This window comes from Geotrypetes seraphini, chromosome 9 (genome assembly GCF_902459505.1).
Source record: "Geotrypetes seraphini chromosome 9, aGeoSer1.1, whole genome shotgun sequence".
Lineage (NCBI taxonomy): Eukaryota > Metazoa > Chordata > Amphibia > Gymnophiona > Dermophiidae > Geotrypetes > Geotrypetes seraphini.
This window is the reverse complement of record NC_047092.1, coordinates 55,977,628-56,049,716: the sequence shown is the minus strand read 5'-3', so window position 1 is coordinate 56,049,716 and position 72,089 is coordinate 55,977,628. Positions and strand designations below refer to the sequence as shown.

At 42.7% G+C, this 72,089-nt stretch overlaps 1 protein-coding gene across 1 annotated transcript; it reads right to left on the bottom strand.

Annotated features, from left to right (window-relative positions):
• Positions 1 to 33,546: 33,546 nt before the first annotated feature.
• Positions 33,547 to 71,856, bottom strand: TMEM168 (transmembrane protein 168). Its single transcript, XM_033958660.1, has 5 exons — positions 71,527 to 71,856; positions 51,653 to 52,916; positions 47,623 to 47,762; positions 43,543 to 43,817; positions 33,547 to 36,106 (listed from the first exon to the last, which is right to left on the bottom strand). Exons 2-5 carry the CDS (start codon positions 52,787 to 52,789, stop codon positions 35,559 to 35,561), a joined length of 2,100 nt encoding a protein of 699 aa, XP_033814551.1. The 5' UTR covers positions 52,790 to 52,916; positions 71,527 to 71,856; the 3' UTR covers positions 33,547 to 35,558.
• Between the last annotated feature and the right edge of the window lie 233 nt (positions 71,857 to 72,089).

The following is a 72,089-nucleotide window of genomic DNA, read 5'->3' as shown; positions in this document are numbered from 1 at the left end:
AGTGTCTTTAGACGCTGCCGCGGCAAGGCAGTGCGGAGCGGCGGCTGCCAGGAGGAGGACGCGGCGGCTGACAGATACAAAAAACAATACTTAGAATTGGAGCTGGAGATTCAGTGGAGTTTGTGGTGCTCTCCACCTCATGCAAAAAGGCCCTACCGACCGAAGTTTCTTTACACGCTGCAGCGGCTCCTCTCATCCGCCCAGGCCCCGCTCCCTCTCGCGGCGCTAGCGGCGGCTACCGGGTGGAGGGCTCTGAACCGCTGAAGACTGTCCCTGATCAGCTTACCTGAAATGGTCCCTGACTCACACACTGAGCTACCGCTATCGGCGGCCATGGGGCCTTTCAGGCTCAATCGGGCGCATCGGCTCAGAGAGTGCCTGTTTGGGTGAGCATGTTATTTTGTTATTTGGGCGAGGGGTATGTGTGTCGGTGGTGGATTTGGTAGCCCTTTGTGGATATTCAGTGGTTTGGAGTTCCTTCTCCCTCTCTCCCCCTGCTGATGGACAGACATGCAGCTGACTGTGAATGAGTATGTGGAATGCTTGGTTGGGTGAAGTATGGATGCACTTTTTCATCTTGGGCCGGGGGTGGTTTCCTGGGAGGGGGACAGCGGGGGGGGGGGAAGCTGGAGGCCCTGCTCACATCATTAGTGACTCCATCGCTTCGTCTCCCTAGGTGGGATGGGGTGAGAGTTGGTATTGGGGAGTAAGGGGGGGTGGGGGTTTGGTTGGCGGTGGGGGGAGTGGGTTGGATTTTGGGGAGCTGGTGGGTTTAGGGTAGGTGGGTGGAACTGTCATGCTTCAGTCATTTTGGGTGTTGTTTGCTGGGTTCTTCTACAAAGCAGATAGGCATGGCACAACAGAGGGCCAGGGAGAGAGGGAAAGGGGGCTGCTTTAGGAGAAGGGGTGTGCTAAAAAAAAAGCGGCCAAGGAGAGAGAGAAAGAAAGACGGACACACACATCTATTCTAGCACCCGTTAATGTAACGGGCTTAAAGACTAGTTAAAGTATATTTCTTGTAACATTTCTTGAAATGAGAGGTTTGCCTAGCATCATATCTGCCTTTCCCTAAAACTATTTTGACAGCACTTTCAGAGGGAGTAGGTTCAAATGAGTATTTCAGTGAATATATTTTGGAACAACATACTTTGAAGTCAAATATAGACTTTCTCCAACAGCAGGATTAATCTTACGGGAAAATTGAAAACAAAATGCAAACTTCACCAGTTCCTAAAGATCATATCTAAGTTATTTGAGTGGTCTAATGCGTGCTTATTAGATGTTTCATCGGTATTATGCTGACATTGTACTATATACTCAATCATCCCCCTCCTTTACAAAGCCGCACTTGTGTTTTAACAGCCGGCCGCGGTGGTAACAGCTCGGACGCTCATTGGAGCTGTTACTGTAGTGGTTGGCGCTAAAAATGCCAGCGCGGCTTTGTAAAGGAAGGGGATAAATGAGTATATAGTACAATGTCAGCATAATACCGATGAAACATCTTCCAAGCTGCTTGTTATAGTATTGTACTGATATTTAACATATTTCTGTAACATGGTTGTTCTGCAGTGCTGTAAAATGTGTGTATTTTTGATTCTGCTTCATGGGAGTTCTAATATTAGGTTTCAATTTGCATTTTTCAAGTTTACCTCACTAACGGTATTTATGCTTATATTTGGTCTATTGTTCTATTGTTATGCCGTTAACAAAATTGTAAGTTTTATGTTAAACTGTAGCTGCTGTACACCCCCTTGGGTGAATCTCTTCATAACGGGGGTTAATAAATCACAATAAATAAGTAACAATATCAGGGCACCCAGATTCCTTTATACTCATAGAATACCAGCATAAGTGCTTTTGAACTTTGATCAGGATATGGTAAGGATACTTGAGATTAATGGATGCCCTGCCAGGAATCTTGCGTTTATATACTGCTAGGATGAATTTAAAGGGCTAGATTCACAAACCTGCCTGATTGGGACCGACCTGTTCCTGATCCGGGCAGGTCCGATGAATTATTCAAAGTTGAATATGCAGATGGGGGCGATCGAAGGAACGCCCCATCTGCTGGCATTGATCGCTGGTGTGCGATCTTGACGCATGTGCAGACCATCTATAGACCTGTCTGAGCCGCGACTTTAAAAAAAAAAAATTTAGCCCAGTGAGCCCATAGTTTTAACCCGCTTAAACCCATGGGTTAAAACCATGGGCGCGCAGTGCAGGGAAGGGCAGGAGAGATTCGGGGCAGCAGGCAGGAGAAAACCAGGGACGAGCAGGGCTGCGATTCGAGGCGAGCAGGCAGGAGAGATCCGGGCAGAGCAGGGCGGCGATGCAACGATTCAGGGAAGAGCAGGCAGCAGAGATCCGGGGAAGAGCATCGGGGTAGCAGGCAGGAGAGATTTGGGGCAGCAGAGAGCAGGGCGTGCAGAGAGCAGGGCAGAGAGCAGGGCTTCTATGGAGCTGGAGAGTCGGAAAGACATTTTTGACTGGTCCCCAGCAGTTGCTTCTTGGGTTGATCGTCCAGTCCAGTCGGTTTTAAAAATTTGGTTGGTGAACCGTGTCCCTGTCTACTTTGCATGCGTTTCTCCTCATTTGCATGCACAGATTCGAAGCGGATCTCAGGAGGGAAATCTGGTCGCAAAGGGGTCGCAACCCGATCGGCACATGATTGGTTTGTTTGGTGAATCTAGCCCTACGAAAATGTTAAAAACCCAACTGTATGGTAATGCTTTTTTGTGTTGAGACTAACCCCCTCTTCTACAAAACTGCGATAGCAGTTTCTAGCGCAGGGAGCCGCGCTGAATGGCCTGCGCTGCTCCCTACGCTCATAGGAACTCAATGAGCATTAGGGGCAGCGCGAACCATTCAGCGTGGCCCTCTGTGCTAAAAACCGCTAGTGCAGTTTCATAGAAGAGGGGGGGGGTATATATTTAGAATGATCTGAAAATGTCTTCTGTCCTGCTGACTGCTTTTTAAAGTATGGTCATTTGTAATATTTGAAATAGGTATGTTTTGTTTCATATTTTATGCCTGTTATTATGTAAACCAGTGTTTTTCAACCTTTTTACACCTCTGGACCGGCAGAAATAAAAGAATTATTCTGTGGACCGGCATCAGTCCGTGGACCGGTGGTTGAAGAACACTGGGCTAAGTCGTGGGCCAGACCCCGCCCATCTCTACCCAATCTCCACCCCAGACCCCGCCCCCATAATAGTACTAATTGCACCTTGCACGTCCCGTGCCTCATCTGGAAGCCTTCCCTCTGACGTTGCAATGTCAGAGAGAAGGCTTCCGGTTCAGGCGCAGGATGCCCGTAGGAGCCACTGTCCATGGCTTTGTGCACTGAATCAGTTAGGAAGAGGGAGCTGGCTCGAAGATAATGCCACATTGATCGCACCGTGGACCGGCGGTTGAAGAACACTGTTTTGGGCCTGATGCACATGCTGGCCCTGTGGACCGGCAGGAAATTTCTGTGGACCGGCACAGGTCCATGGACCGGTGGTTGAAGAACACTGATGTAAACCATATAGGGCTTCTTTTACGAAGGTGCGCTAGCTTTTTTTAGTGCACGCACAAGATTAGCGTGAGCTAGCCGAAAAACTACCACCTGCTTAAAATGAGGCGGTAGCAGCTAGCGCATGCGGCATTTTAGCGCACGCTGAGCGTGCGCTAAAACCGCTAGCACACCTTTGTAAAAGGAGCCCATAGGTAATATACGGTATATAGATTTATAAATAAATACATGTAAAGGGCCAGTGAGAAAGGACAGTCTTCAACATATATTCCAGGTCTTTTCTTGAAATCCTATTGGGAAATAAAAGAGCATTGTATTGTATATTAATAATAATAATTTTATTTCTTATATACCGCTATACCATAAGTTCAAAGCGGTTTACAACAAGATTCATGCAATGAGAGTATGCGGCGATTACAACAAGAAGCATATGTTTAGAACAAGATACATAAATTTAGAGCGGTTTACAACAAGATACATAAGTTCAGAGCGGTTTGCAAGAAGATACATGCAATGAAAATACGAGATGTATGCAACAAGCAACCAATGATTACAGCCAGATACAGAAGTACAGAGCAGTTTACAACAGGGTATATGAGCTCGGGGCAGTTTACAAGAAGATACATGTAATGAGAATGGGTTTACAACAATATACATGCAATGGGGGTAAGGGGGGTGATGGGAAGAGAAACAGCTTTCAGGGATACAGAATTGTCAGTGGAAGAGAACTCAAATTGTGTTAAAGAGACGAGTCTTCATACCCCCTACTAAGAACGTAGCACGAAAAAAACATGGGATTGTTCAGGATCTATGCTTTCTTTCTTTTTTTTTCAAACTATGTTGTGTGCATGAGATACTGCTTTTTCCATACAAGGGCTGTGTATGCTTCATTCCCTGCTATATAAAACTTTCTTTTTTACAGTACAATCCACAAGCCATGACCCTACTGGATATCATCAACACAGTCATCATAATTTCATTAGGCTGATGAAACATCTGAACGATTCCTTGTAATTAAATCCCACAAAATGAGATCCCAGCATGGCCAAGACGCAAAGCGGATAGCAAATGATATCAGTCTAGTGAGTCATATGCCACGAAAAAAAGCTCCTATCCGTAGCTTAAAAAAATAAAGCAAATGTGCATTTAATTTCAATTAGAGAAGTAATCTCCTGAGAACATGATACGTTTGTTAGAAATCATTTTCTTTTTTCTTTTGGATGTTATGTAGTTTCACGGTCTGTGTCTGTATATGGCCGTTTGGTGGAGGATGGGCTGGGGAGGGCTTCAATGACTGGGAGGGTGTAGATAGGCTGGAGTAGGTTTTAACGGAGATTTTGGCAGTTGGAACCCAAGCACAGTACCGGGTAGAGCTTTGGATTCTTGCCCAGAAATAGCTAAGACGAAAAAATTAAAAAAAATTTTTTAATTGAATCAGGTTGGGCAGACTGGATGGACCATTCGGGACTTTATCTGCCGTCATCTACTATGTTACTATGTTATGTTACAATATTAAGGTCAATTATGAAAATGTAGGGACTATCCCAGATTTATGGCATGCAGCATTTATCTGATGTGGCAGAGGAGAAACGTTCTCGTGTCACCTCTCCATCCATGTGAAAGGGAAATAATCTAGCAGAAAGAAGTCATTGAAGATATAACGGGCCAAGCCCTGGATCTCTAAGTGCCTCTGTAAGACGCCATGTTTTCCAGCAATTGCCCTGTCAATAGATCTATTCCTCTTGAACAGGGCTTCTTATTCTAGGAGTTTACTATTTGTAAATATTAGTGTTTATATTCTGGTTATAATCAGGTTTGGGAGGATACTAAGGATGTATACAGGAAAAAAAAAACCCAGTTTCAGCCTATTTTTCAATTTAGGGGTGTAGTTATCCATGTGGGCTATCCTTAAGCTGTGTTATCACTTTTCTTTTTCTTTTCTCTTACTTCATTTATCGATGAGAACTAGGGTAGGAATGTCTAATGTCCTAATTTAGTTGGGAAGGATTTGGGTTAATTGGAACTCAACTCATTTCCTTATTTTTCTTTAAAAATTTAGTTGATATAAGTAATTTGTCTCCCCTTTAGTGGGCTTGTAAAGGATTGTTTTTTTGTATTATTTGTTGTACTGAACTTGTATGAAACCTTTTTTCCCTGATATCTTTATGATATTGTAAATCTATTAAATTCCAATTTAAAAAAAACAAAACTGTGTTATCACTAACTGGTGCTACTTTAGCACAGGTCCCATTTTATTCAGAAAAACCTAGTTACTATGTAATAACTGGCATTAACAGTAAAATAATAAGGCTTAGTGGTAGCTCATGTTGATAACTTCCCCTCTTAGAGTCTCTTTTATCAAGCCGTGGTAGCAAGTCCCACGTGGCAAATGCACGGAAGCCCATTCACTTCGGCGTATTTGCCACGCTGCACCTATTCAGAATTTTTTTTTTTTCAGTATGCTTCTTTGGATGGACTAGGCCACTGAGTCAGCAACACACAGTGAGGATTCAACCCTATGATGTTTCATGGCAGAGTACAGGATCAAATGTAGAACCTTTAGGCCTCTTAAGTACCTCACTTGGCATGCTATGAGGGCGGCTCAGTGACCAATTGTGTTTCCAAGATCCTCAAGTACTTGCGCGCAGCTGTATGTGGTTATGTCATCAAGGACCGAATAAATTTATCTGCCCTCCATTCTGACCTGTCCACTGATTGGACACAGCCATTGGACAAGGGAAGCCTGTGTTCTGTTTGAGTCACCTTGCTGAGGATTCTGAATCAAAGTTAAAATGTGTCCATTACCACTAACATGATTTATGAAGCCTGTAGTTTCCAGGAGCCTTGCGCGTTTAAGCCCCATTTCTTTTGCACTATTGATTACTACATGTGGCTGGACTTTAATTCACATTAAGTGTGGCACTGCAATAAATATCGATGTGCAGAGGAAGATTTATTCCAGTCCCCTGTCTCACAGTACAACTCGCTGCCAAACATCTGATGCTGTATCATCTCTGAATGAATGCTCTGAATTAGGAATTAAAGAAAGTATTTTATAATGTAGCTTGTGCTTCGGCTGTGCTAGCTGGAAAATGCCCAGAAAGCAGGGTTGGATTAATTCTTTATTGGGCCCTAGGGAAATATGCATCGGTGAGCCCTGCTACCATCGAGTCCCCATGTCTTCTTTTCTTACTCCCACCCTACATTACATTCACATTCCCTCCTCCAAACTTCCCCTCACATTTCCCTTAGCCAGAAGTAGCAGGGAAAAGTCCAGCAACTAGCTGTAATTTGTGAACTAGTAAGGGTGGGCAATGGTTAACAATTTTAATCGCAATTAATAATGTGATTAAAAAAGTTAATCCTACAATTAATCGTGAATAATCATGGTATGCGAAAGTGAAATAGGAAGTCGTGTCAGGGAGGGGGCAGGACACAGCAGGGGGAAGGCTTCTGAGTTTTCCGCAAACAGCGTGTAGGAATTGTTGCCTCTGTGGGCCTGTGAAGAGCCAGGCCTGTTAAGGTAACTGTGGGGAGGTGGGAGAAGAGATGTTGGACCACGGGATAGGCAAGTGGAATAAAAGCAATGCTGGACAACAGAGAGAAGTTAAAAACTTTGGTCAAAGTTAAAAAATTTAAACATAACTAAAATGTTAACAAATTCATTGAATTAATAGTGCACTAAATGCGTACCCCTATGAGCTAGCATGGGAACTAGGCAAGCACATGCTTTGGATGGAGTGGTACAACGCTGCGTACTAGAGAATGACACGGTGACAGAATTCATCACCTCATGGATAAGCAATCCCAGTCTCCTGCATTTTGAGTGCATCTGTCAGAGCCCTCTAAACTCAGGGCTAGGATGAATCATCGCGGCTATTTAAGGGCCATCAGTTCAGCTTGGCCCTTTCGTCACGGGACTTTCCATCTTGCCCGTTTCAGCACTGCCATTTCAGCCCTGTCGGATCCATCGCACCTTGCACTTCAAGAGTTCACATCGCTGCCTTAAACAGTCCATCGCTACTTTTAAAAAAATTTCACTTCACAGCTCTATGGTCCATTTTACAACTTTTCAAACTTAGGGTTGGATTCACTAACCTGCCCGATCAGGCCCGATTGGGTCCCAATCCCGGCAGGTCCGACTGATTCAGTAAATTTAAACATGCAGATGAGGGCAATCGGAGGAACGCCCTCATCTGCCTGCACGGCTCCACACGCATGAGCAGACCATAGGAGCAGCGATCTTTTTTTTTTTTTTTAACTTTTTAAACTTTTGACTTCGGGGAAACGCCACCACCTCCACTGACCCCAACCCGCGTGGCTCCTAAAAGCTGGTCCCGCTCTTGCCAGCTGCCACCCTCACAAAAAGATAAATGGAGCCTTTGGTTTTAACCCGCTTTAAACCCGTGGGTTAAAACCATGGGCTCGCTGGGCGGGGAAGGGCAGGAGAACGGCGATGCGGCAGGGGAAGATCGAGACAGAGCAGGGCGGCATGAGGGCGAGCAGCAGAGATAGCAGGGCAGAGCAGGGAAGCATTCGGGGTGAGCAGGCAGGAGAGCAGGGCTTCCGGTCGGAAAGACATTTTCGAATGGTCCCCAGCAGTCGCTTCTTCAGGTGATCATCCAGCCCAGTCAGATTGGAAATTTGGTGTAGTGAATCGGGTCGCTGTCCAATTTGAATGCAAGGATTCCAAGCGGATCGCAGGAGAGTTAAGTGAATCAAGCCAGAGGGAAGTTTGATAGTTAAGTGGTCGCAAAATGATCGGTACATGATCGGTTTGCTTAGTGAATATAGCCCTTAAACCTTTCCACATTCATGGCCCATGCATCGAAAGGGTTTCACAATGTTTAAAAAAAATGCATCACTCTTATAAAAGAGTTTCAGTTCACAGCTCTGGATTTCACAGTACTTTAAAGTTCTAAGGTTACCAGATTTTGTCCTCAAAAAAAAGAGGATGCATGGCCCCGCCCTGTTCTGCTCAAGCCCCTCCCCATTCCACCCACTGCCCCACCCTGTTCCACCTAGGGTTACCAGATTTTCCATCTGGAAAATTCGGACCCCTAGGCTCGCCCCCAGGCCTGTTCTACCCATCCCCGCCCTGGTCCCGCACCCAATCCCACCCTGGTCCTACCCCAGCACCGCCTCTAATCCTGCCACAGCCCCACCCCCCACTGCCTGTTCTCATCAGGCAGGGCATCCATACATGCAGGGATGCGTTGTGATGATGTCATTGCGTCATATCCCCGCATGTGCAGATACTCTACTAAGTGAAGGAAAGCATTTCAAAACCCAGACAAAGTGCCCTGGGTTTTGAAAACTCATATGGACACCTGTCAAGTCCTCTAAAAAGAGGACATGTCTGTTTAAATTCAGACATCTGGTAACCCTAAAAGTTCACATTGCTCCCTTAAAATTTAATAGAGTTTCAATTCACAGCTCTACCTTTTTTTTCGCTGCATCTGTTCATCGCATAGCAGCCCTTTCATCCTGGCATTGTGCAGGAAGTTGACATCTTCATGTCAGAGGGTGTAGGGACCGGTTGACGTCTTGATCTTAGAGGGGCTGCGTGAGTAGAAGAAAAATAAGCTGCCTATATAGCATGCAAAGAAAGGCAGAAATTGCCTTCTTTCAACAAAAAAGAATAAAATCAAAAATAAAACCAAGGGATAGATAAAATTATTCATTTTGGTGGGAATCCCTATGTTATGTTTTTAAAATGGAAAGGTTCATGGCTATTCAAAAAGGATATTTTAAAACGTTTCTGGATGTTTGGGAATCATTAACTAAATATTGTAGAGATTGATTTGTTTTTTATTTTATTTTAATGAGGACTATATACACATCCTTTGGTGGGGGGAGGGGGGTATGTTATTAGAAGGTATGTTTAGATTGTTTTTATGTATTTTTGTTCAACTGAATGGGGGGAAAATAAATATTCCTATTATTTTTGAAAGTGTAATCTAATACTAATAAAATGCTAGGCCGCGCATGCGCACTAAAAAAATCGTGTTCCCTGATCCGTCGCGAAAACACGATTGCGCATGCGCGGGTTTTACGTCACCACTTGCTCGCGGCGACTTTCAAATAATTTTAAAAAAAATTATACAGCTGCGGTGGCCTTCCTCACCGTGAATGGTACCAGCTCCTCTCTCGAACTGCACCAGGATCGAGAGAGGAGCTGCAGCGCCGGCTTTCAACTTAAAACAACAACAACAAAAAAAAACCCAACCGGAGATCGGCGCTCTCACCCGCTCCCACTGTGCAACCCCCTCCCCCCAATGGGAGGATGCGCCGCAGCAAAGTGCTGCACAGGTACTGGAGGGGGAGAAACATATTGCTTCTGCACCGGTACAAACATCCCTCCAGCGTTGGTAGCCGCTGCACGTTAAACAGGCTGCTTCGGGCTTTCTCCTGCAGTTGAGTCCCTCTGCCGCGTCACCGATGACGTCATCAATGATGCAACAGAGGTACTCAACTGCAGAAGAAAGCCGAAGCAGCCTGTTTAACGTGCAGCGGATGCCAACGCTGGAGGGAGGTTTGATATTAAAGTCATCTTGCTGGGAGGGTCGCAGAGTCAGCGGGGGTTGGTCTGGGAGGGGAGAGAAGCGTCTGCCTCGGGTGCTTCAGGCAGCAGCAGCGTTTACAATTCGCTGCTGTTGCTGGCTTCAGGCCTTCCTCTCTGGCCGGTCCTGCCTACTTCCTGTTTTCATGAAGACAGGACCGGCCAGAGAGAAAGACCTGAAGCCAACAACAGCAATGAATTGTGAATGCTGCTGCTGACCAATGAAGTAGTTAAATGAGGAAAGGGAGCAGAGGGGGAGAGAATGGCTTGGAGGGAAGGAGGAAGGTATGCCAGACCAAGGCAAAAGGAAGGAGGCCATATGGGACAAAGAGAGAGGGGGCAGATACTGGATTGAAGGAGAAGAGATGGCAGTGAATTAAAGGGGCAACATAGAGGGTGAACAGTATTCTAGCACCCGTTAATGTAACGGGCTTAAAGACTAGTGTGCTATAATATTAATATTTTATATAATTGTATCATTTTTGTGCACAAAAGTAGTTTTAATATGAATAAAGAAGTTATTAAAAAAAATTGGTGATATTGACACCAAAAAAAACCAAGTAGTGGTCACTTACACTTCTCCAACAGGCCAAATTTCATATAACAATTACCTGGGCCGACCAGGGGTGGGCCCGAGGGTGGGAGGACTAGGAGAAGGAGGGACTGAGCACCCCTCCTGCTCCCAACTTTTTTGTGCCGGGGGTGGCCTGTGCAGGTCGGGGGGGAGGGGGGACGAGAGCTGAGCAGGTCAGGGGTGGGGGGCGGCCATGCTTGGTGGGTGCATTTTAGTGAGGGGGTACATATTTTTTTGACAGACCAGCCTGTCTTTTTTTATTCTTTTTTTTTTATGGGGCAGATATTTTGCGTGTATAACACACGCCAAATATCTGTGCCATGGAATAAAATGAATAAAAAAAGACAGGCAGGCCTGTCAAAAAGTCTGCAGACCTGACGGTAAGTCAGTTAACGACAGGTCTGCAGCAGTCGGTTTGGCAATAGTAAAACCCGACCCAAAATAGCGAAGCAATTGTTAGTGAATCAATCGCTTGGTTATTTTGCATGGGGTTTTACTAATTTGCATGGGAGGATCACTACAGGTTTTAGTTAATCGGGCCGGATGGAAATCTGGTCGTTAAGGGCTCGCAAACCGATCGGTACATGATCGGTTTGCTTAGTGAATCTAGCCCCTAATCTTAGAAGCCTATCGGAAAGTAGGTGTGCTTAGGACTTAAGCGTTGGTAGGTGCCGGTATTTAGGTCAAGAAAACCCTGGCATAAATAGGGTGTGCTTAAGGTTTGGACATCTACCAGGGCCTAAGCCCACTTTAGGCACTGCTAGGCATGATTCTATAAATGGTGCCTAACTTAAGATTGACTCGCACTATGCGGCATATTCCTTGGCATCTACACTTCTCCCTCCGTATTCGCGGTTTCCGTATCTGCGGTTTTGCTTATTCGCTATTTTTCGGCTGCTGACTCTGCCCCCCAAAAACGTCATCACTAAAGTTTTTTCCTTTTACTGTACAGTACCGATAAAAAGTTTATCACTTACCTGTACTGTACTGTAACTCTGAAAATCGCTGCTTCCATGCTTTCTCCCACAAATTCGCTGCTTCCATGTTTCCCAGTGTGCACTGAGAAAAACGCTGCTTCCCAGCATCCCTAGAGAGAAAGGCTTCTTCCCAGCATGCATGAAATCGCTGGTTGGCTGCCCAGAAATCGCTGCTTGCTTGCCTGCCCTGAACTTTTTGTTTGCATCGGAAATATGACTGTACAGGTATTGTTGTACTGTATACAGTAATAAAAATTTGAGAATTTCAATAGTAGTAATAGTGGCAGCTTATTTAAAAAACCGCGAATAACAATTGAAAAGTTATTCATGGTTTCAATAGTAAAAACGATAGCACTTTCCCAAAACTGCAAATAACATATAAAAAAGTTATTAGTGTTTTTTCCATATTCGCACCTATTGGCTGCCCGCATCCACCGTAAATACGGAGGGAGAAGTGTATATTTTAGGCACCGTTTATAGAATCAAGGCATTAGTTTACATCAGGGGTATCAAATGTCAGTCCTTGAGGGCCACAATCCAGTCAGGTTTTCAGGATTTCCCAAATGAATTTGCATGAGATCTATTTGCATGCACTGCTTTCTTTGTATGCTAATATATCTTATGCATATTCATTGGGGAAATCCTGACAACCCGACTGGATTGCGGCCCTTGACAATCGACATTTGACACTCCTGGTTTACATGCTATGAAAAGCTAATACACAACTTATCTGAAAGCATTTGCTGAGAAGTCTCTTGTAATTCATTCAATGATTTTTTTGACTGAGCTTCATAATTTCATTTACTCTTAATGGGTTTTCTTCTTTTTTTAATAGCAAAAATGTTCTTATATTTCTCCTTTATTAATTCATGAGTGGATTTTTTTTTTTTTTAATAAAGCCCATATGCTCAGTGGCGTACCTAGCATATGTGACACCCGGGGCCCATCATTTTTTGACCCCCCCCCCCCATCTATATGAAAAATATGATTTTTAGTAACAATGCACATATCGCACAACAAGAGTGTAACTAGGAAAAGGCAGCATCTTAAACACTGCAGTGAGCACTAAACACCAACACATACATTGTAAAACTAAACAAGCCAGATCCTGCACAGTCAATCGATCCTGTACAGTCGATGCTATCAGAAAGCCATGTACCTTTCATACACACAGACAGATACACCCTCGCCCAATATGGAATAATCACAAACTAAAAATAGAAATATGTTGACAAAAGTTAAACTGAACCGCCATGAAACCAGACTCTGCATACAATGCAACACCACAACACCACAAAAACAGTAACACATGTCCTCTAATACTGTGCAAAATATAAAGACAGTAGATGTAAATTTGAAAAAACTGATACATAACAATCACCACTTTACAAATTAACAAATAAAAATAAAACAAATAATTAGAAATAAGAAAATACCATTTTATTGGACTAATCCCCGTAAGCTCGGCCCCATCCCCGTAAACCACCTGATTCCATCCACACAAGCCTTGAATTGTTTTATATTGAACTTATTATATTAAAGTATAAAAAGAAACAATATTCTGTACAATTGTCAATTTATAAATCAGCGTCTTCTCCCCACTCTCTCTTCCCCATTTCCCTTCAGCATCCTTAGCCCACTCTCTCTCCACTTTCCTTCAGCGCACGCACATAAAAACAAGCAAGTAATTTTATATCATTTTCATTCTATTCATTCATAGAAATTAAAGTCTAAATAATGCCATAACAAAACATAATTTTACAAAAATAATTCCCTGCACAGTCAAGCCTGCAAGGATTACTAGATGTCTTTCAGCAGCTCCCCTCCCTCCCTCCCCCTTACCTTCGTGGCCAAGTAAAAATGATCTATCAACAATAAAATTTTAAAAACACAAAGCACACTGTATGCAGAGAAAATGTTAATTATCATTTATATTCCGCAGGTTTTCAAAGAGTTTAAGGCAGATGACACCTCAGTAACAACTATACAAAAATAGACAAATATACACCCTTCCTTTTAACTAAACCGCGATAGCGGTTTTTAGCGCAGGGAGCTGCGCTGAATGCCCCACGCTGCTCTCGACGCTTATAGGCTCCCTGCGCTAAAAAACGCTATTGCAGTTTAGTAAAAGGGGGCCATAGTGCAAAATATAGACAGCATATATAAATTCTCAAAACGGACACATTTTGACCACTAAATTGAAAATAAAATCATTTTTTCTACCTTTGTTTGGTAATTTCATCAGTCTCAGGTTGCACTTTATTTTTCTGACTGTGCATCCAATATTTCTTCCCTTCTTTCAGCCTCCTGTATGCTTCCTCTCCTCTAGACCTCATTCCCTCCCCCAACTTTTTCTTTGTTTCATCCTGCCTCCTTCTTTCTTTCTCTCTCCATGCCCCCTTTCTTTCTTTCTTTCACCCTGCCCCCTTCTTTCTTTCTCTCTCCATGCCCCCTTTCTTTCTGCATGTCTGTCTTTCTCTCCCTCTCTCCGTGCCCCATTTCTTTCTTTGTTTCACCCTGCCCCTTTCTTTCTTTCTCTCTCCATGCCCCCTTTTTTTCTCTATGTCTGTCTTTCTCTCTCTCCGTACCCCATTTTTTTCTTTCTGGCTCCCTGTCCCCCCCTTTCTTTCTTTCTTTCTCCCTGACCTCCCCCATGCCACCGCCATTGGGAAACATACTGCTGCCACCGCCGCCGGGGAAAGGCTACCACTGCCACAATTGGGAACAGGCCGGTGCTGAGTTCTCTCTCCCTGTTTCTTTTCCCCGCGGGGCCAACCAACGCTCGCAGCCCAATGTCAATTCTAACGTCGGAGAGGACATTCCGGGCCAGCCAGGATTGGATGGCGAGAGTTGGTCAGCCCCATGGGGAAGAAAAGCAGGGAGGGAGAACTCGACGTTGGCCTGTTCCCGATGGCGGCAGTGGCAGCCTTTCCCCGGCGGCAGCCTATTCCCCGGTGGCAGGCCAGCTGTGCACCCCCTCGGGGCATGCACCCGGGGCGGTCCGCCCTCCCCCCCGACCCCCCTTTGGTACGCCACTGCATATGCTCTCTATCTAATCAAAGAAATAGTACTCATTATTCCTGACTATAAACACTTTGGACCAATTCTAGACGTAAAAGAGAAAGAGAGATGGTTCCACAATGGCAACACCAGAAAGTACACAAAAGAGTGGAGATAAATGGAATCTCAAAGGAATAAAGCTTGCAGGGCCAGCATAAACCCTGTGGTAAATGTGATGGGGGTGGGGGGTGGAGGAGTGCTGACTTTAGGAGAATGCCATAAGCTGCCGCAAGTGAAGCACTGTTTTACCGGTTGTACCAGCCCTGCAATATCATGGCTTATGCTGGAACCCTCTTCCTCTTGCTACCCTTGTGGTTGCAACTGCTGCCTGCCTGTGCCATTGCTAGTACTTCCAGCCTGCCTGTGGGCCCTCTGATGGCAGCAATCAAAACACTTTGCACTTTTGCTGTGATGCATGCTACTTTGCAGTAATTCAGTTTTGCATAACAATGATATGCAAAGCATGCAAAAGCTCAGGAAATACCTCATTATTATGCAAATCAAATAATGCAGCTTGGAAAATTAATGCCAAATTTGAGCTGGTGTTATTTTTCTTCCTGGGAGCATTGAGCCCTGACACAGAGCCTGAAACTCTAGGGCAGGGGTGTCCAATGTCGGTCCTCGAGGGCCGCAGTCCAGTCGGGTTTTCAAGATTTCCCCAATGAATATTCATGAGATCTATTTGCATGCACTGCTTTCATTGTATGCTAATAGATCTCATGCATATTCATTGGGGAAATCCTGAAAACCCGACTGGATTGCGGCCCTCGAGGACCGACATTGGACACCCCTGCTCTAGGGTGTCATTTTAAAAATAAGTCCCACACAAACTGCCTCTCTACGCCCAGTCAAGGCACTCACTGCCTGTTTTAAAAAGCCATGCTAGCGGTTGCCGCGTGGCAACAGCCTTGAAGCCCTTTAAATCTCTATGGGCTTCGGGGCCATTACCGTGCAGCAGCTGCTAACGTGGCTTTGTAAAACAGGCCCTCAGACTTCCACATCAGGCTCCCCATTGCCCCATGCCCCTCAAAACTCCTGTCAAGGCTCCCATCAACCCTTTACAGCCTGTCCCCTCCCCCCCCATGCATCACATGATGCACCGAGGAAGGGAAGGCCCATCATTTTGGATCAGCAGGCCTTGCAGCTGGAGGGATCGAGCCTCCTGCCTGCTTTCTTCAGACAAAGGTACTTGGGGGGGTGGGGGGTGTGAGGTTCAGTGAAGCATCTGTGGCAGGAGGGAGTGGGCATCCCTCCTGCCTATTGTTTTGGGGGGGGAAGGGTAGGGGATGGTTCAGGAGGGCCCTCCATAGACAGGAGGGAGTGGGCATCCCTCCTAACAAATTTTTACCACGAAGGGGAAGGGGGAGGGGGTTTCGACATGGCAGGAAAGAGGCATCCCTCCTGCCTCTTTTGCTGCCACGGGTGTGTGTGTGTGAGTCCCCAGTGCCGGTTCATTGGGGGATGTCGGGGAGGGTCATCATCAGTGGGGGGGGAGGCTTTTTTTAAATGAGACAGATATTGTGCATTTGTAACACACCTACATCTTTCTATTAAAAAAAACAAAACAAAACAAAACCCAAAGGTTTCCTGCCCCGAACAGCTGAGTGACCGAGGCTTCAACTGCCTCTCAGCTGTCTGGGCATCCCCTGCCAGCTTTGTACATGTGGGAGAATTGCTGTCACAGTGATCTATCAGACGGGAGAGACGGGAATTGCGACAAACCTCCACGCAAATCATTTGCATGCAAAATTTTTAGTGCATCAAAAGCACTTTTTGAATCATCCAAAAATCAGAGCGGAGCAGACCCACGCAGTCTTACTGATCCTGTTTAATGCATCTAGCTCCCAGTCACTACCCTAGCTTATGCTAAGCAGCTAATGACAGATTTTAATTGCACAGACTGTTTAAACTCATGCTAGACATTAGCTAACGCTCACGCTGCTTACTGCCCCTTAGTAAACCTCCCCCATAGTTATTCAAAAACTACTCAGACAGAAATTTATGGGTTGTCCTCAAGTCTCACTCAAGTTCCAAAAGCAAACTGAGTCATATTCATCAAGATCTTTTCCCACAAATTTAGCATGGAAGAAGTGCCTAAAGGAATCAGGTCCCTGGCACAATTCTGTCCCCCTCTAAAGATCCTGTATCATAGCAATGAAACAGATGATGGCAGGGAAAGGCCAGTTCATCCACCCAGTTTGCCCAGATGTCCTTTCTGGTTCTCTAGCACTTTGAATCAATGAGGATAACAATTTCCATATAAAAGCCAAAACTCCCCACCCATCACCAAAGTAATTTTATTCAGTCTGCCAAATCTACTACTGCTACTATCCTAAGCATGTTTATATTATGTAACAATGCTGACCGCTATCACCTCCACTGGAAGCTAATTGCAGAAACTGCCATCCTGCCTTTTGGTTCATGCAAGTCCATGGTTAATTCGGAACTCAGGTCCCTTCCTGTATCTTAGAACAATGCTTTGTAATTATCCAAATACTGTAGTTATTATAATAAGTAATGCTATTGTCTGAACATCTGGTCATCCCATGCATGATGACAATGTTCTAACCATGGCTGCGCTGTGCAGATTACTTCATTAACTGTGTACATCGCAGAGAGGTATGCCTTTGCCAATCCAGTATCAACATATAGATTTTCAGCAATTGTATGTCCATTAATTTTTTTTCTACAGCTGAAATGATTTGATTCGTGGAGTAATAAACAGGCTGCCATGATCCTTCTGGACCTTGAACATTTCCTTTTCATCTACTTTTGCAAAATAGTCGCAGTGCTTATGGGTTCAGCTGTTTAAAGGGAAACCATTTCCTGAAACTATTAAAAATGTACAAATGTTGATTGAATTACACCTTTATTACTGAAGAGCTTCTTTTACCAGCTGGTAACTGGAGCATCTATGACTGCCTATTGCTCTCGCACAGCATGGTGACAACTTCATAATGAAATCAGAAATTCATGGAGGCATAAACACAGCTGCTTATGCCCATAAAATAAGTGGTTTACAAGAAACGGATAATCACTAGTATCGAGTGTTTTGTCAATTACATTTACAACAGAGAAAGAGAAAATGATGTGTATTTGACAGGAGACCATTTTTAAGACATTGTATTTGCATAAGATTCCTCTCTTTACACCATAAAAGCAATCAAACATCTTGAATGAGCTTTATCCATTATTCATGGATTTTTAATTAAAAAGACGCATAAGGAAATTTTACTTGGATTCTGGTTTGGATGGGAATACATTTTATGTCTTTATTTTTAAATAAAAAAAATGACACCCCCCCCCCCCCCCTTTTAACTAAGCTACGGTAGAGGTTTCTACCAGGGCCTGGCGTGCTAAATGCTCCAATACTGTTCCAACACTCAAAGAATTCCTATGAGCATCGGAGCAGCTTCGGAGCATTTAGCACTCCGGGCTGCGATAGAAACCTCTACCACGGCTTAGTAAAATAGGGCCTCCAAGAATATAGACATTAATTTTAATGATGGTGGGGGGGAGTCACGTGATGATGCTTGGCTGAGCAGTGGCTCCCTGCCTGAGCTCCGTCCTTCTTGAGCCTTTATTCCCTTATTATTCTGTGGCAATTGCAAAAACCTAGACATTTTAAGTGACCGGAACTTGTGCACGAGTTCCAACGTCGATGGCAGCAGTTTTATTGGGCCATCGGAGGGCCAATACTGAGTTATGCCTGTGGCTAGCTAAGATCAAACAGATCTCATTATCACCAAAGATGGCAGCAGAGGCGACCCCCTTCCAGGCCCACCATCACACTCCACAATGACACGGTGAGGGAAATTACCAAGCACCTCTCTGCATTCATAGATGATAAATCCTCCAAGTTCCAGGTGGTGGTAGACGAGATTAAGGATTGTGTGTTGCAACAGGGGCTGCAGCTCTCCCAGCTGGAACATCATGTATCCATCCAGGAGGAACACATGGGCCAATCTGATGCCTGACTCTAGGCCCTGGAGGCTCAGTGAAAATTGCTCATGGCCCATTTGGAGGATCAAGAGAATCGGGGTGGGGGGGGGGCAGGGGAGCAACGAAACAACTTGCACATCATCGGACTCCCTGAATCTGTGAAGGATCCTGAGCTGTGGTCCCTGGTAGAAATGTGGCTGTCAGAGCGCGTGGGCTTGAGGCCTGGAGGTAAGTGGTGGTGGAGCGGGAGATCTCAGACCTCAACTGGTCATAGTGTGCTTTTTAAATGCTGCAGACAAGGACAGAATCTTAACTCTGTACCGTAAAACTAGAGTTCTGGAGTATGAGGGCACCAAACTCCTTCTATTTAGCAATTATTCTCAAGCTATCACTACCAGCCACAGACCACTCACTCCATACTGTTTGGGGCTGCGTAATAGAGGAATATGATTTGTGGTGCTGTTTTCCGGTAAAGGTGTGCATGTACACTGAAGGGGGGGCCGAAAATGTGTGATTCTTTGGAGGATCTAAAGAGATTCGTGGCTGGCTTGCCACAGGCCCCTCTAATTTAGTGCAGCCCGCCCTAGAGACTTTTTGTATTTTACATGGTTGGATTGATGTGCCTTTCTTGCTGCAGTTGTTTTTTATCTGCTTGCTAACATGGAAGCCCTAATGACATGCCGGCTTCATGCTCCTTTACATTTAAGCCAGTGGTTTATAGGGGGGCCGTCTGCGGCTGGCCACCGACCCATCATGACTGCAGGGATTGGATGGGGTCCTTCTCTGAGATCTGGATACAATGCATCCGGCATTTCCAATATGGACTGCTCTGGACATGATGGGCAGTATCGTTTGTTATTTTATAAGTGTCACTCGCTCACCAGGTTTTGGCGGTCTTTTGTATTCTTTGTTTTTTTATTTTTCTTGCTGTTTTTTAAATTGGGAATTTTGTCATGCCATTTCTATGTCTTTGTGAGGGTGGGAGGAGGGAGTGGGGACTGCAGGAATGTTTTCTATCTATTGGCTTTTGGAGTGGGGGTGGGGGTGGGAATAGGGTATGGATAGTGGGGGTGAGTTTTCACCAGATGGAAAGAGTGTTTCGGGGAGCATGACTGTTGGTTGGGAGTGTATCATGAAAGAGCTGGGAGTTGCATATGCGGTTCTTGGAAGAATGGGGGTGGGGTTACTACCTCAGCTACTGTACAGATTGTCCCTTGGAGGACTCTTTTCCTACCTTGGCTGCCCTCCAACAACACTGGGGGGTTTCTCAATTACCTTTCTTTATCTACTTCCAACTCCGTCACTATTATCTCAGTAATTATTTTACATCACCTCAGGGAGGCTCTTTTCTGAAGATCGATCAATTCTTCTTCCATCTTCCCTCTCCCAGCAATTCTGTATCTACTTGGTATAAACTGGGCAGAGATGATGGTACTATTTCCTTCCTGACTTCTCTGGTGCACACTTGATCAGCGGATTTAGGAATTGCCCTTTCTGAACATAATTTGAAGGACTGCTTTCTATCTGCTGCTCGTAGATCTCATAACGCCCTTTTGCAGGAGATGTAATTTAAAATCTTACACAGGACCTATATTACCAGATGTCAGGAGGTCAGGGCTAGATTGTAGTTGTCTGATGAATGTGTAAGATGATAGACATGTGGGATATATCCGCAAAGATAGATAGGGAGGGTCACTGGAGTGGGCAGACTTGATGGGCCGTGGCCCTTATCTGCCGTCTATTTCTATGTTTCTAAGTATGTATGGGGCATGCTTTTGCATATGTTGATGGAGTGTGAGATTTTGAGGACTTACTGGAATGGAGTGCTGGACATTCTGGGAAAACTACTGCACCGGACTATTCAATGGTCCTACTTGATCTTGGGTTATGAAGGAGATTTGATGGAACAGGGATTCTCCCAATGTCACTTTATAGCCATTGCCTTTATGCTGGCCAAAACACAGATTATGTGACTGTGGTCGACTGACCATCCACCTGCACTGAAGGCATGGCTCGCCTCTATGAAGTAAATGGCTGCTTGGGAACTTCAGAGTGAACGCCAGGATCAACGGTTGAGAAATAAACCTTATTGGACTTTATAACATGATTATTTAATGTTAGGTCCTTGAGAAATCCAAAATTAAATCAAACACACTCTATAAATACTTAGTAGTGCATCAAAGCAATAATTAACCAGCGAAAGAAAAAGCCTCAGAGCGTTGGAGGTTGATCCCACACTCACTCACACCTCCAACGCTCTGAGGCTTTTTCTTTCGCTGGTTAATTATTGCTTTGATGCACTACTAAGCATTTATGGAGTGTGTTTGATTTAATTTTGGATTATTTTCCCTCCATCCCCTGCTATTTTGACTATTTGTATTTTACGAGGTCCTTGAGAAGAGCATGCTGCTACTATATATGTTATGTGTTGGGGGATGGGGTAATTGTAAACTGTGTCGAGCTCTATCTTTATGGAGATGATGCTGTATACAAACTTAAAGTTTAGTTTAGTAGTTGGGTATATACCCTATAATAATAATAATATTACCATAAAATATTTGTACTTTGAAGGCTATTCTGCTCTGTTTTATCTTTGGACGTGCTCCATTCACGGGGCCATGCCTAAGCTGTTGTTTATGTTATATCACTGACTGCAAATTTCGTGGTTGGCTACTAACCTTTATTTGCTGGTTGATTTGTCTCTTCTTGATTGTATAGTCCTCTTCGGAGATACAAATTTCCAATAAAAATAATACAAAAAAAAAAGTTAATGCCATATTTTAAGTGCTGTGATTTATATTTTATATATGCTAAAGTTTAATAGGTCTCTGTTCTCTACATTTATCAGGTTTATAATCTACCAATGGATGCAGAAGTATTGTTATCATGCAAAAATGCTTTTGGTTAAAATTATAGGAAATTTTCTCTTGTTGGAAACCTTCATGAAATCGGTTTTATACATGTACACATAACTCGTTACCATTCCATGCCCACTTTCCACGCTGACACACGACCTCAAAAAATTACAAAAAAATAAATACTGCGCACAAATGTCAAAAGTAATATAAGATGCTATGGGGAAAGGGAAGGGGAGGGCGTGTGTGTAGCAGGGGGGCAGTGGCATAGCGAGGGACAGATGTGCCCATGGTGGAGGCGCCCCTGCCCCGCCCTCATCTCCACCCTCCTGCTCCTTCCCTGATGCCCCTGCCAATCATACACCCCCTTCCCTTCTTCCATACCTCTAGTTGTTCACTGCCATGACCAACAACTTCAACACACTCCTTGCGACCGTGTCCTCTCCCTCTGACATCACTTCCTATGTGCGGCCCCTGGAAGTGACATCAGCCAGAGCTGACACAGTTGTGATGAACACATTGAAGTTGTCACTTGCAGTGGTGAACCAGAGGTATAGGGGAAAGGAAGGGAAGGTGGGGGGGGCACATGTGTGGCGGGGGAGGGAGTTAGTAGATGTGGGGGGAGGGGAGTGCCAGTGCCCTCACCATGATGGCACCCAGGGCTGACCGCCCCCCCCCCTTCCTTACTATACCACTGCCCTTAGGTGAGTATATTTAGCTATTTAGTTGTAGAAAATCTCTAAAAGCAGAGGTTTGATTGGTTACTTCTTAAAATTAGCTGGATAATGCTTTTGAAATATGTACCACAGTGTATTTTAAAGCCAGTCCTTTCTTTTCAATATAAACATACTCCAATGTAGTGGCTTAGCCTTGGGGGCCTTGGGGACTCAGGCCCTTCCAACCCTACAGCTCTCATTAAATGATTGGTTGGGATGCTGAAGCACCTGTAGCCAAAGAAATTTGCTGCCAAGCTACTGGGACTCCTCTTGCATGCTCAGTTTTTGCATAAGAACTGAACATGCCGCTGCCTTCCTGGTTTCTGCAACAGTAAGAGGAGGGGAGTGGCTTGGCAGCAAATTTCTTTAAGTGGTAGGGTCTCGGCCTCCCCGCTAGCAAAAGTATTTTTAAACACCGCTGTGTACACCTTTCAGCGTTATAGAATAAATAGTGGTAGTAGTAGTAAACACACTTGGAGGGAGGGAATGAGTTGTTCCAGTTCACCCCTGGTGCCCCAAAAAATCAGAGGGCTGGCTACAGCTACACCCCTGCCCCAGTGTGATGCTGGACCCTGTTTCATTATGCTTTTTCTTGAAATATATTCTACTTGTTGAAATGAAAGGCTAAAGGGCAAGGAAGGTATGAAGAGCATCTTGGCAGGTATTGTACCTGTATGTGCATGGCCTTATGTTGATTTTTTGGAAGGAAATTCCATTTGAAAGAACATTGGGAGTTTCAGCAGAAACTGTGCCAACAACCTCACATGTTAAACTGGCTTGGGACCCTACAGTTGCAAGTACTAAATCCATAGACCCAAAAGAGGTATATTTAGCTGAATTAAGGGCTTCAGAGAGAAAAGTAATAAAGAGGCCATTACATTCAAGCACAGAAGAGTTGCAAAAAGACCCCCTTCAGGATCACCCTAGAAAGGAGAATTAGAAGATTATTTTCATTAAAAATTAACAAGACAATTACAGAATACATTAAGCTAATTGACCAAGAATATTCACAGGAACTGGTATTTGCCACAGTGGAAAATCTGGTTCAGACTGCTCCAATGTAAAAAAAACAACAACAAAAACACCCCCACAACAACAAAACTTGTTAAATACTGGATCTTTCACATCTGAAGGAACCAAAAGGTCCCACTGAACATTTGATTCCAATTTGTGAAAAGCAGTTCAAGCAAGTGCTCAGCCACTGGGACTATTTTGATGATCTTTTAAAGAACAATTTTCCAAAGTCTGATGCTGGAGAATATTAAATAATAGAAGATTTTTTAATGATAAAGAGAGCATGAGAGAGGTGATAAAGAATGATGTAAATAAAAAATCTGAATAGCTGTTAAAATCAACATCAGAGAGAGATGAGAAGGGAAAGAAATCATCAAGCAAATGTAGCTGATAAGATAAATGAGAAGAAAGCTTGCCGGGGGGGGGGGGGGGGGGGGGGAAGAATTAGCAAGAAGACCATGGGCTAGATGCACTAAAATCAGTGATCGTCGCAAAACCTTTTTTGCACAGCTTTAGTGACTATCGCTTTTACTGACCCGATTCACAAAATGGCCCACCACGTGTTTTTTCCTCGATCGCCCATTTTCTGATCTGGCCAAGCAAATTAGTTAGGACTCCATGCGAAGTAACCAAGCAATTGATGCACTAGCATTGTTTGGCTATTCAAAAAAAAAAAAAAAGGGGGGGTTTTAACAATTGGAAAAAACGACTGGTTACTGACTGTGTTACCGATAGGTCTGCCTGTTTTATCTTTCATTTTTTTTCAATGGCACAGATATTTTGCGTATGTTAGACACTAAAAATATCTATCCCATATAAAATATGAAAAAGTCCCCCACCATTGATGACGGCCCTCCCTGACAAATGCAGCATGAGAGAAAATTGGCAGGAGGGATGCCTGCCCACTCCCTCCTGTCACGGAACACCCCCAGACCCAAACCTTTTAAAAAAGTTGGAAACAGGAACCTCCTCTGAGGCTCCTAGTTCACACACCCCAGTCCTAAATGATGATCTTTCCCCTCCCCCGTGCATCATGTGATGCACAGGGAGGGGCCAAAGGCCCTGATTAGTTCAGTCATCTAAGCCCCCCCCTTAGATACAAAGGGAGGTGCCTAAGGCCTGATTTCAGATGGCCCTTGGAGGGGCCTTAAGTGACTGAACCAATCAGGGTCTTTGGCCCCTCCCCGTGCATCACATAATGCATCAGGAAGGGGAAGGCCCGTCATTTAGAACTGGCGGGCATGAATCAGGAGCCTCAGAGCAGGCGTCCTGCTTCCAACTTTTTAAAAAGGTATGAGGGAGGTTCGGGGGTATCCTGTAGCAGGAGGGAGTGGGCATTCCTCCTGCCTATTTTGGGAGAAGGGGAGGGGATTGGTTAGGGGGGAGTCAGTGATGCATGGAGGCCTTGGCTGGCTGTGGGCATGACATGGGGGTATTCTATGAGCGTTGGAGCATTTACCGTGCTAAAAACCTCTAGTGCAGCTTGATAAAAGGGACCCTTTCTGATATAGGCAGATTGAGCTCCAAAATCTATTTATTTATAAACCTTTTACTGCACAGTCCTCTTTGAGTCATGTGACCATATGTGTTTTAAGGAGCTACTTGTCATGGACAACTGAATATGCTGTTTGAGCAAAGTCCCCTGGAGACTGGAGGACCTGGTAACTTTTACTTTTTGATTTTCCCTCCTCTTTTCTAAGGTTTTAGTTTTTGAATCGAACAACTTCTCCTGTTGAATTGCCCCTAAATCAGTTGAAAACCGCTGGCAAATTTGCTGCTATTGCTGTTGCTGCCCAGAAACTGAAGAAGTATGCCTCTGATGTGAAGGAGGTTGTTTAGTAGATCTCCTCAACGAAAGAGACTTAGACTGTACTCTATTTAAAGTATTCCAAGTGTGCTCATGTTGAGCTAATTTTTGTGCAGCAACCTCTATGGGTTCACCAAAAAACTCCTTTCCTAGGCATGGAATATTGGCTAATCTATTTTGAAGATTGAGGACTATATCAGAAAGTCTGAGCCAAGCTAGGTGTCTCATAGCTACTGACATAGAAGCTTTGGAAGACAGTTGAAAAGCATCAGAGAGTGATCTTGGTAGATACGTCACAGTCTGGGACAGAGTACGAATAGTCTGCTGAAATTCCAGAAGATGCTCTGAAGGAATGTATTGCTTTAAATTGGTCAACCATTGAACATGTTGTTGAATATACAAACACAAGAAAACAGGAGATGGTTACTTTTCAAAGCTCTGAAAGTAGAAAACAAACAGCGACAGAAGACTATCATGTTCAATATCTTTTACTGGTATAACATGACTCGACATGATCATGTTTCAGCCCAACTGGGCCTGCCTCAGGAGTCTGTTGGTAAAGTAACGCAATATCTAATGCCTTCTCAAGAATTACACAAGTAACACTCTATTTAGAAATCAGCGTTGCAATTGGCTCCCCGTACTTGAAAAGCGCAATGTCTGTACGGGGAGCCAATTGCAATGCTGATTTCTAAACAGTGTTATTTGTGTAATTCTTGAGAAGGCATTAGACATTACATTACTTTACCAACACCAGAGTCTTCCTTCGCTGTTTGTTTTCTATGTTGAAGATAGAAAGACATGTAGAAAGTGTAATTAAGGATTCTGCTCAACAGCATAGAGTTTTGATAAAGGCAACAGCCAAACTTGTCAAATTAGACTAAATAAATAAATAAATACATCTTTGGAAGGTCCACAAAAGTTCAATATATTTTGGACTTCAGCATTAAATGAGACATCAGTCTCCACTGAAAGAGACAAATCTTTGCACAGTTGGTTAATATAAGTGGCAAAGGAGAATTCTTCAGGAAAAGATCTTCTTTTGGGGATAGCTACACCAACAGACTCAGGTTCAGAGAAGGAAAACCCATACTTGAGTCAGACTTCAAATCTGAAAAAACTGGGAAAAAATGTCTAGAAGTTGTCCTGTGATGTTTTTGGTACTGGTCCGATGAAGATGCGGAAGTGGATTGATGAAGTTCCTGATGCCTCTTCGAAAGATGAGGTTGAGTAAAAGAGGAACTCCGATGTCTTGGTTTGGAATGCCTCACAAAAGAAGAGGACTTACGACCTGAAGTAGCAGCTCTAAGACTCAAAGGGGAGCATAGTTGAGAAGAAGTAGAACTTCAATGCGAAGAACCATGCCTGGAGGAAGATCGGCGCTGAGACATAGAACCGTGATGCCTCATAGATCCCTGAAAAGTATTTTGATGCTCCAATGGATCACTGGTATCGGTACCTTGATGCCTCGCAGTGGTATGATCAGGTTGGGCTGGAATTTCATTGTCGCACCCCAGTTCTTTCTTTTTTAGCTATGCCTACTTTTCCCTGTGAAACAAGCCACTATACAACAGTAAATCTGTCTATAACCCTATACAGTTCCTTAAACGCCGTGCCTATGGCATTCGTGCTCACAGATAGGTATGGACCCTGGTGCCTTTATTTCTATTCAGTTAGTACCTGTTGCTCCAAAAAGGGCTGTTCACTCCCTAGTGTTTAAGCAGTTCTTTGAGGAAATATCCAACAAAATTGATTATGGCTCCGTTGCACAAAATCTCTTCAATAACCTTGCTGAAACAATAGAACTTAACCTTAATGTCTTCAATTGTTATGTGTGTAGAGGTACTAACATGGGTGAGCGCTGGCCTGGGAGACCAAGGAGCAATATCTAGGAGCTGATTCACCTATCGACTTAATTTTCACTAATCCTACACCACTGGTTACCCCCTGAGAGTCCTAAATAATGCTATCATTCCCAAATATTGTTTCTACCACTCTATTCTCCAGTCTGCCACATCTGTGGGACTCTCTGTTTGTCAGTTTACCAATGAGTGGAATAAGACGTCATCTCAGTGGGACAACTGGCCCTTAGACAGTCCCCCTCTAAACCATAGCTTTCATTCTTTAATTGTAAATTCCCCTTATGACCCCCTTGTGACTTATAGACTTGTTGGCATGCCCCTGATGGATTCTATTGGAAATGCGTCCAAAGGGGCTGGAGAACCCTTCCAGCCTTCTGGAAAGGGTCCTGTACCCTAGGAACCATCCATCCTAGTTTTTTTCTTGATATCGCTTTGAATGGGCGAAAGACTAGGTTTTCCTGTATTTGAAAACCGGCATACTAAACATGATCTACAAATTGGCAATTGGAAAGATAACGAATGGCCCCCTGAACGCATAATCCAATACTATGGCCCTGCTACTTGAGCCGAAGATGGGTCATGGGGATACCGCACCTCAATTTATATGCTCAATTGCATCATTAGACTACAAGTTGTAGTGGAAATTATAACTAATGAAACTGCTCTTGCTCTTAATCTCCTGGCTCAACAGAATACTAAAATGCATACAGCCATATATCAAAACAGATTAACTCCTGGCAGCAGCAGGTGTATGCAGAAAATTTAACCTAATTCTTGCCTTGAAATTGATGACCATTTGAAAGTCATCGAAGAAATCACAGATAGGATACGTAAAGTTGCTCATGTCCCTGTCCAAACTTGGAATGGTCTCAATGTATATGGTTGGTTTGACTCCTGGTTCCCCAACATTAGGGCATATAGACTCTCCTATATTTCTGGCAGCCATTTGTATAATCTTCATTTTGATCCCATGTTGTTTACCCTGTTGTTTTAAACTTTTAAAATCTACTATGGAGAGCATAACCAGTCAATTTATGTTATCACATACACACTATATGCCTGTCCGCACTATTGAAGATGTTGGAGTACAAGCTTATTGTTGATTCAGTTTGATTTCCTTTGATATTATTGTCATTAATGTTTATACCCATGCAGCCTGTGTCAATTGAGGACTTTGCAGGGGATATATTTAGTTAGGGTTGATCCTCTATCACTTCCTAGTTCCCTGACCTAGGCCCAAACCACATGGACATCCTTTGCTGCTTGCTACTGCATCCTGCTCTTTCATCATCCTGTGCATTACCTTCATCTGTCTCTGTGCCATTTTCAAAAGAACCAGCAACACAGGCCTCAACTGCCAAAGTGGCGGGCACCTCATCCTCTAGTCCTCGGACCCATCAAGAGGGGATTGAGGAAGGGTCCATGGACCCCCATGGAAAGCTGCAACCATTTTGAACTAAAAGATTAAAATCCATTTCTACTGTGTTTGCCCTGGAGATGAACTTGTGGTCATGAGCCTAAGTTTCATTGCTCAAAAAGAGGACATAGCTTTAAGAGAGAAATCATATGCACATCAGCAACTGTAGGAAAACTGCAGAGCACAGTAAGCAACCTTCCAGATATGGGCAAAGGAGCAAGGAAGTGATGGGGATAGAGCAGCGTAGTATCACATTTGCACCAACTGGAACAGTCCTCAGGTGACATAGGATGCATGGACCAAATAAAGGTTATATAAAGAGCCTCCCTTCCTGGGTTTAGGCATAGACTATTGCTAGCCTCTATCTGTATGCGTCTCTCCACTGTCATTTCTGGGTGATAATACAGCTTTGTGGTATGATTCTGTGTTATTTTTTTTATATACTCGGCTTTGAACAATAAATGTATTATCTCCTGTGAAATACACTGCACATCTGCATGGTCATTCCCTTAGAGGGAGTCACAGTGAGGAGGTAAGGAGTGCCTCTTCAAGATGAAGGAACACAGTCAGCCATATAGATGAATCAAAGAAGAAGTTGACAAAGTTAGGCCATACTGAAGATTCCTGCAAAAATTAAAACAGAGGCAGCTTTGGTCCTACACCACACATGAGGACACCATAATACAGAATGCAGATGATACTGCGCCAACATTAGGTCATCGCAAGTGCAACAAAAGAGCCACATATTGCTCAACTCAGGAGAATGCTTCTTCCATGCAATCCCAGAGAGGGTTGTATTGAGACAAAGAAGGCCCTGCCACTATAAACTCAACAGGTGGTCTCATTGCACAACCGCAGATCTGAAGTTGTCTATAGGAGAAACTCAAGATTTGAAAAATCTTCAAAAATACTAGGCATAACTCTAGACTCTTGTCTAATCTTTGGAGATCAGATTGATACACTGGTAAAAAAAAAATATATATTTTTCAGAATAAGACAACTAAGATCAATAAGACCTGCTTTAAGCCAGGTTAGCTTTAGAACAATTGTACAATTGTATCTGGACTACTATAACTCTCTGTATTACGTATCACTGAGAAAAAAGATGAGAGATTGCAACTACTCCAAAACACAACAGCAAGACGTCTTTCAAGTAAACAAATTTGAGAAGGCTAGTTCACTATTGTGAGATTTACACTGGCTCTCAATGAAAAAAAAGGTTTCAATTCAAGATCTCATATATGGCCGATAAGGCGATATATGGAGAAAACTCTAACAGACTAGTATCAGATATTAGGGTTCCATGGCCACGCTCCTTCTATAACTCAACAACACAATGCCTTAAGCTAAACTTTTCTTCACCTCAACAAGTCCAATGGAAGAAACTAGAATTTACCTTTGAATTCCAGGGTCCTAAAGTTTGGAATAGCTTGCCTCTATGTCTGTGTCAACTCCCTTCTTACTACAAATTCAGAAAAATGTTAAAAAGAGATACTTCTCCTTATAATCCCTCATGACCTGTACCTGCCCATGGCCTAAGACTCCTCTCAACTGTAATGATTGACCTCAAATCTTATTATAAACCATAGTGAATCCTTGCTGAAATTTTGTGGTATACCATGCAGCTCGAGAGATGCTGCCCCTGAGCAGGCCCCAAAATGTTGCCCGTGTGCAGTTTAAGAATTGCCACCTTCATTCAACCCAAGAGATGCTGCCACACTGCAGCTCAAGCAATGTTGCAACTGTACAATTTAAGACATGCTGCCATTGTGCAGCCCAAGAGTAGGTGGTACTGTATCACCATTTTAGCCCATGCTATATCTTCACATACCAGCACACACATCTGGAACAAATAACCCAAAATAGATCACAGACCCCCCCCAAAAAAAATTAAAAAATAACACCCCCCCCCCCCCCCGGTATATTCGCCTCACCCAAAGTACACCTACAGAGGATGGCAAGAGTGAAGAGTGGGAGGGACCTGGCACCATCAGGTGTCACTTTACCTGAGAGATAAAGGACTTAGTACAACCGAATGTCATCTTGGTTCAAATATATTAAGCTGAAAAAAAAAAAAAGGAGCCAAAACTGCCCAGTAAGCCCCCTGCTCAACTGACTTAAAGAATCTGGTTAGGAGCTAACAAAAAGAACCATGGAGGAGCAGCATGTTCTATTCTATCATGTGCTTGAAGACAGAAAAAATACTGAACATTCTAGGTGGCCTGATACTTGGGACTACTTTTTTCTCTGTCTCCATTCAATGGTAGAGAGAAACAACCCACTTGTCTGGACTGGTCTGGTATGGAAGAAAAGGAAAGATCATAGTTTCCAATGCACATGAAATTTGGAAAATAAAAGCACCATCAGTCTGCAACACAGTTTGCAATTAGTGGAGTTAATGCCACAATAAAAGAACTACAACAGACTGCCAACCCTAGTTATTACTGTTAATAAAGTTAATTTTTTTTGTTTAATTACACTGCGGTTGCTTTTACTAATGCTACTGCAGTAGTAGGAAATGTTTGCTTTGGCTGCGCTTCTCAGCCTGGCTTTGTCAGGTCAGTGTTGGGCAAAAATATATGCAGAGTTACTCCTGCTATCATAAAACTGATTAAACAGCTCCACTAGAAATCTCCAAGCCTACATATCACAGCATACTAAATCAGACTGACCTGCTCTGGTAGTGAGATTATACACACCACATGCTTGAGAGTATTGTGCGAGACAATTTGTGATGGTAGTAGATTAAATGTAGAACCATGATCAATCTGCACTAAAGTCTTATGTACATATCATCATCTTTATAAAGAACAAATGTTTTACAGCTTCTATTTTTATAAGTACTGTATAAATGTTTGACGTTCAGATTCTGATATGTACATATGGTTTATTTCTTCAGGATTAGCATTTTTTTTAAAAATTCTTTATTTAATATTTTTAATACAATAAACTCAATACAAAACACAATTAAAGTTGAATATGCCTCATAATATTGTTGAACTAATAAAAATAAAACATCTTATCAATGCTACCGTTTAAACATTCCCTTTCCCTATCTCGCCACCCCCCCTCTCCCAAGAGACCTGATTCCAAATCCAAAATGATCAGATAAATCCTTTGAAAGTTTCTTTTTCTAATTCAATATAGCGCCCCCATATATCATGAAATTTTACCCATTGATTAGTTAGAATGGCCGAAAGTCTATATTTTTCACACACTATTCCTAAGCACTTCCTTACATCTCTCAAGGTAGGTACATTTAACGTATGCCATTGCTGAGCTAATGTCAATCTAGCAGCTATAAATACCAGGTCCAAAAGTTTAGATCGAGAAGATGTTAGACCTTCTATTCTTACTCCCAATAGTGCCCTTTCAGGATTAGGTTTAAGTGGGGTCTGAATTAGTCTGCTTACATACTCAAAAACTTGTTCCCAAAACTTCTGGACCTTTTGACATTTCCACCACATATGATAAAATGTACCTCTTTCACCACATCCTTTCCAACAGCTAGCATCACTCTGGTTGGTATATTTTCTAATTAAAACCGGGGTAATATACCATCGTACTAGAAGTTTAATAGCATTTTCCACCAAGGTGGCAGCCCTCGCTGTCTGGAAACGATGTAATGTAGCATTTTTTTTAAAAAGATGGATTATTATGAAATTTTATGTTTATCTTCTTTAGAGGGCTCAGAAAAATGGTGAATAAATTGTGGCACCTGTCCAGCAAGCTCATGGTCGACAGCATCTTTACGAATATATGACTGTAAATGTATTCTCCAACTGATCACATTTAATCAACAGGTTTAAATTCTTATATTTCAGGCCTTAGGCAATGAGAATGGAAAGTAGCTATTTCTGTCCCACGAATACATGATTTAAACTTGGTATGCTATTATTTCTTCCACCGAGTTAATCTGAAAAACTTTGCTGTAGCTATGTGGGAAAATGAAAACTGTAGAAAATTAAAAGACCAATGTTCACAGAGTCAAATTTGAATACATTTTTTTGTTTTAAACAGTAATCCTTTATTTCCAAGTTCCAACATAAATGTAGGCAAAATGTAAATAGTGAAAAAATACCAATGAAGGCACTGTGCTTTCATGTTAGACTGGTAGTCTAGGTTTTACTTATGCCTGCTTTACACAAAATGCTGGTTTGATGCTATATAAATCGAGGTTTGAAACAGACGAAAATGTCCATGAGAAACCCAATAAAAAAAATGTGCTGAAGAAAATGCCAGCAATGTCCAAGACAGAGAATACAGCTACTGCCTTATAGTGCAATACTTACAGGTTCAGGAACAACTATTTATTGAACAAAACTCTTTCATTTAGGTGCTAGTTTCAAACGTGTGAATCACAAGAATAAAAGGGGCTCCCCTTTGTTTCTTCCATCAGCTACTCTCTCTCATATCTCTCTTGCTGTAGTGCGTCCATCTGTTTTTGGATACTGGCAACTCTCTCTTCTGTTTCAACATTTAGCTCTGTGATATGATAGATTAGAGGTCACATTACCCTGAAACTCGATGTGGAACCCTGACAAGGGAGACCCTAAATCCTAAAACCTCAAGCTCATACCTCCTGTAATTTAGCCACTGAAGCAAGGCCACAGACAGATGGACTTACATTACCTACTCAATAGCAATTCTTTTCAATACTTTTATATAATACCTAAAGAGAGGAAAAATAATGTTTATTGACAGTAAAGTATTAAAATATATGTATATATTTAATCTTACATTATGTAGTTCAAAGCCCCCTAAATAAATGCATATATGGATTTAATTGGTCTTTTAATTAAATCACTTTAAAAGGTTTAATTAATCACTTGTGCATAGGTACGCTAATAGCTGAAATAGACCCTTGTACATAAAATAGTAACAAAGAATCAAATGACAGTGCCACGTTTTATATCAGAAATATGAAAGCAAATTGTAATGGGCAAATCCTCCAAAGCTCTCTCTCTAAAGAGATAGAGAGTAGCAGATAATAGGGGGCCAGGCATCAGGCCCCCCTCCCTCCCTCCCAAAAACCAAGGTACATCTAAAATTGGAATGTTTCATGACTTCTGCCACCAAAGAAATGAGCTTTAATCCTGCTTCCAGGTTCAAAGCACACCTGTGTACCTAATCCTCCCTAAAAGGAACATCAGTCCTGTACCTCAGCTCTTCAACCATTCTGAGCTCAACAGATTCATGAACATTTTAATTTAGGTTAAATGATGTGGCTCTTTGTAATTTCGTCATTTCAGCACATATATTTACATTTTTATTTGAAATAATTAGAAAACAATGTACTTTTGGTCTCCAGCACATTGGGATTGTTAGATGCCACAAACACATGTACCTTTGTCTAGAGAAAAATGAATATCTTGATTGCAAGACTCAGATAAGATCAAATGTATCTGTTCATACATTTCTTGCACCACCAGCACACAGGAGTATGAGGGAATTAAGTCTGCAGAAGAATGGTGATTTCAGGATGCAGAGAATGATCTAAGCACCCCATCATGACGTGAATGAATAGCCTGCAGATTAGTAGAGCTTCTTAACTACCCCCAATGGGCTAAGCTAGTGTGTTCTTGGCTCCCAGGCCCCACCTCTCATATCTAAGTCAGGAGAGGCCAAGGTTTTAACATAGTGCATGCTTTCTTTGGCCTGTGTTCTTTTATACCGAGCTGCAGCTGCCACCAACACCACAATCCGACCTCAGAATAGACTCAAGCCAGACAATAAAATGAATTTGACCTATGCCCTAAAATTTGGTAGTATATCAAGTTTTATTATTATTAATAATAATAAATATGGGAAACTGCAGGGAGGAAAGAAAAAGAAATGGAGAGAACATATGGAATTTTTTCTTTCTTTCTGTGAAAAACTGGCAGTCCTTGGTCGATTGCCTGCTGCTGTGACTATACAAGTTCTAACTCCAATATGCCCCTCCTAAGCCCATTACTGCAAACTGAATGGATGAGCCTGGAGAACACAATGGGCACTCTGTATTACAGCTGGGGAGTATTGCCTAACCTGTGGCCTCTTTACTTTAAGCAAAGTGAGAAAGGGGGAAAAACAAGAGTGATTGAGGCTAGCAGGAGGAAGAGGAGGGATAGATGTCTTTTTGGGTGAAGATTAGGGGGGGACCGCCAGGAAGGAAAGAGATACTAGAGGCTAGGGGAGGGGAATGAAAAGCTGTTTAGCATGTCTGACTGGCTGATGGAATAATAGGCGAGGATTTTTCTCTGTTGCTGGTGGAAGGGGAACAATTTAATATGGGGAAGGACAAAGACACAGTGAGTGGAGGAACTGACTGCTCCTTCCTTATTCTGATCGCTTTCCTTCTCAACTCTTGCCGTTGATCCACGCCATTTTAGAAAGGCAGAAAGCTGGCTCTTGCCATATAAAATATTAAGTAACCCTGGGCTACAGTAAGAAAATCAGAGGACCCATGGTAGGTGCTTGCTCTGCTTGTGAGGCTGAATCATTTACGTGGTTGTAATTCATTTTCTACCCGACAGTGTTTTCCTGCACCTTTTACTACTACATGAGATTTGTCTCCCTCCTTTCTATAACCCACTCCCATGTAGGCGAGCCATCACGTGACAGCTTTTGTCCAGGGATCACAACTCTGTGGGTGCCTTATGGATCCAGGTAACTGTGTATCTCAAATCTGCTTAGTACATGTCACCACAAGGAGAAAGCAGAGACCCTGCAGACCACAACAGCACGAGTAGCAGAAACTAGGTTTCATTTCTATTTTAGGAGTAAATGTCTGGTGTGTGGAAGACTTCATCTGGAAGAATGTGTAGAGGTGGAACTACATCTTTCTGCTACTAGATCTTTTTTTCATAAAAGAACATTAAAAAAACAGTTTTTAAAATAAAACAAATAAATCAAAATAATAATAAAGGTAGTAACACTTTCCAGAGAGCACATGGCAGTGGGATATTAAATCTCATAGCATGCACACATGACATGGCACTATCCTCCAATCACATACCCACTGTTCTAGCTTACTGCCTTAATGAAGCCTTTCCCTATTAGTCTTCACAGCAGCCGCTGAAGTTGAACAGTAGGGGCATGGCTACTGAAGTAGCATCATTTCTGAAACACAGGAAATATGATGTGTAACAATAATAAATATATCTATATATCTAGCTATACAGTATGCCACATATAGATATATTGATATATACAGATAATTTTCACATTTAAGAAATCTCCCAGGTATTTCCTATCTGCATATATCTTTGTATCCATATTAAGACTTGACAAGTTTAAAGCCCTGTCCTGTGTCCAGAACTGCTGGAAGAAACCAGCTCATTTTAAACCTTCTTAAACATCTAAAGCAGACTTTACAAGCCCAGAAAAGGTTGAGACCACCACACCAGTTTGCTAAATGTACCAGTGGATAGGTAACGCGGGGGAAATACATCATCCAGTGTTTGGCAACATCACTTTCAGTCGGCAAATGTAGAGTGTAGTCGCTCCAGTGTTTTGACACCCCATACATGGCTTTCACAGTCCGCCCCTTTTCTGACCAGCTAATGTTGTTGTCGGGGTTGCAGTTGTACTCCACCCATTCTCTTGTAAAGTCACCCAGCTGTGGCATGTCGGCTTCTTCGATGTCTACAATTTTAGACATTTCTGCTCCTTGAACAGCAATGTATTGGTCTCCGACCTTCCTAACGTCTTTAACCCAGGGCTGAGCATGCTCAGAGTCTAACACAATGATAAGCCGTGAACTCAAAGCACTGTTCTTCTCTCGCCACCATTCTAAGAGTGAATCAAAGCGCAGTGTATCACCACCTGTGGAAGAAGAAAAAGGGGAGGGAAGGAAAAGACAGGAGCGATATGAATAGTCCACACAGTATACCTGACATTTATGATTAAAGTTATGCTTAACTGCCCATTTTTAAATGCATTTTGCTCCAGCAATAGCACCTGATGCTGAGTCTGTCCATCCTTAGGCATGCTGATATTGTCTGTAGCGCAAATGTGTGTATGCAACTATGCCACTTTAGTAAAGCAGCAGTACACATGGCATGTAAGATAGGGGATGAAGTGTTGCAGCCTGTAGCCCTTCTCATTCTGCTGCTTTTTAAATATGCCCTGGTGGAAAGCAGTGATGTAGCAAAGAGGGTCCAGTATTCAAGTGGTAAGCCATGGGTACCAAAGAAAAGATGCATGACCAAACAGAAGGAAGGAAAAATGAAGAAGGGAAGAATGTGACATAAATCCCCCATATTTCCACCCATAGCACCTGCTACCTATACAGATTATCACTGACATAAACCCCATCACCAGCTCATAGGCCTAATCACCCCTATCATTCACACGCCCTCCCATACCTCAGCATCGGAGAGTAGTAAAATGCACAACTATATAATGCTTAGAACATGCACTCTACAAGTTATTTTAATTCACTGTACATTTCTTCATTTTAAATTTATGGTCAAATTCTATTAAGCCCTTTAATGCATGCTTGATAATATATATAGTGGCTTCCAGCACTTAAAACCAATAATGATCAATTAAGATCAAACCAAATTAATAATTTCAAAATATTAATGATCCTCAGAGGGCTAGACCACCCCAATGGTTCGTGTGAAACAGATCACAGAACCCGATCTTCACTGGATCAACAATAACTTATTTGTTTTTATGAGTTTTTTAAAAATAGTTTTAAAACTTTTTTTAATGTTTTCTATTCCTTTTTTCTTAAATTCATATATTCATATTGTAATTGATAGTTAATTTGGTAATACTTAGCTTTAATGTAGTAGCAAGTATTAAGGGAGGGAGCGCCTTGTGTGGGGCCGAAGACGACAAACTGCTTCCTTATGGTGAGTCGAGGGAGGGAGTAGAAGCAAGCATGCACAATCTTGCCGGCGGGGACCTACAGGTTCATGGAAAATGGAACACGTAGGTAAAAGTGTGCATGCGCGCTTAGGGTTTTATTATATTAGATATATATATATGTATGTATGTATATATATAAGTTAAGTTTAATAGGATTTTATATACCGCCTATCAAGGTTTTCTAAGCGGTTTTACACTCAGGTACTCAAGCATTTTCCCTATCTGTCCCGGTGGGCTCACTATCTATCTAACGTATATATGTGTATATATATGTATATTAGATATATATACACTGTATATATGTATATATGTATTTGTATCTAATATAATAAAACCCTAAGCGCGCAAGCACACTTTTACCTACGTGTTCCATTTTCCATGAACCTGTAGGTCCCCGCCGGCAAGAGTGTGCATGCGCGCTTCTACTCCCTCCCTCGACTCACTATAAGGAAGCAGTTTATCGTTTTTGGCCCCCCCCTCCCCGCCACACCCAAACCCCCGTTCAGCCTCCCATCCACTCCGAAACAACAAAAAACCTTCCGGAACCAGCAGCGTCCCCAGCACTTTAAAGACGCTGCTTCGCTTTAGTGATCGCAAGTTATTCTCCTCCCTACCTGAAGTGAAGCAGTAAATAGTCACTGGCAAAGATAGAGAGCAAACAAAATTCTTGGGATTATCATATGGCTGACCATTATCCAGCATACAATGCCAACAAGTGTCAAGCAATGCAAACATGCATGAACAGTTGTGTGCTTTATTTTCAAAAACTATGTTATATTAAAATGCAGAGTCCTTAGTCAACAGAAAGGACTAAACCTCAGATATTGAGCTAGTAGAATCAAACAGCTCAAAAAATTAAAAATTATAAACAAATATACATTTGGGGGGATTTAGAAAAAACAAGTATATCTCAAATTCACAATCAGTTACTGCACTGATTAAAGCCAATTAAAACAATTAAGATAGGCAATAGTAGGGTGCTTACCGTCACCTAACTTAATAATAATAATAATAATAATAATAACTTTATTTTTCTATACCGCCATAGTCTGGCGACTTCTAGGCGGTTTACATTGTAAGAAGGCTGGACATTCAGCGAATAACAAGAGGTCTTAGTACAAAACGATAAGTCTACATACAATACAGTACAGAACAATACAGTGAGTCTAAATACAATACAATGCAATAGGACTAGATACACTACCATACAATGTGTCTAATACAATATAATAGTCTAATGGGAAACTAACGTGCTAAATGGAGTTCTAGGGGTAATGAATACCTGAATACTTTAGAGCTTACATATGAGTAGGAGTTCTATGAGTAGAGGATATCTGAATAGATGAGGAGCTTCTTGAGAGGAAGAAAGGCGTTTACGGGGAGGGGAGTCCTAGTGAGGGAGGGTCTTAGTGAGGAGGGGGACCGTTTTAGTCAACAAATTTTGTGAATAGGGCGGTTTTGATCGATTACGGCACTGTTTATAGAATATGGCCCTGTATCCATGTAGAAGGGATATTTTTAAGTATTAAGCAAAACTTCTGTTGTTGGGAAAGAATGCAGAATCAATTAGAAAAACCAGCTATCTTAAATGAATCCGATATTTAAGAAAGACAATCAATCCTTTTTCATGACGAGGGTTAATTTTATACTCGTATTTTTGAGTTTAACCATTTTGTTATTTTTATCGAGTTAGCCCTCAGAAATCATTGGTATTCCAACTGCTTTACTGACACAACGGGTACAGTGATTGAAGCAAGAGTACCTCTATATCAAGCCAATTTGTCTGGAAGGGAGTTTGAGATATACATATACACACACACACATTACTCTTGGAAGAATTCTGCGCTACTGCACAATGCAGAATTTGCGCTGAATTCTCCAGGGATGCATGACCAAAAAGAAGCACTCCCTCTCTGCTGGCAATGATTCGGGCCACAAAAGCTTTGGACAGCCTGTGTGGGTTCTACAGGCTTCCCTCTACCGTGGTCCCACCCTCAATGATGTCACTTCCTCTTTCTTCGGTCATACCACGGTAGAGGGAAACCTGCAGATGAGCGTTGGATCATTTACCTCATCATCCCATGGTAAGAAGCTATACCATGGTTTAGTAAAAGGAGCCCTGAGAAAATGCTTGAAGGCTGTTTCTCTAGTATAATTTAATGAAAATAATGAATTGTACTGAAATTCTGGATAATAATTAGCAAAAATATTGTTTAAATATTGACAAACTTGCAGAATTTGCATATTTGTGTGCAGAATTTTAAATTTTTTGTGCAGAATTCTGCCAGGAGTAATACATCTAAAATCTGCTTGCTACATAACCTACACCATGGCGGAATCTACCTCAGGCTGTGCAAACCTGACAAAAATCAGGATCCAGGTGATAAAGTGTAGACAGAGCTTTCCAGTATTACATTGTTCTGAAACCAGACCAAGGACCTGTGGACTGAATGGAAAAAATAGGACACAGGACCGAAGCCAGAGAAGGAAGGTGGAAAATCCAAATGGAGCTCTTTCAGAATATCATCCATAAAGAGAGACCGACAAAAGCCTGCTTAAAATGCGAAGAAGAGTCAGCACTCCAAATCCGGGCGTTCCGGGCAGCCGAGACCAGTCTCAGCAAAGGCATCAGCCATATCCAAATTAAATACAGTGTCAGGAAACAGAAGAATCATAAAATTTGCATGGCAACTATGCAATCAAGGTCTGGCATAGCTAGAAAAGAGGTCTCCTGAACAGGAAACTGCGCCACAGATGCAACAAATCGAAAAACCCTGATGCGCCCATCAAACGAGCAGATTCCGAGGATACGCCTTTCAGAGGAGCCAAATAAAATCTAGTGAAAAGGCCCACTCTACAACTATGGCAAGGCTCTGTTGAGGTACATGCGTTGTGCTAAAAGAGAGAATCCCCATACTCGGAACACAGATGTTTTGTGCCAGATTCCAGATTAGCCTCTGGGTGAGATTTTCTTCAGAAGGTATGGACCCAGGCCAGCTCCCCAGCCCAAGATTACTTAGAGAAGGTGAAATTCAAAGCTCCCGTCCCTCTCCCAGTGCGCTATGGCATGCAGTACACAATTGCTTATCCAGCGCAATCAATTTCCACATTCAACAAATTAGGGGCTAGGGAGTCCGTCCCAAATGATTTTGTGTCAAATCAAGGGGTTTTTGAGGCAGAAATAAAATTAAAATCTAGATGGCCACTGTCACAAATTTGCATCAAAAATGGCAAAAATAAACAAAAATAAAAAAATTGTGATTTGGAATTTGGGGATGAGGGGGACCTGAACCCTACCCTCAGAAGCTGTGAAAAATTATTTTAAAAACATTTTATAAGCCACCTCCTAAGTTCCCATGTAGGAAATAATGGAGGGTTACTCACAACATGTAGTGCCAGACTGTCAGCAGCTTTAAACAGCATATGAATGGAGGAAAATTATTTTCTGCCTCAGAAACAGCTCCAAATGGATCCAGACTTGACATCTTTGGACTGCCAGCCAGCCAGAGAGACCAATTAAGACCTTCGATCCCCATCCACGGGGGCAGGAAAGGCAGCTTGCACCTTGAAACCCGGGTGGATTTCACTCCAGATGCATACAGCCTGCGCTTGAAACCAATGACAAGGGCACTGGCCAGCAGACTCCCAGGGGAGTCTATAAATGGTGGCACACAGCAGGCTAGCTCCACAGATCCACTAGAGCTTCTCTGTGAAGCAGCAATCTGGCACCGTGGGACTGCATCCTTTCCTCTGATAGTGGACCACCGGGAAGATGTCTCAAGGCACTGAAGGGAAAAAATAAGACGCCTTCTGCTCGGACTCCTTGCAGAAATTGTAACTGGATTTGTTTACTAGCTCTCAGGCTAAGGGGGTGGAGCACAGACTCAGAAAAGTTGTGGATTTCTGTAATATCCAGACTGTGGGTTGGGATTGAACACCTAGCATATGGAATCCGGAAGGGACATAACAGAACATACTATTTAAGTGATTTTAGAAGAAACTGCCTTTATAAAATAGGCTTAAAATAAGGGCCTTTTGGACTTCTCAAACAAACATCCTGTAATAAAATTACTTCCATGAACAAATTGGTTAATCAACTCTTTAGTTAGCTACACAGCAGGAATGGTAATAAGAGAACCTAAATGTTCAGCCTTGGAATAAAGACAGCCAGCATCAGACTCTTGGTAGACTTCATGAGCATTGAAACTGACAGCTCCAATAACAGATAAGCTTTACACTTTAAAAAAAGGGGTTCGGTAAACATGAACTTCCTGGCTATTTTGCAGCTCATACTATATGCATGAGCAGCTAACAGCTTCTTTCATATACTGCTGCGTTACTTCCCAGCTTCCAACTAGGATGAGAGATTGTTACTGATCTGATATCAACAGCATGTTTCCCTTACAGATATCATTACCAGGAAAAGATTACAGCACGGCCGCTGTGCAACATCAGGGCCGAGGCCTCCCGTCAATGCTGCTTTTCTGTTAAAGCATAGAGTGTCAATGTTTGATTGCTGCCACCTCTGCAAATCCTCTCCAGAGGTCAGGGGATGGCACAGATTAGAGGTGTTAATGACTGTTTGTTCCATCTGTCACAGAATATCACTCCTGATAAAACTATGCAGAACTGTATCAGCAAAAATCGCTTCCTGTAGATTCTAGGAGCTCTAATGAACAGAAAGTGAAATCTTCACTGCAAACTATGCATTAGTGAGCTATCATGACAGGAATATCTGTTAAGAAAAAAAAAAAAGAATGCTTGACCATTTCAAAAAGTCCAGCAAGTCTATGGAGTAGGTACACCAAATCTTCAATTCTGACTCCCTTTTTTTTTTTTTAACTGTCCAACCCCAACTCCTACTAGTAAATCTCTGATGATATTTATTTAACAGAAAATTAGGACCACCAAACCATAAAATATATTTATTTGAAGTTTGAACAAAGAACCTAAATAAAAAAAAATTTAAGAATAAAATTATACATTTTACCATATATTATAATGTTCTAATTTTTATTTTGAAGCTGAATTTGGAGCCACTCAAAATTGCTTCTGACTCTGACTGCACAGTCCTGAAACCCAAATGTCAAATTAATTTTTTTGTTTTCTCATTCAGATCGCGACTCAAATTCCACAGACATGTACAAGGCCACGTAACTGGAGTGATTTGGTTAAGACTTATTTTGCTCATACTATAGAAATGACATTTAGGATAGCTCCAAAAGCATTCAGCTCCGTCCTGTGAAGATTTATACTCTCTACTTTCTATTAAGTTCAAAGCAGTAAGCATCTCTGGTGCCTCCAGGCAGCCTTTTAGGTACTTGGAAATAAATATGCAAGTTTTCAGGAAGGAATAAATCTATTCAGGTTCTGTTTACAGATGCATAACTCAGCTAATTGACTGCTAGGAGACAGTGGAGGGAAAAAGGAGAAAAAGAGGAACGGTTAGGTGGAAGAAAAGCCAGTAGAGTTAGTGACAGCAAAGAAAATACTATGTGATAGAACAGGGGTAGGCAATTCCAGTCCTTGAGAGCCGGAGCCAGGTCAGGTTTTCAGGATCTCCACCATGAATATGTATGAGATGGATTTGCATGCCCTGCCTCCTTGAGATGCAAATATATCTCATGCATATTTATTGTGGAGATCCTGAAAACCTGACCTGACTTCGGCTCTCGAGGACCAGAATTGCCTACCCCTGTGACAGAAGAACAGAAACTATTTTTGTATGTATCTATTTAATAATTAAGGCTAGCAATGACATAGAACAAATAATGTTGTAGTAATAGTCGAAGGGGTAGGGGAAGTAGTGCTGAATAAGAGGGAGGCAGGGGGATAATGAAGACAAGGAGGAATGAGTTAAAGGTAAGAGAAGAGGTATGGCTCAACTAATGTCTAAGAGCTGGAATAGTGAGAAATGAGACACAGGGGAAGGAGAGAAATGATTGGGAAAAGATGGTTTATTTCACCACTTTAATGCTTTAGTTATCTATTGCCAAATTCTATTTTTTTCACCTTATACTAGATTCTCGCTCTGAAATTATTCCCAATATAATACTGAGACCAGCTTTGTAAATTCTCGTCTGAGAGACATTATTATAATGCTAGCTCACACAAAGATAAAAAAATAAACCAACTCTGTTTCTCTTGGATGTAATCAATCTCTCGTTAAGTTTTCAAATTCAAGTTTCATAACTGCATATAATCTTTAGGACACAACCACACTAAGGGGTCCTTTTACTAAGATGCGCTAACTGATTTAACGCACGCTAAATGCTAAGGCGCCCATTATATTCTATGGGCGTGTTAGCATTTAGCGCGTCTTAGTAAAAGGACCCCTAAATGAATTTTACTAGAATATTACTAACATCTGAACCATGGATTACCTGCTAACGCCCATTCTCCACTGCTGTGCGAGTGCCCACTGTAGTACAGTATATAAGTATCATGTCTAGGTCCATCTGCTGTCCGGAGCTCCAGGAAAGACTTTAGTTTGGAATGCAGCGTATCATAAGTAAATCCACTTGTAGAATAGTCACAGCCATAGGTATCTACCATGTGGTAAGCAAAAAACCTCTGGATTAAGTTCAACATGGCCGTGGACCTTAAGTTCAACTCCTGTACATGCTCTGGAGGAAGCAACGTTGGCTGGCCATCAGGACTAAAGGGGAAGAAAAAGAGATCTTATACTCACTATGGTTGATTTTCAAAATATGCTCAATGCTTCACTTGGGTATTTTCAGCTGAGAAGTCACCAACATTTAGGAACCGCCTAACGGTTAGTGCAGTAAGATGAGATCCTGGGGAACTGGGTTTAATTCCCACTGCAGCTCCCTGTGATTCTGAGCAAGTCACTTAACCATGCATTGCTCCAGGTATAAAAACTGTATAACATTGTAAGATCATTAGAGACAAGTGGCTTTTGAGAATCGCACACAGGTGTCCTATATAGAATCACCTGTCCTCATGGACAGATGCCTAAGCCCACCTAACACCACGATTCTCTAACCTGCGTCCATGTCACAGATGCCGGTTAGAGAATCAAGTTGCCGCTGAGCTGATCGCGGTAAGGGACTCTCTCTGCCACGATCAATTAAGTGGCAGGGAACCCATCCCTTCCCCCCACATAAAGACTACTGGTAGGAAGGATGCCCAGTCCCTCCTGCCAGAACCGCCCCCCCTTACCCCCAAATGTCTGCAGCAGGAATGCCCAATTCCTCCTGCCACCACCACCTCAAGACATCCCCCCGCAGAAGGGATGCCCATGGGAGTGGCTTAAGGGATCTGACCAAATAGAATTTAAGCCATTCCCAGTGCATTCCAGAATGCACTGCGAGAGAGGCCTAAGATTCCTGTTGGCCCAAATCGTATACAGTATCAAATCTGGGACAATACCAGTGACTGAACCAAGATCTGAAAGGTTTTTTGGTAAAGCAATGCCAGATTCTCAGTTTTCTCAGTATTGTGAATATTTTCTTAGTTAACATTCACGTTTGTGCTTCCCAGGATAGGTTCTTGTTGAATATAATCTCTAGGATTCTCAGTTCCAATTCCAGTTTCAGTAGGGCATTATGCAGTGTTATTTGAGTGTTGTCGTTGGTTATTCTGGGTGGGATTCTCAATAAAAAAATTTTCTTTAGTTTCAGTTTCATGTTGTCAGCCCAGTCAACAACTAGATGAGCGACTTCCTCTACTGATTTGTTGATCTTGTTTTCTTTCTTGTAGAAAGGAATGCATATTGTAATATCATCTGCATAGGAGAAGTAAGCGAGGTCTTTCTTGTTTAAGAAGTGTCCTAGTGTTGACATCAGTAGGTTGAAAAGTATTGGGAAGCATGGTAAGTTTTGGGTTACGCTGCTCAATACTCGACATTCTTCTGATCTTTCTCCATTCGTTTTTACACTGTTCTATTTGTTAGAAATCCTTCTAGCCAAGTGTGCACTTTTACTGCTTATCTCTAGAAAGTTTAGGATAAGTAATAGCTAAGTCAAATTGTAGTACAAGGACTTGTTGTCCAGTGCTCAGGCATGCTCCAATCTCAGATGTCAGGCACTGAGTAGTGTTTCAGTGCTGTAGTGTTTTCTGAAACCCAACTATGTGGTACGTAGTAGTTTATGGTGTTATATTAGGTTAGTTCAATTAAAAGGTATCACATGCAACTTGGTTACTGGCTCTTATTTCCTTAATACAATCCACCGAGAACCACGATTAGGACCCTTTGACTCTGCCATTGCCAGTGCCTGGACTTATACAAATCCAACTTCTCTCTCAAACACAGAGGTCTAGAATCTCAAAACACACAAAATTTTATGCACTGAATCTCAAAGGAAGGTCAGTGCATAGACTGGTGGTCCAGAATGAGCAATACTAACTAACATATCCACTAGTGCTGCCCGATTCATGATTCGAATCGGTTCGCCGATTCACTTCGGGTGAACCGATTCGAATCGATTTAAAACAATAAAAAAATTGGCTTCCCGATTCGGACCCTCCCCCCTTGCCCACTAAAGCAGGAGCGGCAGCGCTGCTCTTGCTGGCCGGCCGGCCGCTGCCGCTCCTGCTTTAGAGGGCGAGGGGGGAGGGTCAGTCGGCAAGTGCTGCAGTGTCCGGCTTCCCCCCTGGCCTCCCGGCATCAAATTTACCTAAATTCATCAGCCTGCATAAGATCACTAGTGCTAGCAATCTTTGCAAGCTACCGTGGGGTCTTCTGAGCTGTCTTCTCTCTGCCGCGGTCCCGCCCCCTTCTCTGATATCAGAGGAGGGGCGGGATCGCGGCAGAGAGAAGACAGCTCGGAAGATCCGATGGTAGCTTGCAAAGATCACTAGCGATCTTATGCAGGCTGATGGATTTAGGTAAATTGAGGCTAGAAGGCACACGCAGGCCTTCCGGGGGGGTGCAGTCCTTCGTGGGTGGGGGTGTACAGGCCTTCTGGGGGGGGTGCAGTCCTTCGTGTGGGGGGGGGGGGTTGTACAGGTCTTCCAGGGGGGTGCAGGCCTTCACGGGGGGACAGGCAGGCAGGCCTTGGGTGCAGGCCTTCAGGGGGGGACAGGCAGGCAGGCCTTGGGTACAGGCCTTCAGGGGGGGACAGGCAGGCAGGACTTGGGTGCAGGCCTTCAGGGGGGGACAGGCAGGCCTTGGGTGCAAGCCTTCAGGGGGGACAGGCAGGCCTTTAGGGAGAACAGGCAGGCCTTGGGTGCAAGCCTTCAAGGGGGGGACAGACCTTCAAGGGGGGGACAAACCTTCAGGGGAATGGGCCCTGGTGTAAAAGTACAAGGAGGGAGGGAAGGGGGGTTCAAAGAGATATGCATATGCTGGACTTTGGGGGGAAGAAATAATGGGTCTAGAGGGAGAGAGATGATGGCCAATGGGATTTAGGGAGGGAAGGAACAGAAAAGGAGAGATGGTGTGGAGGGGGGATAGGGATACTGGATAGGAGGGTAGTTGGGAAGGAGGGAGAGATGCTGGATGAAAGGGTAGTTGAGAAAAGGTGGATCTGTGGATGGAGATGAAAAAAAGGAAAGATGCCGGACCTCTAGGGAAGGGAAATGGAAGGGGAGGACAGAGATGGCAGATGGATGATTAGCAAGGAGAAAGAAGAAAGAAGGAGACCCTGGCAAGCAAGTTATCAGAAGACAAGCAGAGCCTGGGACCAATAAGATTTGAATAATGACCAGACAACAAAAGGTAGAAAAAATTATTTTATTTTCTGTTTTGTGATTACAATATGTCAGATTTGAAACATGTATCCTGCCAGAGCTGGTGACCGCAAACATGAGCTAGGATTTAACAGAGAGAGGAAAAGTCTTTTTTTGTTTGTTTACACCACAGCGCCAGTGTGGTTAGGAGAAGGCAAAGGGGGTGAAGAGACTATAAAGGGTGAAGAAGTTATAAAATAAACTCACCAGGATGTTTTTTAAAAAAACATCCAATTGGGCAGGAAAATCAAATCGAATCTAAAAATCGATTCAATAGGCTGAATCGAATCGAAATTTTTTTTTACTGAATCGGGCAGCACTAGTATCCACCCCCGTTTTATATTTTAAACTTTATCTAGCCAGCAGTGGACAGTAGTTATTTTAAACACCGACTGTTGCTGGCTAAATTAGACCTTGATATTCAATGCCAGGCCAAGTTTGAGCACCAGCATGAAATACTAGTGGCTTACTGGACCTCTGCAGGCTACCGGGTCCTCACAGATATTCAGTCAGTGCAGTTAAGCTGACCCACAGTATAAAATAGTTTTGCCTTATATTTCAGGTTACCTTGAACTACTATGTTGGTCCAATTATTTCTTCTTGTCCCTACACCCATGTCATAAGTGCTCTGTACCAGTTCCACAAAACACAATTTGCCAGTTCATAGGATATTATGGCACTGATTGCAATTAATATGGATCAAATACAGGTGATAGTATTTAAAAAAAAAAGTAATGCATAAGTGTATGGATAAAGAAAAATTACTGTACCTGCAAAAACTGGTAGGAATCACAACTGCATATCCAACACATGTTCCACCCAAACAGTTGCCCAGTTCATGGAAAAGCCCATGAGCCATAGACTCCAATGGTAAGACCATTAGAAACACACTCATAAAGATTCCATTTTTCTGTTAAAATAAAGAGTTTACCAAGTCAGACTTTTCCAAATGAAAATAAAATGATAAAAGAAACATTTTATAGTCATATCTGAAGAACACAGCTAAGTGGTTTTAAAGGCTTCTCTGTACTACATTACTTAGGCTTATTTTAACATTAGTCCAAAAATAAAATTAATCAAAGTTAATGGTAAATCCAACTTAAGCTCAACACTATCTGTACCTTTCCTAAATGAGAGTCCCCTTGCCAGATCAGCTGCAGCCCTACACCCCTTCCCCTCCACATCACCCGACATGAGGCAAGAAACACCCCCGTACCTTCCAATGCAAAATTGGCAGGAGAGAAGCACACTCCTTCCTGCCTATAGGGCCACATGTTGCAAATGACAGGCCTTCCCCCTCCCAATGCATCTTGGATGCAGTAGCGGGGCCTAGGCCCTGATATTTGGAGCCCTCCCACTGCATCCCAAGATGCAATGGGAGGGGGAAGGCCCATCATTTGCTGCACTCAACCCTGTAGGCAGGATGGAGTGGGCTTCCCTACTGCCGATTTTGCACTGGAAGGTACATGGGATGTCTGGTGATGTGGGTGGGGGGATGTTGCCTCATGTCGGGTGGTATCTGGTGATGTGGGGGGGATGATGCCTCGTATTGGGTGGTGTCTGGTGATGTGGGTGGGGGGGATGATGCCTCATGTTGGGTGGTGTCTGGTGATGTGGGTGGTGGGATGTTGCCTCGTGTCGGGTGGTGTCTGCTGATGTGGAGGTTGTTGCCTGGGTGGGGGTTGGGGTGTGGGGTGTAGGGCTCCAGCTGATCCTGGCAGGGGGAATCCCCGAAACTGGCTCAGCTGATGGGGATTTCTCTGCTATGATTAGACAAGGTAGTTGGGTATGTCTATAAAACTTGATTTTGTGCATTTTCCACATGGATGTTTTTATTTTTGAAAATGGCCAAAAAAGGTAGACGTCCTAAGGACCAAAATTTATACCTAGGTCATTTTCCCAAAAATAAAAGATAGATGTCTGGCAGCTTTGAAAATGGACATTTTTGTCTCCTGGGTTTGTGGACATCCTGCCCAAAATATCCAACCTCAGACTTATACATGCTATTGAAAATACCCCTCAGACTTTTCTTTTGCAAGAGAGATGTTAAATTTTAGAATACTGTGATTAGTGTAACATAAGCCAACTTTAGGTGCCACTAAGCGTGATTTTATAAAACGCAACTAGTTTTTATAGAATCATGCTTAAGTGCCACACTACTTGGTACCTAAGTTTTAAAAGCCGTTTATTGAATCGGGGCCTCAGAGTACAGGGGGCAATTTTACTCCATGGCGTCTCCAGATAGGTATGATGCTGCTGCGCATCAAGAATCAACTCTATAAACAATATCTGTGCACCAAGATAACTTATAGAATACTAAAAGAAACCTGAACTGGTATAGCTACATTTAGGCATAACCATTTACACATGCCCACTAGTGCTGTCCGATTCGCCAATTCACACTGGTGAATTGAGTCAAATCTATTCGCTTAAAAAAAAAAATATATATATATATCTGTCTCACTGATTCTGTGAGTCCCGACACCTCTGGGTCTCCTAAAGCAGCAGAAGTGGTGGCTGGCAGAAGAGGCAGTGTACAGAACAGGTTGCTCCTGCCTTGCCCTGCTGGGGCCTTTCCTCTGCCACATCACTGATGATGTCACTGACGATGCAGAAGAAATGGTGGGGCAGGCCAGAAGCAGCCTGTTCAGAGCACTGCCTCTTCTCACTGACCACTGCTGTTGCTGCTTTGGGAGGCCCGTATGTCAGATCTCATGGGGGAAAAGAGGGAGGGAAAGCTGCTGCAAAGGGGAATGGGAGGGAAGGATGGAAAGCTATTGCACAGGGGGATGGGATAGAAAGCTGCTGTGCATGGAGGGAGAGAGGAGAGAAGAATTGTTGGACATGGGGTGGAGGAGAGTAAGGGAGTGATGCAACAAGGTAGAAAGCAGTGAGAGGAAGTAATCCTGCAGATGGTGGAGGGGAGGGATATAAGCATGGAGAAGAGAGAGGGAGAAACATTGGACTTAGGGTGGGGGTGGAGGGCAGGGAAAGAAACATAAATATTGGATATGGTAGTGGAAGGGAAGGCACAGAGATGGAAGATGGATGGCGAGCATGGAGAAAGAAGAAAACATCAAATGGGCAGGAGCCCCTGGCGAGTGAGTTAACAGAAGACAGAGCCTGGGACCAACATGATTTGAATAATAAAGTGACCAGACAACAAAGATAGAAACAATAATTTATTTTCTATTTTGTGATTACAATATGTCAGATTTGAAATGTGTATCCTACCAGAGCTGGTGTTAAGACAGCGAGCGTGAGCTAGGCCCTAACAAAGAGAGGAAAAGTCTTTTTAATTTTGTTTACACTACAGCGCCAGTGTGGGATTGGAGAGGGCAAACAGGGATGGGATGAAGAGGCTAAAAAATAAACCTGCCAGGACGTTTGAAAAAACAAAACAAAAACCAAAACACCCATTTGTGCAGAAAAAGTGAATCGAATCGAAAAATCAATTCAATGAGCAAAAATCGAATTGAAAGATTTTTTTCCCCTGAATCGGGCAGCACTAATTAATGCCCACTTACACGTGCTAAAATACACCATGAAACACACAACTTATAGAGGGGCCCTTTTGCTAAAGCTGTATGTGCTAGTGGAATTAGTGCATGCTAAATGCTAAGAATCCCATTATGAAGGAATGGTTAGAGCAGCTGCCTCAGAGGTTGAGATTTTGATTCCCACTGCAGCTCCTTGTGACTCTGGGCTAGAGAATGACAGGGGGGAAAAAAATTTGTCCCCATCTCTGTTCCTGTCCCCACCTGATCCCATCCGAACAAGCCTCGAATAGTTATGATTTTATATTGAACTTATTTTATTAAAGTATAAAAGAAAAAATATTTTGTACAATTGTCATTTTATAAACACAAAAATACAGAGCAAGGACCAATAAAACCCCTGCTTCCCCTCCCCTTCACAAATATCCCCTCCACTATCCCAAATTCATGTCCCAATGTGTTCCTTCCCCCTCCTTTCTCCCATGTCGATATCCCCTCTCTCCCTTACTTGTTCCCATCAGGGCCGTCCAGCTGGGCATGCCCCCCTCCGCCGCAGCTGTCCCAGGTGGTTTCCCTCCAATATCAAAGCATGCTGCATGTGGCTGACCTAGAAGCGATGGGTTACAGTCAGCCACCTTGCAGTTATGCAGTTCCTTAAAGAATATAGTGCCATTACGCGTTAATCCCTGGGATTCTATATATGGCACCCAAAATTGTGTGCCGATCCAAGCCATTTAGTGACAACTGGGTGCTAAATGGGCACAATTTGAATTTGTACACACATTTTGCAATCCGCTATAACAATATGCACCTAAATCCCATTGTGTGCAACCCAAAAAGGGGTGCGGCTAAGGGAGATTCATAAATTTGCATCCAGTGATACTGTGTATTGAGGATATACGCCCAAATTGGGTGCTGGTAAATACACCTGGTTTCAACAGGTAAATTCTTGTGTCCAAATTTGGGCACTGAAATTGGAATGGAATGCCGAGTGCTCATCTTTCAGTGCCCATTATAGAACAGCAACGAGTACTGATTTTTTTTTTCGGAATCGATGTTTGAGCGCCATTTACTGAATCTAGCCCTAAGTACCAATTTTCTCAACACTAACGGGTACATGGTGTGCATAAATGCTGGTTCCCAGTTCTAGAATTGCACTGTGTCACATGGGCATCTACTTCAAAAACAGAGCACTTCCAACAAAGATGAATCATCAAAAACTTATTCCTTGACCAAGTAACCCTTCAAATTAAAATTTTCAGCATGATATATTATATACAACGAAAACAAACTTTTCATTTACCTGCCAAGACACTGCACCCAATATTGCTGTTGCCAGCAGGCTGAAAAAGACTAGTCGCTCTGAAATTAGGCAAAAATGGCGCATTCCTTTTGATGCCATGACTCTGTCAAGGCTGTTGTGCTCTCCCCTTTGAGAGTAATGGACTTTGTGACAATCATTCAGTTTGGTATGAAATCCCCAGAGTGTTATCAGAAAAATGATATGACAGACTAGCCAGAAAATGCCAAAAATAGAAAACCCCGGTATCACAAAATACCAGAGTTGCATGTCACTTAATTTAATGGCTGACAGAACAAAAAAGCTGAGTTCAGTGAACCCAATCAAAATGACCGAAAATCTTCTACAAATTTTACCCTGGTATAAATAAGGTTTCCATCTTTCTGTAACTGAAAGTCCACTGAAGTATACATCAAGAACAGGATCACAAATTAGGCAGCTGAAGAAACAGGCCAAGGCATAGGGGTTTGCCGGAATGACCAGAGAAGGGAAAAATTGCAGTGGTACAAAGACACCAAATAGCACCAAGTTTGGAACTGCAAGAAAAGACTTCATCCGCAAGTCAATGATCAGCATGGCCAATGCTACAACCAACAGAATGATGCTTATAGAGCTTTCCGCCACCATCATTGTGCTGGCAATAGCAAATCCGACCAGCTCTAAAAATTCTACTGTGGTCAACAATATTGGTCGATAACGAACACAGCCACATATCCTCTCCACCAGAGAACACAGCATCCTGATCACCATGGAGGAAAGCAGCAAATATTTGGTTGCTTCTTTTTTCATGTCTTTCTTGTCTCTAGACTCATCAAGAAAACAGAGCAGGCCAAGCAGAAATCCAAACCAAAGATTGGAAAGACTCAAACTCGCTGCTTCCATTGAAAAATAGTAGTAGAGAATGCTGGCAATCCCAAGAACAAAGAGTCCCAAGATGAAGATGACCAGGATTAAGGTTTCAGCTGTATTCTCCCATCTGACGTATAGGCCTAAACAGATGGCCATCAATAGGCTGACTCTGGCTAGATAGCCCAAATACCGGACTGAAGAATGCATGTTCGCTTCTCTGTTTGCTTCTTCTAGTTTTGTCATTGTTGCAAAGAGGCAATGACTGACACAGTAACGTAGTGATCTGCACATGTAAACTAGCTAAAAATGACTACGATCCACTCCAGGAAAATAAATCTTTGAGCGCTTATGCACTGATGAACATGCCTCACACCGTCATGTCCACAGAGTCATCAGCATTTTTTCAACTGTGGAAATCCTGGAAAAAAAATAAAACACAAAAACTTAACAATAAGCACAGAGTTCAAACGACTTATCCCATATACAGAAGAAACACCATCCCATATACAGACATTAAAAATTGTAAAGGAGGGGGAAAGAGATAAGATTTAGATTTAAGTGTTAATTAGATTTTTTAAATGACCACATGCTAATCCTAAATATAATATACAGAACCACCAAAATAAACCAAAATGACACTGGAGATAATTTCTTTTTATCTTTTTTTCTCTGAGAGTAGCAAGCAACGTTCCTGGTCCTTAAAGAGCATAAGAACAAAGCTAAGTACTTTAAGCTCTATGAGGTTTAAAAGTTTACAGCACATATGCACTTTTTGGAATGACACTTTATGAAACGGCACTTTAAGCACTAGTACACTTTAGCACTAGTGCACTTTGTCAGTCCAGAATCTCTGAAATGAACTGTAAGGTTTAAATAGTTTTTATTATGAATGCAGTATACAGTCCCTCTAGTAGTAAATAGTATTAAGCAGTAGCCTTATTGAAAATCAGTGAAGAAATAAAATTATATTTAATGTTAGAAAAATGGTAGGGAGGATGGGTTCAAGCCAGTGATGTGAATGTGAGTAAGAGAAAAGTGTTTTTCTCTTTGAAAGAACCCTGAATGGGTGGAAATTTAATACTCAATATTCTGAGGCTTGTTCCTGTCTATAAATAGAGAAAAAAAAGATAAAAAGAACTTATCTCCAGTGTCATTTTGGTTTATTTTGGTGGTTCTATATATTATATTTAATTGATAGGTAACCATCAGTTTTTTTCTACTTTTGTTATATAACACATTCTAATCCTAACATTAGCATACAGCTATATGTTCAAGAATTAGAAAACGCTTAATTTATGGCCATGGTAGAAATGGACTTAAAGTGTGGGAAAGTCCCATGTAAAGACACAATAAGCCCACGTCATATTTGTATCAGAGGCAATGGAGGATTAAGAGACTTGCTCAAAAATCACAAGGAGCAGAAGTGGGTTTTGAACCACTGATTCTCAGTTGCTGTTCTTTCTATTAGGCTATCCCTCCACTCTGCAAAAATCTATGAAATTTGCTCAGTAATATTACTGAGCTGCTTACAGCTCTTTCATCATTAATATAATTAATTCCAAGAACACATATTACTCCTGGCAGAATTCTGCACAAAAATTCTGTGCACAATATTTCTAAATTCTGAAAAGTTTATTTGTAGTGTTATACATAGAATTCTCCTATCCTGAGGCCTGAAATTCTTTCCTGCCTTTTCCTCTCTCAGGTTCCAGTCTCTTCAGTTCTGTCTTCCACTACATCCTCTCTCTCACTTGCACTCTGAATCCCCTCCTTGGTCCCCATAATCTGGCATGTCTCTCTCCCTCTCTCCACTGGCTAAGAATCTCTTCCTCCCTCTCCCACCCGTGTTTCTGGTCTTGGTCACTCTCTTTACCCCTCCCAACCCCTCCTTGCAGGTCCAGCATTCATGTTCCCTCACTCCACTCGCCACCTCTCTAGCTTGTACCCTGATTCCCTTCCCCATTCCCCATGGTCTAGCATCTTCCATCTCACCCACCTTTCTGACTTGGGTTTCCTTCTCATCCCCTTTCCCCTCTACTTACTGATCCATCATCTATGTCCCCTCCTCTCTCTCTGCAGGTTTAGCATCCATGTCCCTTCCTCTCCCCTCCCCCACTTGCAGGCCAGCATCCATGTCCCCTTCTCTACTCTCTCATTGGCAGTCCAGGATCTATGTCCCCTCCTCCCCCCTCGCAGTTCAAGATCCAAGTCCCTTCCTCCCCCTCCCCAGTGGGCATAGCATCCATGTTCCCCCCTCAAATTGTGGTCTAACATGCATTCCCCCTCATCTGCGCAGGTCTGGCCTCTCCCCAACCCCCCTCTCTATGAGATCTGACATGCTTGCGGCCTCCCAAGGCAACAGTACCAGCTGGCCAGCAGAGGCAGCGCCAGTGCTGTGAATAGCCTGCTCACGGCCAGCCCTGCCGGGGCCTTCCCTCTGCCGCATCATCCATATATAGGAAGTGATGCAGCACAGGAAAGGCCCCAGTGGAGCCAGCTGCGAGCTGCCTATTCATGGCTCTGCCTCTGCTGGCCAGTTGACACCACTGCTGCTTATTTGGGAGGCCCATAGGTATGTCAGATCTCACGGGAGGGGGGGGAGGGGTCGGTAGGAGGGAGAGAGTCCAGACCTGTGCAGTGGAGGAGGAGCAACGGACGGGAAAAGGAGCAGAATCAAAAGATACATGATGAATTCTGCATGGATGTGGAATTCTGTGCTGTGCAATTGCGCAGAATTCCACCAGGAATACTCCTATATAATAAAACGCTAGCCGCGCATGCGCACTCCCGCCTGCGTGTTCCGTGATCCGTAGGTCCGTGGCAGGCAGGAGAGTGGATGCGCGGTTAGGGCCCACACTCAAGCGCTGTGGCCAACTCAGGATCGTGGGAGGATGCGCCGCGTAGAGTGCTGCACAAGTACTGGAGGGGGGAGGGACATACCGCTTCTGCACATACCGGCACAAATCTTCCTCCAGCGTTGGCAGCCGCAGCACACTAAACAGGCTGCTTCGCGGCTTTCTCCTGCAGTTGAGTCCCTCTGCCCCGTCACTGATGACATCATCAATGACGCGACAGAGGGACTCAACGGTAGAAGAAAGCCGCGAAGCAGCCTGTTTAGCATGCTGCGGCTGCCAACGCTGGAGAGAGGTTTGTTATTAAAGTCATCTCGATGGGAGGGTCGTAGAGTCAGCGGGGGTTGGGCTGGGAGGGGAGAGAAGCGTCTGCCTTGGGTGCTTCAGGCAGCAGCAGCGTTTACAATTTGCTGCTGTTACCGGCTTCAGGCCTTCCTCTCTGGCCGGTCCTGCCTACTTCCTGTTTTCATGAAGACAGGACCCGCCAGAGAGGAAGACCTGAAGCCAGCAACAGCAATGAATTGTGAATGCTGCTGCTGCCCCATGAAGTAGTTCAAGGAGGAAAGGGAGCAGAGGGGGAGAGAATGGCTTGGAGGGAAGAAGAGATAGCAGGGCATGGAGGGAAGGAGGAAGGTATGCCAGACCAAGGGAAAAGGAAGAATGAGATGGAGAGAGGCCATATGGAACAGAGAGAGAGAGGGCAGACACTGGATGGAAAGAGAAGAGAGGGCAGTGAATGGAAGGGGCAAGACAGAGGGTGAATAGTAGATGGAAGGGGTAGAGAGAGGGAGACAGACACTGAATGGAAGTGTGGAGGACAGGGGGAGCAGATGTTGGAAGGAAGTGGGGAGGAGAAAGAAAAAAGGGCACATGAAGGATTGAGGGAAGAAGATAGAGTTAGAAATAAAGATAGACAGGGGTCCAGGGAAAGAAAGACAGACAGAAAGAATGACAGCGTCCAAGGAGAGAGAGACAAATTAAAAAAAACAAACCAAAAACAGACAGACAGACAGACATCTACTCTAGCACCCGTTAATGTAATGGGCTAAAACACTAGTATATGTATATAATACATTTAAAATATCTTGTCTGAATAATTTAGTCATTTTCCTATACAAAGTAGGAAAAGGGAAAAAACAACAACTACTATTAGCTCTGGAACCGTGATCTTCTGATCAGGGCTTTCCATGCTGGCTCATGCACTGGAGCTGGCAGGGGAAGCCCTGATCAGCTGATTTTTAACTAGCTGAGGCTCTGGAGCTGGCAGGGGAATCCTCAAATCAGCTAATCCGGCAGTTGCCACTCTCCCCTCTGCGGGCTCTTAGCTGATCAGCACTCCAGACTCCCCATCAGTTGGGCAGAGTAGGAGAAAGGCAGCTGCAGGCAGAAGGAGGAACTGTGCCTAGTGATTGCTTTTCTGAGTATGCAACAGGAACAGTTCCTCCTCTCTTTTACAGGGCCTAAGCCCGCTTAATAACCCGATTCTCTAACACAGGCGCCGATTAGAAAATCAGGTTGCCGCTGAGCTTATTGCAGCAAGGGATCTCCCTGACGTGATAAGTTTAGCGGCAACCTGTCCCCCTACAATGTAGGTGGCTTGCCTTGAGATGTGTTTTGTTTTTTTGTTTTTTTTAAACGTGCATCCCAATTAGCTAGTTAGGCAGCAGTTGGCCGCCTACAATCGGGACGCCATTTATAAATTTTGGCCCTTACAATCTAGTTATAAAATCTGATAAAATCATAGTAGGAAAGGACCACCAAAACACATAGGGGAGAAATTCATTATAAAGCACTACCATTAAGAGTGTCTTTAGCTTTTACCATAAATGTGGCAGTACCCTTTGATGAATTCCCCCCACAGTATAGATAAAAGCCAGAAAGAGTTTATATTGTCCATCCTCAGTCTTAAAATATTTTTACAAATGAGTAAAAGCAGTCTTATTTCTACTAATTTTTTTTTAACATAAGATATGAAATTCTCTACAGGCATACAAAAGTACATTTCTTGTGGTCACTTTAGCTTCCTACACTGTAGTAATATTCTGTGTTTTGTATTTTATTGACTGCCTTTGCAATTTTAGCTTAAGGTGGTTGAAAAAATTTTGCAAAAAGCTTACAGTAAATGAGTACCTGAAACAAGAAAATTATTACTTATCCGAGGTCACATGAAATGTCAATGGAAATAGCAGGTTTTTAACCTGGGTTATAGTCTATTGCTTTAGCCACTAAGCCATTCCTTTCCTTTCCTTATGTACAGTATATCATGATTGTGTTAAAACAGTTTTGAGTTAATGATAAGCATGTGATCCTAATGAAATCAGATCTTTAAGAGGTAGCAGTTCCTACGAGTGCTGGGAGCAGCGCAGGCCATTCAGTGTGGTTCTCTGTGCTAAAAACTGCTAGTGCAGTTTCGTAGAAGAGGGGATAAATATCTGAGGTTTAAATAGGGTAAACCTATTTCAAAATGCTGAGTAATGATGTTCTAATCATGTGCACCTGATGTGATGCATCTGTGTGTGATTTTAGCCACTTTAAGTGGGAGGATTTGTGGGGGTGTCCTAATTTATTCCTCAGAATAAACAATTTTTGTGGATATCTTTTGTTTCATGAGTAAATCAAGGAAAGGTTTTGTTGTTTACCTGCAATTACATCACTTTCTTTTCCAGAGATTAAAAAAAAAAGATTTGACATCGATATGTGAACATTTCTTAAGAAAGAACTGAATATTTCATGGGGTGTTCTAATTTTTTCACATGACTGTATTTTAAAAAAAATATTACCATTTTATAGAAACAGAAAAATACACAATCACCTATTTGTCCTTTGTTAGCAGGGGCATCACAATGAACTGCTGAAGAGGAGTCAGAGAGCCTATTTGCCATTCTATGTTTCTTGGACTACTGTTGTCTCAACACTTACCATCTGCTTCTCCTACAAACGTTACATCAGACATTCAGAAGCAAATGGGAGGTTCACATTTTAAAATTTCATTTCTGTTTAATCAAAGACTACATACCTTTTCTGAATTTAGCAACAGCTGAATTAGCAATACTTATATGTCTTCCATTTGTTTTTATATGGTATGCCAAGCAACTGAACTATTAAGATTACCCATAAAGAGATTTAAAAACGTACAGACTAAAAGCATTCCTATTAGAGAATGACACGGTGGTTGTTACCCGCGGCTAGCCAAAAAAAAGGTCACCGCGAGATCGGGGACAAGGCCATTCACCGTGGAGCAGTGAATGGTTAGACGGGGCGGTGAACAAGTGTGAATGTGCGGTGAACGAGCGTTCGATCCGGCAGCCCACTCTCTCCCGCCGGCCATGCATCTCCCTCCCTCCCTCCTTTTCCCTTACCTTTTCTTGTTGAAACTGGCGATTTCCATAAGGCTATGAGCTATATTACAGCTGGAGCCTTGAAGTTGTGTCGCATTGCCTGCTGGAAAAGTTTCCTCTGACGCAACTTTCTGTTTCAGGTTGCATCGGAGGAGACTTTTCTAGCAGGCAACCCGACGCGACTTCAAGGCTCCGGCTGTAATACAGCTCATAGCCTTATGGAAATCGCCAGTTTCAACAAGAAAATGTAAGGGAAAAGGAGAGAGGGAAATGCACGGCTGGCCGGCGGGAGGGAGCTGCTGGACCGCGTGAAGGGTACTGAGGGGGGGATGGAGAGGAGAAGATGCTGAAGACGGGGACAGGGACGGGGCGGTGAAAGGGACAGTGGGGATGGTGATGGGGCGGTGAAGGGGACAGCAGAGACAGGGACGGGGCGGTGAAGGGGACGGCACGGTAAAGAGGATGGTGGTCCGGGGACAGGGACAGAATTTTTCCCCGTGTCATTCTCTAATTCCTATCATCATTACATATTACTAACTCACTAACAAAAATTCTCACTGGAGTGGAGGAGTAGCCTAATGGTTAGTGCAGAGGACTTAGAACCTGGAGAACTGGAATCAATTCCTACCTTTATCTTTATTGGGAGCTTATATACTGGGGGAGTCAATTCAGAGTGGTTTACAAAGACACCTGTGATGAATTTTAAAATACAGATTCAAATGGATTCCTCTGTGATTGTTGTCAGTCTCCTAGCTACTTGGCTAGAGTACCATGGTTGCATTTGCATTATTACACTATCATTTATCATACAGTATACCTGCAGCTTCTTGTGATCTTGGGCAAGTCACTTAACTATCCATTATCCCAGGTACAAAACTTAGATTGTGAGCTCACTAGGGACAGAGCAAGTACCTGTATATAATAAAAAATGTATACTGCTTTGGTTGTATATCAAATCTAAGATCCTTTACCTTAAATTACAAATAGTTCGGGGGGCGCTAGTGAGCTCTGGCACGTATGGCTGCTTAGCGTGCGGGCTCCGAGGAGAGCAACGGGTTCGTGCCTCAAAACGTAATCTTATCCTGTTTAAATAAAATTCAGCGCACAGGATCTTGCGGCGGAATATGGCAGCTACCAAACCGGGTAAACGCAAAAGCGTTGAACCGTCGTCGCCTCAAAAAACGGCCGCCGGAAAAAATGACGACGAGACGTCGGCCATCTTATCTGAGCTCCGTGGCATAAAAGAACTGCTCACGGAGATGAAGCAGGACATCGTGGACCTCAAGGATGATTTATCATCTCTGAAAGGTGAATTCGCTAAGGTGACTTCCAGAATCGAGGTGCTGGAAGCTAAATCTACAGTAACTGATGAATCCCTCAAACAATTGCGCCGCCAAACAGCGCGCATTTCTCACTTGGAATGTGCTCTGGAGGATGCAGATAACGAGGCACGTCGGAATGGTTTTAGGCTGTTAGGCCTACCGGAGGGTCGTGAAGCATGTGACCTGGAGGATTTTCTGCGTGCTTTGTTACCTCAGCTGCTGAAATTGCCTGACCACATAAAGCTAGATTTCAATGGTGCATTCCGGGTTCCTCATCACCGACAACAGGCTTCTCGTTACCCCAGACCTATTGTGGCCAGCCTGATTCACCACAATCACACCATGCTGATTATGCAACATGCTAAGTTACATGGCCCGATCATGTTTGAAGGGAATAAACTTTTGTTCTTGCCTGACTTGGCCAAAGAAACTGCCAGACACAGGAAACAATTCCTGGCTTACCGGCCGCAGTTAAAGGACATGGGAGCTAAATTTGGTGTCCTATTTCCTGCAAGAATGCGTGTGACATACCAGAACACGACCAAGGATTACAATGACCCGGCTAACCTTGCTGACTTTATTGAATCAGTCCAGCCATCTCCTATTGATAAAACCTGACTCTCTTGATTTCCACTCATGCTGAATAATTCTGAACTATCTCTTGTATTGATTTGTTTGATTACAGTTGCTCTTCTCTTGGCTTGCTTGCTGGGTTGCTAGTGCAGTCACTACTCCCATGGGTTTTTGTCAGCTGTTGCTGACTTTTTACAAGTTCCTGATTGGTGTCATGTTTTTTTTCATTTCTTTATTACAGTATTATGTTCATGTTCTCGAAGAGTACATCCTGTATATTTGTTATTACGCTGCATTACATTATTACCTTCCTTTAGACTTGTCTACTGCTCTTACATGTCAATAACCTGTTTTTCCCTTAATGTTCAGGGACTTAATAACCCAGTGAAACGCACCAAGATTATGACCTACATATCAAAATTTAACCCTGATATAATACTACTGCAAGAAACTCATCTCTCCATCCCTGAATCTCTCAAGATCTCCTATAAATGGTGTCATCCAGTGTTTTACTCTGCTGCCTTGAATAAGAAGGGTGGTGTGATTACCCTTATAAGGAAACGTCAGGATTTCTCCATAGTGGCTCATGCTGCTGATGTTGAAGGAAGATGGGTGAAAGTGGATTTACAAATTCATGATAATCATTTGAGTATAATCAATGTATATGCTCCGAATACTGACTGCCCGGCATACTTTGATACCTTAGCATCTCTATTGACAACTAATTCTAGTACTCAATATATTTTTGGTGGAGATTTTAATTTAATACTGAATCCTTTATTAGACAGAAAATCCAATGTGTCTTATAGGAAAACTAAAGCCTGGTTCAAGTTACAAGATCTCGTGCATCAACTACAATTAGGTGACCCTTGGCGTATACTTCATAATGATGACTTGAAGTTCACCTTTTTCTCAGCCCCCCATGCTTCATATTCACGCATAGACTATTTCCTGGTTTCCTATTCTCTGATGTCGAGAGTTGTAACAGCAGATATTGGTGATATAGTAGTATCTGACCATGCTCCCATTTTCTTAACTTTTCAAGGATTGGGTACTAAAACGCACACTGGCACCTGGAGATTAAACACCTCCCTATTACAAGATGAAGCATTTCTTACTGAAATGTGCACTAATATTAGTGATTTTTTTGAAATTAACAGAACTGTTGACATATCCGCTATTGTCCTTTGGGACTGCTTCAAGGCATACATCCGAGGTTTAATTATTTCTTTTGCAGCTCGGAAGAAAAAGTCTCTTGCTATGCTGGAGAAGGAATTACAACTTAAACTGCAGAGAGCTGAAGAACAACATATCTCTCATCCTTCTGATCCTGTCTCCTTGGACTCCCTTCGGAAAATAAGATTTGAATATAACTTGCTGTTAAGCTCCTCTGCTGCCAAGGATGTTTTCATGAAGTCGGCCTACTACTATGCCAATATGAATAAATGCGGCCATCAGTTAGCTGAATATGTCAAACTGTGCACTGAGAAGACTTTAATTCCTGCAATACAGGATGATAATGGTAATACCTGGCTCTCCAACGAAGATATTGCTTTACAATTTCATGGTTTCTATTCTACATTATATACCTCGGATTCTCCTGATGTTACTTTGTTTGAGTCATTCTTAACTCCCTACCTCATTCTACTGTCTCTGAATCAGACAATGAGACTTTATCTGCTCCGTTTTCTGTAACTGCTATTCAGGAAGCTTTATTACAGATGTCTAAAAACAAGGCTCCGGGACCTGATGGTTTTCCTGTGGACTTTTATGTAGCTTTCCAGGATCTCCTACTTCCTGAACTGTACCTCCTTTTTACTTACCTAATTGACTCTGGCTCTGTCAGGGGAACGTTCACAGAAGCTATGACAGTGGTAATACTAAAACCTGAAAAGGATCCTTTAAGAGTGGCTAATTATAGACCCTTGGCCTTGATAAACACTGATGCGAAACTTTTTGCCAAAGTTTTGGCTTTGCGATTGCAGCTAGTGCTACCTACTATTATTCATACGGATCAGAATGGGTTCATGCATGGTCGCTTATCATCTGACAACACTCGATTATTTTCACATATCATTCATTATGCTCAACAGATTACGACACCTCTGGTTGCTGTGGCCTTAGATGCTGAAAAGGCCTTTGACCGCGTAGAATGATCTTTTCTTTTCCGTGTATTATCCTGGTTTGGATTCAGTGCTACATTTTTGAATTTGGTGAAGATTTTATACTCCAACCCTGCAACCTTTCTTCGGATCAATGGCATAATGTCACCAGCCTTCTACCCTACTCGTGGAACCAGGCAAGGTTGCCCGCTTTCTCCATTGTTATTCAACATAGCGTTGGAACCATTACTGATAGCAATTAGATCTGACTCCCGTATACGAGGATTTAAATGGGGAGACTTTCATTCCAAACTATCGGCATATGCCGATGATGTGTTACTGTACTCTGAACCAGATTCATTAACCTTTATATTCAACATCATTGACGACTATGCTCAAATCTCTGGTTATAAGTTGAATAGACACAAAACCGAAATAATGACACTCAACAATTATTTGGATCCTGAAATGCTTCGCAACTTCTCCCTGTCATCTGCAGGCCGGAAGTTAAAATATCTGGGAGTCTATTTTGGTCCTACTTTAGAAGAAACTAGTGATTATAACATAAATTACCTGCTCTGTATTATCTCGTCACTCACTGATCGTTGGTCCCCCTTGAATTTGTCATGGTGGGGCCGCTTAGATACTATTAAAATGATTGTGATGCCTAAAATTAATTATCTACTTTCCATGATTCCATTTCTATTTCCTGCCAAAGTGTATGCTAAGATTGAATCAAACCTTGTTAAATTTCTTTGGAAACACAAAACTCCGAGAATAGCTTTAAAGAAGTTAAAAGCTTCAAAAGAAATGGGAGGAGTCAATTTTCCTAGCTTCTATGAATACCACTTGGCTTTTTTAAATCGTCAAGGAGCTCGTTGGATTAATGTTTCCTCGCACAATTTGATACCATCATGGTTATTATTGGAACGTACAATCATCCCTTCTGAACACTTACCACTTCTTGCTTTTACTTCTCCTCATGGTACCATCATCAATCATCCCATTTTTACCTCTACTAAAACTGCATTGGTGGCACTTGATGCGATTGGAAAATATAAATGGCATGATACTCTTCACTCATCCATATGGCATAATCCTCAATTTAAGATACAAGGACAATATATTGAGTGGAAATCTTGGATAAAGCTGGGGATTTATTCGGTTGCACATATATGGGATGATACTAAATTAGCGTCTTTCCCTATTCTGTTACAACGATATAATTTACCTGCTAATCAATTTTTTCACTGGCTACAACTTCACCATTGCATCTCTGCATATACTTCTACAACTCCTTTACATTCTACTCTTCCGTCCTTAATACAATGGGCTACGGAGATTAGTGGACAAAAAAGTGAGGCTTCGGCCTGGTATAAATTACTAAGGGATTATAAATACCCTTCATGTACTGTTTTACAGGATATTTGGAATCTTGATGTTAATAAGGCATTTACGATATCTGATTGGGGGAAAATATGGCTCTCGGCTCGTAGATCCTTTCGATCATCAGCCATGACCCAAATGATGTTTTTTGTACTGCACAGAGCCTATTGGACCCCATATAAATTATCTAAAATAGATAAAAGACACACGAATGTTTGCTGGTCATGTTCTCTAGACATTGGCACTTTTGAACACATGCTTTACTATTGCCCTAACGTTTCTGTTTATTGGAATTGTGTGTGGGAAATTATATGTGATATTCTGCCCATAAAATCGACTATTTCCTTTCCAGTGGTGGTATTTGGATCCTTAGCCTTAACAGATGAGTTGGACTTTTACCAATCTAAACTTCTGTCTTGCTTATTGCAACTTGCTCTTAAGTCAATATTCTCCCATTGGAAGGACTCAGCATCTTTGCACTCTAATATATGGTGGAATACAGTATGCTTATATGTTAAATTTGAGAAAATTGCGGCAGAAAAAACTAACTCTTTATCATCATTTACTAAACTTTGGGCCCCTATTACTGACATGGTCTCTGATCTTTAAATATTTTTTGTTCTCTATTAGGTTGTTTTGTCCTGTATATTATTTATTATTTGTATTACACTATTGCTGGTTTGTACTCTATTGAAAATTTCTGATGTGTATGGAAGATTTTGACGCTGATCTGTGACTTGTTGTTCATTGAATTGTTTTTTTTCGTAATTGTTCTTTTTATTCTTAAATAAAGAAACACATTGAACTGAAAAAAAATTACAAATAGTTCATTGCTGCCAAAGATATTCCAGAGCGACATCCTGTTTTATCTGCATTCTATTAATATTTTGAAGCCATTAAGACTACAGAGTAGTTTGAGTTTTGATGAAGAGATGCCTTTTTAAAATTAAAGTCTAATGATCTTTTCAGTTTCCAAAATTAATTATGAATTCTTTTTCATTAATAATTATCTTCTAGAGCAGTGGTTTTCAACTCAGTCCTCAGGGACCATCTGGCCAGTCAGGTTTTCAGAATATGCACAATGATTATGCATGAGAATGATTTGCATGCCAAGATGACAGTACATGCAAATTTCTCATGCATATTCATTGTGCATATTCTGAAAACCTCACTGGCCAGATATCCCTGAGATGGTTTTCCACCACCTCAACCATCTTCTCCCTCTCCATAATGATTTATAAAAAGTATTAAATAAGTGATATCTGTTGTGATAATAAACATAGGAATAAAGAAATGGGAGTCTTTATTACCTTTATATTAAAAGCTTATCAATAGGGACTTCTGGCGGAAGCACTGAGCTGTGAGCAACAGGAGCTTGCAGCTCTGATACGCCCGACACAGTTTAGCATTTTTACTGCATTTAACTGCTCGGTTCTGACTGTGGTTCCCGGTGATTCTTACCTTCTCTTACCTTTTGACTGTGGTTCCCAGTGATTCTTATCTTCTCATGCATATTTTCTAACCTAGTTTGGAGTCCAATGGTGGCGAAATCTATGAGGAAAGATTGTTAGAGAGGCAAGCCAGTGGACCATTCATCTCCAGCATCTCCATTAACTCCCAGCTCTGCATGGGTTGACGAAGTCACGGCAGAAGTACAGGCAGCTTTGGAATTGATGATTGGCAATAAACTACAATGTATTATCGATAAATTGGACAATATGGATCAGCGTTTTGCCACTTTAATGTAAAAAATGTTGGAGGCACAACAACAGATTGGCGGCAATGAAGACACTATACAAGGTTGCCGCAGGAGCAGGAAGCACATACATCTAAACTAGCGGAGTTGGGGGCAAAGATTGAAGATCTCGAAAACAGGTCCAAATTGAGCGGGAATACAGACTAGGTCAGAAACAGGGCCCACCCGGGAAACCCAGAGTGGTTATTTTCTGAATGCTTAATTATAAACAGAAGATGGATATTTTAAGGGCATTGGGGGTGTGCGGGCAAGAAGCTGCATTATGAAAATAAAACTGTGCTTTGCTTTCAAGATTACTCGGCTGAGATGTCCCAAGCCTGGCGCCGATTTTCCCCACTACTGTATGTACTAAACTGGTACAACTCCAAATATCCTTTACTTTGCTGTACCCGGCCAGGCTTAAACTTTTTCATGAAGAGAGAGCATGTCATTTTGAAACTGTTGAAGAAGCTACTAAGTATGTGGAGGATCATTTGAAGGAAGAAGCAGTATGATAACAAGGTTACCGGATGGTTGTGGACACATGGACAGTTTTTGGAAAAGTACCCAACTGTTTCTTATTTTCTTTTTTAGTATTAAGTCTGGTATTGAACTTGGCTGGCTCAAGGACATTTTGGGGTCATTTCTTGAGAGAGTGTGAGGGAGGAAATGTGGGAGAGTGCGATTGTGAGCTTGTATGTTTTCTTTCTTATTGGCTTTGTTTTTTGAGGGGAGGGGTGTAGACTCAATTTATTTTTGCCTTTTTGAAAACGAAATATCTGCATGGGTACTTCATTTTTATTAGTTCATGGATATTGTTTTTGTGCAGTTCTTATTTGAGGGTACCACTGATGGGACCTCTGTGTCGGACGCACGTGGTTTCCAGGAAGTAGCACCTTTAGGTGTGCATTCTTTCTTTCAGGGAGGGGGGTTGGCTATATGGGAGAGGATTTTCAGGTGGCCAGGCAAGGGTTATGTCGAAATTTGTTGTAGCCCTTTTTGTCTGGAGGGCGGAAGATGGGACGTCTTCTGGATTGAGATTTCCTCTATCTTGTAGGCAGTGGAGTTCCATCCTCACTGACCTTTTATAATTATTAAATTGACCTCTTGGAATGTAGAAGGCATCCATTCCCTGATCAAAAGGTATATGATCTTACAGTTATCAAATCGCATACAGACTGCAAAAACACATTTAACATCTGTTGAACATGCTAAACTATGTACTTGGTGGGTGGGGGTCTCATTTTGAAGCCCCTGCCCATAACAATAAAGCTGCTGTTCTTATTTTGATTAGGAGTTCAATTAATGACTTTTAAGATTGTGAGTGATCCTCTAGGAAGCTATGTAATAGCTTCGATTTCCATTAATAAAAAAACCTTTGTTATTTAATATTTATGTTCCCAATAATCCCAGTATTGGGTTTTTAGGAAAATACAACATCAATTGTTTGCATTTGGGTGGAAATTTCAATGAGGTTCCTGACCCCTTGTTGGATAAATCCACCTCGGTGGGTCAGGAATCTACTAGTTATGGGGGTGTCTTTCTATTGCACTTCTCTGAGGCAGGTGGATGTTTGGAGGGTATTACATCCCCTAGAACATGATTATAACCACCTCTCTAGAGTTCATGCTACCCTGTCCCGCATAGATATAGTTTTGATTTCATGGGATCTTCTCTCCATGGTAGAAGCAGCAGAGATTGGGTCAATAGAGATCTCCAATAATGCGTGGATTACAATGGAGCTGGAAGGATGAAGTTGGCAGTTTCCTTGCTATTTGTATAATGATGTTTTCAGGAGTATCTTTTACAAAAGTGGAAAGATTATCAGTACACTAATCGGAAACATTGGGATGACCCTATTTTATTCTGGGAAATGGCGAAAGACGTACTACAAGGAGAGATCTTAATTTATACAGCCTTTCATAAAAAGGTCTGCCATTGTGAGATTTTGAATCTTGAGCAGAGAGTGACAGTGTTGCAATGGCACTATTGTCATACTCTATGGGCCTTAAATAAAAATGACAAAATCACTGCATTATTAAGCAGGTTCTTTGCTTCTTTTCATGTAGCTCCTGAGGATAATACCTTAAAGGGAGTGGTTTATTTAAATAGTATAGACTTACTGCAGATGTTGGCTCAAGACACTGCTACCTTGGAGAAACCTATTATTCCAGGTAAGGTTGAATGGGCTATTCATCAAAGTTCTTTGGGGAAAGGCACCAGGACCTGATAGTCTCAGAGGAGAATTTTATAAATTGATACAGGAGGAGATTGCCTAGCGTCTGTTGTTAATTTAGGAGTGGCAAAGGTTTTTTGCCTAGATATCTCAATAAGGCACAGATCAAAGTGCTTCCAAAGCTGGGAAGGGATCCCACTCTACCAAAGTCTTATAGGCCTATTTCCTTACTTAACGGCAAAAATATTGGCCAATCCCCTGGTGAGAATCTTGCCTTTTTTGGTTTCGGAATAGCAAGTGGGATTTGTCTGCCACAGACTGGTATCTAAAAATATACGCCGTATTTTACTCACTCTGGAAAAGGTGCACGAGGAGGATAGATAGAAACATAGAAGATGACGGCAGAAAAGGGCTACAGCCCATCAAGTCTGCCCACTCTGCTTACCCACCCCCTGTTTATGCCCTAATGACCCAATTTCCTTATCTTGACCCTCGTAGGGATCCCACATGGGTATCCCATTTATTCTTAAAGTCTGGCACGCTGTCTGCCTCGATCACCTGCACTGGAAGCTTGTTCCAATGATCAACCACTCTCTCTGTGAAGAAATACTTTCTGGTGTCGCCATGAAATATTCCGCCCCTGAGTTTGAGCGGGTGCCCTCTTGTGGCCGAGGGTCCCTTGAGAAAGAAAATATCATCTTCCACTTCGACACGTCCCGTGAGGTACTTAAATATTTCGATCATGTCTCCCCTCTCCCTACGTTCCTCAAGAGTGTAGAGCTGCAATTTGTTCAGTCTCTCTTCGTACGAGAGACCCTTGAGCCCCGAGATCATCCTGGTGGCCGTCCGTTGAACAGATTCAATTCTGCGCACATCTTTACTGTAATGTGGCCTCCAGAATTGCACACAGTACTCCAGATGAGGTCTCACCATGGCCCTGTACAACGGCATTATGACTTCAGGCTTTCGGCTGACGAAACTTCTATTGATACAACCCAATATCTGCCTTGCCTTAGATGAAGCCTTCTCCACTTGATTGGCAGTTTTCATGTCTGCACTGATGATTACTCCTAAATCTCGTTCTGCTGAAGTCCTAGTTAAAGTTTCTCCGTTCAAGAAGTACATCCTGCATGGATTTCCGCTTCCGAGGTGCATGACCTTACATTTCTTAGCATTGAAGCCTAGCTGCCAGGTTGAGGACCAACTTTCCAATGTAAGCAAGTCCTGCGCCATATAATTCTGTAAACTGCATTCACTTACTATATTACATAGTTTGGCGTCATCGGCGAATAGTGTTATTTTACCTTGAAGCCCTTGAGTCAGATCCCCTATGAATATGTTGAAAAGGAGTGGACCCAGGACCGAGCCCTGCGGCACTCCACTGATCACCTCCGATGTTTTAGAGAGGGTACCATTAACCACCACCCTCTGAAGTCTGCCACTCAGCCAATCATTGACCCATGCAGTTAGTGTCTCTCCTAACCCCATCGATTCCATCTTGCTTAGCAGCCTGCGGTGTGGGACACTGTCAAAAGCTTTACTGAAGTCCAGGTACACGACGTCCAAAGACTCTCCCAAGTCCAACTTTCTTGTTACCCAGTCAAAGAAGCTGATGAGATTGGATTGGCAGGACCTACCCTTGGTGAATCCATGCTGACTGGGATACCTCTCTTTACTCATTAGTTTTGACTCCGAAAAGGCTTTCAAAAGGGTAAAGTGGGGTGCTTATGGCATTTCAAGGTGTGGTTGCCATTTGCTAATTTGGAGGTTGATGCAAGCATTGATGTCCACAGAATGTTCAGAGGCTCTAGAACACTACAAATGCGTGCACAAAAGATGGCCGCAAACTGTATTTAAATATACTCAAAAGGATGTTAATGAGGTTACTGCTATTCCCTCCCAAAGTTCAGGGAACAGTGAAAAAATGCTGCCCTTAACTCTGGGAATTTATTACCAGGGTGGAGGTGGTGCTGAAGGTTTTCAAGAGAGAAAATCTTCAAAACTGCTTATTTTAAATTGCTGGTTTTGGTTTATTTTAAGAAGCAAAAGGAGCTTGTGCAACCTATAAATGCTGATAGTGAGAAATAAATGTGTGCAAATCTGAGCACAGCAGAAAGTGCAAGAATACATGCTTAAATATGAACTTGTGAAAACAATTTTTCAAGTGAAAACAATTTTTGGACCACTTATATCTAAAGGCACAGAAGAAAGGCGCACATGCATGCTTGCAATTCCAGTTTTACCTGGGCATGAGCACAAGTGTTGCACTTTATGTGAAACTCCTATGCACATATGCCAGGCACATTCCTCCCTCTTGTTTTCTGTTTCATAGCATGCATATAATTTGAATACCATTTGTTTTGAGCACTGGAGAGCTAAGTTTCTGTACTGTCCTTGCACTGTGGGGTCTGTGCTGTTAGCTTTAGCACCAGATCTTGAGCATCGGCTCCTTGATTTGTCTTTCAACTTACACTTACTATCTCTCAGACCACGAATTACTGTTTAACTACTAAACATTTTATGCTTTTATAATCTTTTTCAACAATACAAATTACTTTGGTATTCTTTCACTAAGCTGAGTTAGACATACCTAAAAATGTAGGTGGCAGTAAGTGCTCATGTGATAATTTTTTAAAAGTGGCTGCCCACTAATGGCAACATTAGTGCATAGCAATCAATGAAGAAAACAGAAAAAGAAGAAGAAGCATTTTTCAGACTGCAGTAAAAATATCATTAGAGCATAGAAAAGAGCCATATAAGGGCTTACTAAGTAGGGTTTACTATATGGCTCCAGAAAAAGGAGGACGGCTTGAGACATCCGTGTTTTACTTCTACTGAAAGCAATGGAAGTAAGGAGGACAGATAGAGACATCTGGGCTTTACTTCTTTTGAAACAAATGGAAGTAAAACCCGGATGTCTCCATCAGTTCTCCTTTTTCTGGAGCCATATGGTAACCCTATTGTTAAGGTTACTTTTTACTGACACTTTGTAAAAAGACCTCTTTGTAAACCAGTCTGTTACAGCTTCCCAGCCATAGAGTATAAAATTGCTGCCCAAATAAGTCTTGAAACAAACTTTGCTTATGAATTTCCACTATACATTTTTACTTATGTTAGCAAGTAATGCCAGAACTCCAGCAGTAACCAAATTTCAGAAGAGACGTGCGAGAAGTCCTTATTTATTTCCCTAATTGCTTCTTCCATTTGAACTTCATTACTTCCAGGTTCCCAAAACAACACTGGTGGAACTAGATCGGGGGAGTGGCTTACAACAACACATCTGTGTCCCTCATCTCGTGCTGTCATCAACTTCCATACTAAGTAATCACTCGACCACAGTCAATCACTACAGTCAAAATGACAGTCTGATTCATGTTTACCCTGTGCACAAGGTAAAGCGTCAAAAATAAAATATGTGTACCGAACAAACCACGAATCAAACCGCCGTCACAGACACGGGAAATAAAAGCATCAGGACTTCACTTCCAGGTCCTTCTTGCGAGAGGCGTACGTAGTAGCCTCCGAGTCCCGTCCCTACACTCACCTCCGCCCTGTCACGAAAACGAAGCTTCTTTCCGGTTGTGGCTGAGGAGCTCTTGACTCAGTCGCTACAACTGACTTCACTCTTCCTATAAAGTTTGCGTTTCCGACGCCATGTTAGAATCTGTCACCGTCAGCTACGGCGAGAGGGTTGGGACAAACTACATGTACTCGTAACGCGTAACCCCGGCTCTCAGGCATTCTGCTTTCTGTTTAAAGAGCGACGGAAGGTGTGTCGCGGGGCCGGCGCACAGAGTGGCATTTTCTCTTTTGTTTTCCTCTCTTCTCCCAAATAAACCTACGAGTCCTTCGCGGGCGTCCACAGAGGTACCGTAAAAGGCTGTCGGGGGCCCACGGATTATGCTACTTCCTGTTTACGCGCGGGCGGAACGCTGCAGAAAGGCATAATCCGTGGGCTCCGACAGCCCTTTGCCACTGCCGGCGTCCGCGAAGGACTCGAAGGGTTTTTGCGGATCGGGTAGGCGCTGAGGAAAGAAAGGAATGCGTGCTAGCAATCAGGGGTGGGGTGAGGTATGAGAGTGAAGGGGGAGACGCTCGACACTTGGG

Bases quoted from the DNA above. Each gene is read 5' to 3' on its own strand.
- TMEM168 (XM_033958660.1), bottom strand. From the start codon at position 52,789: ATGTGCAGATCACTACGTTACTGTGTCAGTCATTGCCTCTTTGCAACA. The intron at 47,763-51,652 runs GTAAATGAAAAG...TTATTTTAACAG, and splicing joins TGGGTGCAGTGTCTTGGCAG to AAAAATGGAATCTTTATGAG. The intron at 43,818-47,622 runs GTACAGTAATTT...CTTCCCCTTTAG, and splicing joins ATTCCTACCAGTTTTTGCAG to TCCTGATGGCCAGCCAACGT.